This window comes from Leptodactylus fuscus, chromosome 3, assembly GCF_031893055.1.
Source record: "Leptodactylus fuscus isolate aLepFus1 chromosome 3, aLepFus1.hap2, whole genome shotgun sequence".
NCBI classification, from domain to species: domain Eukaryota; kingdom Metazoa; phylum Chordata; class Amphibia; order Anura; family Leptodactylidae; genus Leptodactylus; species Leptodactylus fuscus.
The window spans coordinates 217958828-218030916 of record NC_134267.1 but is presented as its reverse complement, the minus strand read 5'-3'; positions in this window follow the sequence as shown (position 1 = coordinate 218030916).

Sequence of the window (72089 nt, the reverse complement as noted above, 5' to 3'; positions counted from 1 at the left end):
CATGCAGTGAAATCTTCCATTTTCTGAGTGTTGTCCACTCTACGGACCCAATGCACCAACATACGTGTTGAGCTGGTCGGTATACGATGTCTTCCAGCATTTATCCATCAAACTGCCTTTATGTAATGTATGTAACCCATCAACCTGTGTTTTTTTTGGATATTTTTGCCACCCAGGTGCAAACGTGTAGAAAGTGTGAAACTGAAATCTAAAACATAATATTCAGGATGGGTCTCCTTGTTGAGATCTTCATATTGTGCTGAAGGTCTGGAACACTTGATCTTGACTTGACGCGAATAAACTCCATGTAATTTGAGGGATTGAGGGATACATTTCACTTAGTGAATCTCATCAGACTTCAAAGCCCAATGTCCACTCCAATTCCCGACACACTTTGCCAAACTTCAAAGTGCTGTTGTTCTGGTAATGATTATTGGGATAAGGACAATCATTTCATCCTTTACTGTGATTTCCAGATTAGAAAATGGCAGCAGTTCATATAAATGTGATATTACTTGAAGTCTTGTTCACGTCTTCTTGCCAGATTTACCATCTCTGAAGAACTGATTGGCTCGATGGCCTAAAATATGTTTTTATCCCAGATTTGCTTTAGTAAATACATTTGTAATTGAAGATTGGACAATAAAGTAGTGCAAGGAACTTGAAGTATCTTCGGTGTGCTCAGATTCCCTGTGTGTCCAATGGTTAACAACATGTAAGAAGTTATAGGAAGGAAAAAACAATGGGATGTTATAGTTTCAAGATGACTCCTACTGACTGTCATATCACTTAAGATCTTAGCTTCTCATTGTGTCTAGATAAATTGAAAGAAATTGTTGACAAACTTATTTTAAAGCTTGAAGAATAAAAGACATTGGAGCAAACTTACTAATACTGTCTAATAGGGTTGAGCGATCGTATTTGAAAAAGATCGTATTCCGATCAGCGATCGAGAAAATTTCACGATCGCGTTCGGAATTCCGAACACAATCTTTTTAGGTGGGATCGAGATCAGTGATTATTTCCCACAATGCTTTGCTACTGGCCAAGCATTGTGGGAAAAGCTAACAATGTTAGCCTTCACACTGAGTATACGCTCCACTCATTCTGAGCGGAGTGTATACTCAGTGTGAAGGCTCCACTGCGGTTCCATAGGAATGAATGGAAGCAGCCGGCACAGCCTTAACCCTCTGCGCATCGGCTGCATCCATTCATTCTAATGGGAGACTAGCTAACATCTCTACTTACCTGCAGAGATGGCTGGTCCGGTGCCCGGTGTTCTTGTTCTTCTTCGCCTCACTGCCCCTGCCTCCCAGGTTAGTGTTAAAGAGCTAGGAAGAAGGCAGGGCTTGTGGCTTAGGAGAGTGTGGGCGGGTACTGGGCGGGGAGACGTGACGTCTCCCCTCCCAGTACCCGTCCACACTCTCCTGACCTGGGAGGCAGGGGGCAGCAAGGTGAAGAAGAACGAGAACACCGGGCACCGGACCAGCCATCTCTGCAGGTAAGTGGACACCAGGGGGGACTAAGTAGCCAGAGGATTAAAAAAAAATCCACTGGCTACTTAGTGATTAAAAAAAAATCACTACACAGCCTGGATTCTAATAATTAAAGCGTTCAATTGTTAGATTCCATGCTGTATAGTGAATAGGATTGTTTTTAAAATCCGATCTCCGATTAGTAAAAAAATCCCATTGACTTGCATTGGGATCGGAATTGGGATCGAGATCGGGTTCAAATGAAAAATGATCCGAAATCAGATTTCAAAATCGATCCTGAAAAGTCAAGATCGGCTCAACCCTACTGTCTAAGTTTTGGACAGTGCAAACTTAGACTAGACAGTCTTAACTTGAGCCAACCTTACCAAAGTGTCTAATGCTGTTTGATAACTCTTTAGACTCTCTAGTTTAAGCTTATACCATGACCAATTTCTTATGCAAATTGTTGAATTTTCTCACATTTAAGCCACACCTATTTTCATGCTAAGCCACATCCAATTGTCCAGCAAATTGGAAAAAAATCATCTCAAAGTACAAGTGACAAAATGTATCAAAAGATATGCCAAAGAATGCAACAAAATTCTGTTGAAAATACAACAGTAAATGTGGGCCGTAATCTTTTTTGCAATTTCATTTATACCAGTCGAGAGTTCAATGTCAGTCAGCTGCCTCTAAGGCCACCAGAATTTTGGGTATTTAAGACAAACTCACCACCTTACAGGGCACTTTTGCAATCTGACCTAAAATAAACAGTGGTCAATGTTTTATAAAAAGGATACCCTGGAATTAAAAATAGAAAGTAAAAGTAATCTTCACCTTCTCTTGAATATTGAGTCTAGAAAATAAGATTCAAAGGACAAGTATTGATTATTTTCTCAAAGATGGTATTCTTGATGTAGTGTATGGAATGGATTCTTAGTTAAAGGTGTTGCCCAGGCAAAAAAAAATGTATGTATATTCGGGTTTTGTTGAAGGTTTTGTAAATAAAGAACAAAGACAAACAAAGAAATCTGTAGGTGGGGCATGCAGGCCCCAATCAACATAGGCAGACCAGGGGAACACCCCCGACTGATAAGGCACAGTGTAATACAAAATGTAATCATTGCTAAAACAAGATATAGAGAAAATACAAACTGACCGTACGGGTCATGGGAACATGGAAAGGGGGAAAGACCCCGGAAGGGTAAGACTTACAAACAGGATGTCAAAACCACAAACACGGACAAGGGGGGGAGGACAACACATGAGAGCGAGAAGGGAAACTGGGAAGGGAGAGAGAAGGGAAAAAAGAGAAAGGAAGGACAGGAATGCAACCAGGCCCCCCCCCTCAGGAAAAAGAAGAGGAAAAGTCAGAAGACTCCTGGAATAACACCCAGGGCCGTCAGAGCCGTTCAAACCTAGAGGGGTCAGGAGAGTCCTCAGCAACTAGGGCCTCCATTCTCCAGATAAGGAGGAATTCCTGTAGGAACTCGAGAAGAGTAGGCAGAGTGATGCTGAGCCAATGCCTTGGAATGACAGCCCTGGCGGCCGTGAGAAAATGCTCCAGAAGATCTTTTTTGACAGCAGACAGCTTACCAGGAATGACTGATAACAGGGCCAGTTGAGGTGAGGCTACAACAGTGCGCTCACACACTCTAGAGTACAGGGAGAAGACTGCATCCCAAAATGGCTCAGGAGCAGTGCATTCCCACCAAATATGGAGCATGGTGCCCCTCTCGGAGCCACAGCGCCAACACCTATCAGACACAGAGGGGAAGATCCTATGAAGTAGGTCAGGACACGTGTACCATCTGGTGAGGATCTTAAAACTTCTCTCCTGTGCACTACAGGGCAAAGCCAATTTATGAGACACCATGAAAGTCTTATCCCAATCAGCAGGTGGCAGACTCAAGAGAAGTTTGGCATTCCATGTGGCCACATACGAGGGAGACCCTGGTGTAGCATCAGTCAGAAGGAGGTCATACAAAAGTGACAACGCGCGTTGGGGAGAGTTCGAGGAGGCAGCAGCGGACTCCAGGGCCAACAAGAGTGCAGAGAGTCGGGGAAAAATAGCAAACTTTCTCAGAAAAGATGAAAGCTGGCCATACTCCAGGCAGGAGAGGCGGAGGTCGGGGTGGGACAGACACAGCTGGGCGAAAAGAAGGAGGGAGGAGTCTCCAACAACCTGCCGGAGGCGAACACCATCATTCCTGCCCGAACAGAGGAATCTTGACACTGAGCAACCTGAGGGGAACATGGGGTTATCAAACAAAGGAGTCAATGGGCCAGGAACCCGTGTCACCTTCCCGGTAGAACACACCAGATCCCAGACCTTAAGAAAATGCAAGGAGAGAAGAGGCAAAAATTTTATGTTTTAAATAGGCTCACCTTTCCTCGGTGCTCTAGTGCCTCCCAGTGTGGTCTGGCTGGTCTATTGTCATCTTCCGGCAGAAGTCCTTGCCGCATGTGACCGCTGAGACCAAAGAGTGGCCCCAGTAAAGGGCACAAGAAGTCATTACTGGTGACACCCAGGGTCTCTTCTAGAGGTCACTGATTGTCCTCAGCAGTCACATGACTGCTGAGGTCAGTCAGTGGTTTCAGCAGAATGGATTTGGGACATCAAGGCCAGCCAACAAGCAGACCCTGGAGTAGCAGGATTGGACCGGAACACCAGGGACAGGTGAGTATGCATTTTTTTCTGACTTTTCTATCTTTATTTTTTTTCTATATTTCTGGGGGCCTTTCTTAAGACTGGCATATGATACTCCAGTCTTAATAGATCTGCCCCAGTGGATCCACAATCCACGTATTGTTACAAACCCCTTAGACTTCCTTAAAGTTAAATTCCACTTTAATCCATAGATCATATAATGCTGTTTTGCCGTAGCCGCGCTGTCAATCTGAAAGTTCTTAGAAATGTGTTTCATTTCCATTGCGGCGCGAGACGGCGGATTATAAGCCGTTCTGATGTACGTTCCCTCGTGTTATGTTCAGGCAAATTCATTAACATTGGTTAAGACACTGTGCTTAATGTATGTCATCAGCTGTCATCTCCTAGATCTGCACAATACCAAAGGTCCTCACAAGAGCGTCCTACCCAGACTGCTCGTACCGACGGTTGGGGTGTTAATATCTACACGGACATGATTTATGTTTTTGAACACTCAAACGCCATCTTTTTCCTATTGTTGCTTCACATATAATCGGTCTATTCTATTTTTCCTTTGACTTCATTGTTGATCCAGACTCTAAGCTAAATGAAAGTCTTGGAAAAACAAGTTATGTTTTGGCTGTTTTTCAATTAGCCTACCTGTCATCTCTCAAATTTCCACATTTTGACAGATGGAATGTTAACTCAATGCACAAAAATAAATATAAAATGTTACACATCTATATCTCACTTCATAAAGTGGCGCACATATTGCCTAATGTGAGAGCTAATTTCATGCCGCCTGGTCACCTATACCTTTAAGATCTCTGAAGTGTTCCATTTCGGGATGGCCATTCAATTTTTTTTTTCGAAACAATAAAGTAGTTGTTCCTTTAATTTACGGCCGGGAACAGCTCATGTCTGTGCTCCGGTATGAAATGTAATGCTTTCTAGGCATTTTTTCCATTTCACAAACTCCACTGAAGTAGACGTCTCCCATTTGCCACCTGTGATTTTATGTGCCTGCGCACCCACGCTCACTTTTTGCAGATTTTTTTTTTTTACTATTTTAGTTACCTTCTTGTGAATTTTATTGTTTATAACAAATTTATAAATGAAGTAAGGCGCTTCTCCCGGAATTCCTTAAATGCCAACTTAAGTCAATGTGTATATTGTAAGAAAAATACCCTCAAGTTCTCTTGAATGGAATGTGTTTGTTTTTGTTTTTTTATTTTGTTTGACTCATTTTCTCCTCTTTTATGGAGAATGGGTTTTAAAGCTGACCATTGGCAAGCCGTCCCCTGTCCAGTTTCCCCAGGGTTTAGGACGGAAACCCCGGGGCGAACAGCGGCAATAGTATGAACCCAGCCCAAATGTGCACATAGACAAGGGGTTTCCAAGATTTTAACACTAATTAATAGAGATGAGCGAACAGTGAAATATTCTCTATTCGATATTTGTTTCGAGTAGCCCTTTAATATTCGACTACTCGAATCGAATATCGAACCCTATTATACTCTATGGGGGAAAAATGCTCGTTTCAGGGGTAGGCAACTTTCAATCAAATTAAACTCGCCAAGTCCACGAGTGAGGGTCGGACTGGATTCTCCAAGAAGTCTTCTCTGTGCAGCATCCCTGCGGCGTCTTCCGGCTCTGAATTCACTCTGCCAGGCATCGGGCCTGGGCAGAGCCGACTGCGCATGCCCGCACTACAAGAAAATGGCCGCCTACAGGCAAAGCGGCCATTTTCTTGAAGTGCGGGCATGCGAAGTCGGCTCTGCCCATGCCCGATGCCTGGCAGAGTGAATTCAGAGCTGGAAGACGCCGCGGGGACGCTGCATGGAGAAGACTTCTAAAGGTAGGAGAAGAACCAGAGTTGATTGGCCGACTATATAGCATTCGGCCAATCAAAGCTGGTTCTGCATCGAGTTTTTCCATTCGAATGGCGAGTGGTACTTGATCGAGTACGAGTATTTCGAATACCGTAGTATTTGATCGAATACCGACTCGATCGAATACTACTCGCTCATCTCTACTGATTACGTCTCCTTAGATTAGTGGGAGTTCAGCTCCCAACACCCCAATAATCAGCAGATCGAAGGGACTGCGACTTTCTTGGAGACAGTCATAGCTTTGTACATAATAAGGTCACTATGAATGGTACTGCAGCTCAGTACCATCAATTTACATTAAGTTCACACTAGTGTTTAGTAGAGATGAGCGAACACTAAAATGTTCGAGGTTCGAAATTCGATTCGAACAGCCGCTCACTGTTCGTGTGTTCGAACGGGTTTCGAACCCCATTATAGTCTATGGGGAACAGATACTCGTTAAGGGGGAAACCCAAATCCGTGTCTGGAGGGTCACCAAGTCCACTATGACACCCCAGGAAATGATGCCAACACCTCTGGAATGACACTGGGACAGCAGGGGAAGCATGTCTGGGGGCATCTAACACACCAAAGACCCTCTATTACCCCAACATCACAGCCTAACAACTACACACTTTACACACTCAATACCACCTCTCTGACAGTAGGAAAACACCTTGAAACATGTGTATTTGGCACTTGCAGTGAGGAGAGCTTGTCACCAGCAGTGAATTTGGCCCTTGTAGTAAGTTGAGGTTGGCACCAACATTTGTTTTGAAAATCAGGGTGGATTGAGCCTCTAACCAGCAGAGTTTGGACCAATTCATGGTGGAGGGAGCCTCTAAAAACCCCAGTTTGGACCAATTCATGGTGGAGGGAGCCTCTAAAAACCCCAGTTTGGACCAATTCATGGTGGAGGGAGCCTCTAAAAACCCCAGTTTGGACCAATTCATGATGGAGGGAGCCTCTAACCAGCCCAGTTTGGGCAAATTCATGGTGGAGGGAGCCTCTAAACAGCCCAGTTTGGGCAAATTCATGGTGGAGGGAGCCTCTAACCAGCCCAGTTTGGACCAATTCATGGTGGAGGGAGCCTCTAAAAACCCCAGTTTGGACCAATTCATGGTGGAGGGAGCCTCTAAACAGCCCAGTTTGGGCAAATTCATGGTGGAGGGAGCCTCTAAACAGCCCAGTTTGGGCAAATTCATGGTGGAGGGAGCCTCTAACCAGCCCAGTTTGGATCAATTCATGGTGGAGGGAGCCTCTAAAAACCCCAGTTTGGACCAATTCATGGTGGAGGGAGCCTCTAAACAGCCCAGTTTGGACCAATTCATGGTGGAGGGAGCCTCTAAAAACCCCAGTTTGGACCAATTCATGGTGGAGGGAGCCTCTAAACAGCCCAGTTTGGGCAAATTCATGGTGGAGGGAGCCTCTAACCAGCCCAGTTTGGACCAATTCATGGTGGAGGGAGCCTCTAAAAACCCCAGTTTGGACCAATTCATGGTGGAGGGAGCCTCTAAACAGCCCAGTTTGGACCAATTCATGGTGGAGGGAGCCTCTAAAAACCCCAGTTTGGACCAATTCATGGTGGAGGGAGCCTCTAAACAGCCCAGTTTGGGCAAATTCATGGTGGAGGGAGCCTCTAAACAGCCCAGTTTGGGCAAATTCATGGTGGAGGGAGCCTCTAACCAGCCCAGTTTGGACCAATTCATGGTGGAGGGAGCCTCTAAAAACCCCAGTTTGGACCAATTCATGGTGGAGGGAGCCTCTAAACAGCCCAGTTTGGGCAAATTCATGGTGGAGGGAGCCTCTAACCAGCCCAGTTTGGACCAATTCATGGTGTAGGGAGCCTCTAAACAGCCCAGTTTGGACCAATTCATGGTGGAGGGAGCCTCTAACCAGCAGAGTTGGTGGAAATCAGGGTGGAGGGAGCCTCTAACCAGCAGAGTTGTGGGAAAGCAGGGTGGAGGGAGCCTCTAACCAGCAGAGTTGGTGGAAATCAGGGTGGAGGGAGCCTCTAACCAGCAGAGTTGTGGGAAAGCAGGGTGGAGGGAGCCTCTAACCAGCAGAGTTGTGGGAAAGCAGGGTGGAGGGAGCCTCTAACCAGCAGAGTTGTGGGAAAGCAGGGTGGAGGGAGCCTCTAACCAGCAGAGTTGGTGGAAAACAGGGTGGAGGGAGCCTCTAACCAGCAGAGTTGGGGGAAATTAGGGTGGAGGGAGCCTAGTATTAGCAGAATTGTGCAACGCTTATGGTGGATGAGTATGAGGATGCGGAGGAATTGGAGAGGTTGAGTACAGACATGGAGTTTCATGTTGGGGTGCTTTACACAGGTGGGCACAAAAATGAAGGCTCTATCCAGTGGTGGTTCATTTTTATCAAAGTGAGCCGGTCGGCACTCTCAGCTGACAGACGGGTGCGCTTGTCAGTGATGATGCCACCGGCTGCACTGAACACCCTCTCAGATAGGACGCTGGCGTCAGGACAGGACAGCACCTCCAAGGCATATAGGGCAAGTTCAAGCCACAGGTCCAACTTCGACACCCAATACGTGTAGGGCGCAGAGGGGTCGGAGAGGACAGGGCTGTGGTCGGAAAGGTATTCCCGCAACATGCGCCTATACTTCTCACGCCTGGTGACACTAGGACCCTCCGTGGCAGCACTTTGGCGAGGGGGTGCCATCAAGGTGTCCCAGACCTTAGACAGTGTGCCCCTCGTTTGTGTGGACCGGTGAGAACTTGGTTGCCTACTGGAGGAACTGCCCTCCCTGCCGCCAACGTCACATGCTGGAAACATCTCCATCATATTCTGCACCAATTGCCTGTGGCAAGCATTGATGCGATTGGCCCTCCCCTCTACCGGAATAAGAGACGAGATGTTGTTTTTATACCGGGGGTCAAGGATAGCAAAGATCCAGTACTGGTTGTCCTCCATGATTTTGACAATACGCTTGTCGGTTGTAAAGCACCCCAACATGAACTCAGCCATGTCTGCCACAGTGTTAGTTGGCTGACTCCTCTGGCCCCACCGGAAAGTTCAATCTCCATTTCCTCCTCATCCTCCATGTCTACCCATCCGCGCTGCAACAATGGGACGATTCGAAGTTGCCCGGAAGCCTCCTGTATCACCATCACATCATCGGACAACTCTTCTTCCTCCTCCTCCTCCTCCTCCTCCTCCTCCTCCATTAAACGCAGTGAAGCGGACAGATGTGTGGACCTACTCTCCAGCTGTGACGGATCGGATGCTATCCCTAACTCCTCTGTGTGATCTGAGTTATCCCTGATGTCAATCAGGGATTCTCTCAGAACACACAAGAGCGGGATTGTAAGGCTCACCATCGCATCCTCAGAGCTCACCCTCCTTGTGGACTCCTCAAAGACCCGTAGGATGTCACAAAGGTCTCTCATCCATGGCCACTCATGGATGTGAAACTGAGGCAGCTGACTTTGTGGCACCCTAGGGTTTTGTAGCTGGTATTCCATCAAAGGTCTCTGCTGCTCAACCACTCTATTCAACATCTGAAACGTTGAGTTCCAGCGTGTGGGGACGTCGCACAAAAGCCGGTGTTGTGGCACATGCAGGCGTTGCTGGAGAGATTTTAAGCTAGCAGCGGCTACTGTCGACTTGCGAAAGTGGGCGCACATGCGCCGCACTTTCACCAGTAGCTCTGGAACATTGGGGTAGCTCTTTAGGAAACGTTGCACCACTAGGTTGAAGACGTGGGCCAGGCATGGAACATGTTGGAGTCCGGCAAGCTCCAGAGCTGCTACCAGGTTCCGGCCGTTATCACAAACGACCATGCCTGGGCCCAGGTGCAGCGGCTCAAACCATATTGCTGTCTCATCGAGGAGGGCATCCCTCACCTCGGAGGCAGTGTGCTGTCTGTCCCCCAAGCTGATCAGCTTCAGCACAGCCTGCTGACGTCTACCAACGCCAGTGCTGCAACGTTTCCAACTTGTAGCTGGGGTCAATCTAACAGCGGAGGAGGAGGCGGTGGCGGAGGAGGAGGCGGTGGCGGAGGAGGAGGCGGTAGAGGAGGAGGAGGAGGGGGGTGTTCTTCTCGTGTCCCTGCCAGGAATGTTAGGCGGGGAGACGAGGTACACCGGGCCAGTTTGGGAAGCAGTCCCAGCCTCAACTACATTCACCCAGTGTGCCGTCAGTGAAATGTAGCGTCCCTGTCCGCATGCACTTGTCCACGCGTCGGTGGTCAAGTGGACCTTTGTGCAAAGCGCGGAACTAAGGGCCCGCCTGATGTTGAGTGACACGTGCTGGTGCAAGGCGGGGACGGCACACCGGGAGAAGTAGGGACGGCATAGCGAGGTGCCGCAGTTGCCATCAGGTCCAGGAAGGCGGGAGTTTCAACAAGCCGGAACGCCAACATCTCCTGGGCCAGCAGTTTAGCGATGTTGGCGTTCAAGGCTTGCGCGTGTGGGTGGTTAGCAGTGTATTTCTGCCGCCGCTCCAATGTCTGAGAGATGGTGGGTTGTTGTAAAGAAGCGCCTGATGGTGCCTTTGATGGTGCAGGAGAAGGAGATAAGACAGGAACAGGGGAGGATGAGGGAGAAGTCAACAAAGTGGCGGAGGCAGATGAAGTGGTGTCCTGGCTCGTCCTCTGGAGTGCATCGCCAGCACAGTCAGCAGTGACAGTGGCAGAGGCAGAGGCAGTGGCAGAGGCAGTGGCAGTGGCGTGAACGGCAGGCGGCCTTTGTCCTGCCATTGCTGCCTGCCACTGATTCCAGTGCTTGGATTCCAAATGACGGCGCATTGAAGTGGTGGATAGGTTGCTCTTCTCAGAGCCCCTAATCAATTTCGAGAGGCAAATTGTGCAGACAACACTATATCTGTCCTCGGCGCATTCCTTGAAAAAACTCCACGCCTTCGAGAAACGTGCCCTCGAGGTGGGAGTTTTTCGGGGCTGGGTACGAACTGGAACATCTTGGGAGATTCCGGGTGTGGCCTGGCTTCGCCTAAGCTGCTGACCTCTGCCTCTGCCTCTAGCTACCCTTTTTGGTGCTGCACCTGCCTCAACATCCACACTACTTTCCCCGCTTGACATCCCCCCTGTCCAGGTCGGGTCAGTGTCCTCATCATCCACCACTTCCTCTTCCAACTTCTGTCTCATCTCCTCCTCCTGCACAATGCGCCGGTCAACTGGATGCCCTGACGGCAACTGCGTCACATCATCGTCGATGAGGGTGGGTTGCTGGTCATCCACCACCAAATCGAACGGAGATGGAAGAGACTCTAGTGTTTGAGCATCTGGACACAGATGCTCCTCTGTTAGGTTTGTGGAATCGTGACGTGGAGAGGCAGGTTGAGGGACAATGAAAGGAGCGGAGAACAGCTCTGGGGAGCAGGGACAGTTGGGGTTATTGTTCTGTGAAGCTTGGGAATTTTGGGAGGAAGGAGGACAAGACTGTTGGGTAATAGGAGGAGAGGAGGCAGAGTCTGACTGGCTACTGGACAATGTGCTGTAAGCGTTCTCTGACAGCCATTGCAAGACCTGTTCCTGGTTCTCGGGCCTACTAAGGTTTGTACCCTGCAGTTTAGTTAATGTGGCAAGCAACCCTGGCACTGTGGAGTAGCGCAATGCTTGCTGCCCCACAGGAGTAGGCACGGGACGCCCTGTGGCTTCACTGCTACCTTGCTCCCCAGAACCATTCCTCCGACCTCGCCCACGGCCTCGTCCACGTCCCTTTCCGGGAGCCTTGCGCATTTTGAATTCCCAGTTAGAAATTGGCACTATATACTAGTAGCAAAAATTGTGGGTGCACGTAACCCCAATATATTCTTTGAATTACCAGTCAGAAACTGGCACTATATGGCAGTAGCAAGAAATGAGGGTATTTGTAACCCCAATATATTCTTTGAATTCCCAGTCAGACAATGGCACTATATACCAGTAGCAAGAAATGAGGGTATTTATAACCCCAATATATTCTTTGAATTACCAGTCAGAAACTGGCACTATATGGCAGTAGCAAGAAATGAGGGTATTTATAACCCCAATATATTCTTTGAATTCCCAGTCAGACAATGGCACTATATACCAGTAGCAAGAAATGAGGGTATTTATAACCCCAATATATTCTTTGAATTCCCAGTCAGACAATGGCACTATATACCAGTAGCAAAAATTGTGGGTGCACGTAACCCCAATATATTCTTTGAATTAACAGTCAGAAACTGGCACTATATGGCAGTAGCAAGAAATGAGGGTATTTGTAACCCCAATATATTCTTTGAATTCCCAGTCAGACAATGGCACTATATACCAGTAGCAAAAATAGTGGGTGTATATAGCCCCAATTCTATTGCTAGGGGACTTGCAGGGTATTTCTGAGGTGAAGGTGGGGGGGCACACCGTTGGAACGGGGATTTGGGGTGTATATATGGGGTATACGGGAATACACTGTCAGTGTGTTCCATTCAGGATCCTGGGAAAGCTGGGTTGCGGCGATTGAGCCCGTCAGTGCCACGTTACACTGACAAGCTTCTCCCTGGAATTGAAGTTATATGTAAGCCCAATATATTCTTTGAATTCCCAGTGAGACAATGGCACTATATGGCAGTAGCAAAAATAGTGGGTGTATATAGCCCCAATTCTATTGCTAGGGGACTTGCAGGGTATTTCTGGGGTGAAGGTGGGGGGGCACACCGTTGGAACGGGTATCGGGGGTATATATCGGGTATACGGGAATACACTGTCAGTGTATTCCATTCAGGATCCTGGGAAAGCTGGGTTGCGGCGATTGAGCCCGTCAGTGCCACGTTACACTGACAAGCTTCTCCCTGGAATTTAGCTCTTACAAGAGCTGTTGTGGTTGTCTTCTCCTTCCTATCCTAGCCTGTCCCTGCCTACCCAGAATCTAAGCCCTAGCTAACTGGACGGAAACCTCCGTCCCCGGTGAATTGCAAGCTCAGAATGACGCGAACCTGGGCGGCGCTGTTCTTTTAAATTAGAGGTCACATGTTTTCGGCAGCCAATGGGTTTTTCCTACTTTTTTCAACGTCACCGGTGTCGTAATTCCTGTCCCACCTACCCTGCGCTGTTATTGGAGCAAAAAAGGCGCCAGGGAAGGTGGGAGGGGAATCGAGTAATGGCGCACTTTACCACGCGGTGTTCGATTCGATTCGAACATGCCGAACAGCCTAATATCCGATCGAACATGAGTTTGATAGAACACTGTTCGCTCATCTCTAGTGTTTAGGTTTCCAGTCTTCGCTTGGGGACCCAAAATATGGAACCCCTATCCACTTAAAAAGCACCCAGTTTCCACCCGAAATTCCACCCGAAATTCCTCGGATAATCATCCAACTCTGGTGTGACCACAACCTTATTAGGACTAGTCTGTTATTAGGACTAGGGTGTATCTTGCTAGAATAATTTCTTCAAGGTTCAACTGGAAATTCCATTTCGGACCAACTTATTCAGTTTGAACTGCGGTTAATAATGACCTTCTGAATGATATTTATGCACAGGACAATCTAAAAAATGCACAACATATGTGGGTCCCATCTTTAAGACCTGCACTTATCTTAAGAATGGGGGTCCCTGAACACAGTGAATGGAGACATCACCGCTCATACACAGGTGTCTCCCGTCAGTTATATGAGTGTTCCAAAATAGTTCAGCAAGCAGCTTTGGCATTTTTTGGAATTCTTCTAGGAGTGTGTAGCCAACTATCCCTTAACTTCAGCTGTGAGACATGGGTCGAATTGGGTTTCAGAGGTGGAACCCTTATTTATTAGGCATTTTTAGGCATAATCTGTAGATAGGAGATGGGTCTATAATGGGATAACCCATCGTGCCCATGCAATGAACAAAAGGAGTCTGATCATGATTGATAGGAAACAGGAGCTCCTGCTAGGCCTTTAATCCTGACATGTAACCTCTTAGAGAGGAATGACCAGGGGCAACACGGTGGCTCAGTGGTTAGAACTGCACCCTTGCAGAGCTGGAGTTCTGGGTTCAAATCCCGCTAGGAACAACATCTGCAAGGAGTTTGTATGTTCTCCCCATGTTTGCGTGGATTTCCTCCCATTCTACGAAAACATACTGATAGGGAAAAAAAAGTAAATTGTGATCCCTATATGGGGCTCACAATCTATATTTGAAAAAAAAAAGAGAGGATCAACCAACCACTCCAAATAATTGCATCCTTCAATAAATATCCCTCCACTTATTTCGAGTTGAAATTTTTTATCTAGTTCTCACCATTCCTGAGCAATCCATGTTGTTACTTTGAGCACAATCCTGCTCTCTACTGTCAGGTAAGAAGTCCTGGGCTGGAGCAGACAGGAAGGGACCATCCACCTGACGGTAGCGAGCCTAGTTGGGCTGAAACTAACAGAATTGATTACTCAAGAATGGTGGGGCTAGAGAAAAAATTTCAACTTTGCCAGAATCAGCAAAGCGGTGCCTATTGAAAGACTTGGGGTTGGTGGAGGTATTGAAAGGGCGTCTTTGAATTCTATGGTGAGTGGTAGTCAAGGAGCTTCATGGTGGGAGGGGGAGGTTGTGTGATGGACAAATGCATTGGATTTTCCAGAACAAAAACTCTTTTGTGGCTCGTAGTATGTGACAATGTCCCCAAAATTTCAAACAAAAGAGATAATACTAATATTAATACCTATAATATAGAAAAACCCACAGAGCCTAGAAAAAAAGTCTACATAGTCAACATTCACAAGACCCATCATAAAGTTTCTACCCTATTGAACATGGGGACAATGTTGCACCAAGGCTACAACGGTGGTGGGCACAAGAAGCCCCTAACTTTCCATCATCTCAAGGTATGATAGAACAGTAAAGAAATACTAAATAAGAAATATTAAAATAACTGTTAAAATCTGAGTAATCCATATTCCACACCATATGTAGGAACTGCAGCAGATAATCTGGATGAATTGGCTGTCAGTGACGTTGTGTAACCCTGTGCGTCTTGGATTGACAGGTTAATCTAAACTTCAGTACGTTCACTTGTAAAAACTTTAAGACTGGTATCCAGCCAAGACCTTCTGTTTTTGCAGATCAAGAAAAGCTCTGCCAGCTATACAGGAAACGGGTGCCCACGTGCGTCCTACCTTTCTCATGTGATGTATGGTTTTAATCTCTAACATGCTATGATGTTTGACATATAATCCATCACCTTCTCATGTGAGGTCTTTTTCGCCCTTATTTAAAAATATTTTTTAAAGTTTAAGAATTTTATATTTGAAATTATTCATTTTCCAGAGTGAGATGTACAAAAATTAGAGTAAACATCCAGTTTGACATTAAAAGGATAGGAACTTTGCAAAAACTTCATTTTTTACCTTCCATAAATATCTTCTATATTACAGTCTGGACTATAGACCATTGCTGTATTCACCATTCTGCTGACTTCAGAGCTGCAATCTCCCAGCATACCTTGTTTTTCAGGGTCTTCACAGTGAGCAGAATAGTGAGCGCAGCTCTGGAGTATAATACAGGATGTAACTCAGGATCAGTACAGGATAAGTAATGTAATGTATGTACACAGTGACTGCACCAGCAGAATAGTGAGCGCAGCTCTGGAGTATAATACAGGATGTAACTCAGGATCAGTACAGGACAAGTAATGTAATCTATGTACACAGTGACTGCACCAGCAGAATAGTGAGCGCAGCTCTGGAGTATAATACAGGATGTAACTCAGGATCAGTACAGGATAAGTAATGTAATGTATGTACACAGTGATTGCACCAGCAGAATAGTGAGTGCAGATCTGGAGTATAATACAGGATGTAACTCAGGATCAGTACAGGACAAGTAATGTAATGTATGTACACAGTGACTGTACCAGCAGAATAGTGAGCACAGCTCTGGAGTATAATACAGGATGTAACTCAGGATCAGTACAGGATAAGTAATGTAATGTATGTACACAGTGACTGCACCAGCAGAATAGTGAGCGCAGCTCTGGAGTATAATACAGGATGTAACTCAGGATCAGTATGGGATAAGTAATGTAATGTATGTACACAATGACTGCACCAGCAGAATAGTGAGCGCAGCTCTGGAGTATAATACAGGATGTAACTCAGGATCAGTACAGGATAAGTAATGTAATGTATGTACACAGTGACTGCACCAGCAGATTAGTGAGCACAGCTCTGGAGTATAATACAGGATGTAACTCAGGATCAGTACAGGATAAGTAATGTAATGTATGTACACAGTGACTGCACCAGCAGAATAGTGAGCGCAGCTCTGGAGTATAATACAGGATGTAACTCAGGATTAGTACAGGATAAGTAATGTAATGTATGTACACAGTGACTGTACCAGCAGAATAGTGAGCGCAGCTCTGGAGTATAATACAGGAGGTAACTCAGGATCAGTACAGGATAAGTAATGTAATGTATGTACACAGTGACTGTACCAGCAGAATAGTGAGCGCAGCTCTGGAGTATAATACAGGATGTAACTCAGGATCAGTACCGGATAAGTAATGTAATGTATGTACACAGTGACTGCACCAGCAGAATAGTGGGTGCAGCTCTGGAGTATAATACAGGATGTAACTCAGGATCAGTACAGGATAAGTAATGTAATGTATGTACACAGTGACTGCACCAGCAGAATAGTGGGTGCAGCTCTGGAGTATAATACAGGATGTAACTCAGGATCAGTATGGGATAAGTAATGTAATGTATGTACACAGTGACTGCACCAGCAGAATAGTGAGCGCAGCTCTGGAGTATAATACAGGATGTAACTCAGGATCAGTACAGGATAAGTAATGTAATGTATGTACACAGTGACTGCACCAGCAGAATAGTGAGCGCAGCTCTGGAGTATAATACAGGATGTAACTCAGGATCAGTACAGGATAAGTAATGTAATGTATGTACACAGTGACTGCACCAGCAGAATAGTGAGCACAGCAAAAAAAATTTACCAACTCTAGCAGCCGTAGTCTCCTTTCTCTCCTCCCGCTTTCTCAAATTCAACATGGAGAAAATGGAGTTCATCATCTTCGCCCCACCTTGTACAGCCCCATCTATCAAAGTTAATGGAACCATGCTTACCCCAGTCCCATGGTCTGCTGCCTTGGGATAACCTTGGACTCTGACCTATCCTTCAAGCCACACAACCAAACTCTCAACACCACCTGCCCTCAAGAAAATCCATGGAATCTGTCCATGCCTTCAAAATCTTAGACTACTATAACACCCTTCTCCATGGTCTCCATGGCTCTCATCCCCCTCCAGTCAACCTTAACTGTGCCACTTGCTTAATACACCCCTCCCTCCATTCTTCATCAGTTGCTCCCCTTTTCCAATCCCTTCAAAATATTAATGCTTACATATAAAGCCATCCACAAACTGTCTTCTCCATATATCTAATCTCCCGCTACCTGCCCTCATGTAACCTCTGATCCTCCCAAGACCTCTTACTCCGCTCTGCTCTCATCCGCTCTTCACACAACCATCTCCAAGATTTCTGCCATGCATCCCCCATACTCTGGAAGATACATAAGACTGACCCCCACAATCACAGGCTTCAAGAAGGCCCTGAAGACTCACCTATTCAGGAAGGCCTACAACCTCCAATAACACTACTGTCACCACATCACCATCTGGGCAGTCTCTCCCCTCACCTTCTGTCTCTATCCCTCTTCCCTCATAGATTGTAAGCACCATGAAATTAATATAATAATGTACAGAGTACAATGTAATTTATATAATAATGTAGAGCACCATGGGATTAATATAATAATATACAGCACCATGGGATTAATATAATAATGTACAGCACCATGGGATTAATATAATAATGTGCAGCGCCATGGAATTAATATAATAATGTACAGCACCATAGAATTAATATAATAATGTGCATTGCCATGGAATTAATATAATAATGTATAGAACATGGAATTAATATAATAATGTAGAGCACCATGGGATTAATATAATAATGTGCAGCGCCATGGAATTAATATAATAATGTACAGCACCATAGAATTAATATAATAATGTGCATTGCCATGGAATTAATATAATAATGTATAGAACATGGAATTAATATAATAATGTAGAGCACCATGGGATTAATATAATAATGTACAGCACCATGGGATTAATATAATAATGTGCAGCACCATGGGATTAATATAATAATGTACAGCAACATGGGATTAATATAATAATGTGCAGCACCATGGAATTAATATAATAATGTACAGCACCATAGAATTAACATAATAATGTGCATTGCCATGGAATTAATATAATAATGTACAGCACCATGGGATTAATATAATAATGTACAGCGCCATGGAATTAACATAATAATGTACAGCACCATGGAATTACTATAATAATGTGCAGTGCCGTGGAATTAATATAATAATGTACAGCACATGGAATTAATATAATAATGTACAGCGCCATGGAATTAATATAATAATGTACAGCATCATGGAATTATTATAATAATGTACATAACCAAGGAATTAAAATAATAATGTGCAGTGCCATGGGATTAATATAATAATGTACAGCACCATGGAATTAATATAATAATGTGCAGCGCCATGGAATTAATATAATAATGTACAGCACCATGGAATTAATATAATAATGTGCAGCGCCATGGAATTAATATAATAATGTGCAGCGCCATGGAATTAATAGTGCTCTATAAATAAATAATAACAATAGCTTCAAAATAAAATGAAAACTGATTTTTAATTATGTTACACAATTATTGATATTGCATCACTGCCAACTCCTCAGTTTCACAGTGTGAAACACTTTATTATTAAATTATTGTCCAAGACCCAAGTAGGATTGTCCAGAGCAGGCAATTTAATTCCAAGGGTCACATGATATAAAAGGATTAGAGATGAGCGAACACTAAAATGTTCGAGGTTCGAAATTCGATTCGAACAGCCGCTCACTGTTCGTGTGTTCGAATGGGTTTCGAACCCCATTATAGTCTATGGGGAACATAAACTCGTTAAGGGGGAAACCCAAATTCGTGTCTGGAGGGTCACCAAGTCCACTATGACACCCCAGGAAATGATACCAACACCCTGGAATGACACTGGGACAGCAGGGGAAGCATGTCTGGGGCCATAAAAGTCACTTTATTTAATGGAAATCCCTGTCAGTTTGCGATTTTCGCAAGCTAACTTTTCCCCATAGAAATGCATTGGCCAGTGCTGATTGGCCAGAGTACGGAACTCGACCAATCAGCGCTGGCTCTGCTGGAGGAGGCGGAGTCTAAGATCGCTCCACACCAGTCTCCATTCAGGTCCGACCTTAGACTCCGCCTCCTCCGGCAGAGCCAGCGCTGATTGGCCGAAGGCTGGCCAATGCATTCCTATGCGAATGCAGACTTAGCAGTGCTGAGTCAGTTTTGCTCAACTACACATCTGATGCACACTCGGCACTGCTACATCAGATGTAGCAATCTGATGTAGCAGAGCCGAGGGTGCACTAGAACCCTGTGCAAACTCAGTTCACGCTAATAGAATGCATTGGCCAGCGCTGATTGGCCAATGCATTCTATTAGCCCGATGAAGTAGAGCTGAATGTGTGTGCTAAGCACACACATTCAGCACTGCTTCATCACGCCAATACAATGCATTAGCCAGTGCTGATTGGCCAGAGTACGGAATTCGGCCAATCAGCGCTGGCTCTGCTGGAGGAGGCGGAGTCTAAGATCGCTCCACACCAGTCTCCATTCAGGTCCGACCTTAGACTCCGCCTCCTCCAGCAGAGCACACACTTAGCACACACATTCAGCTCTACTTCATCGGGCTAATAGAATGCATTGGGCAATCAGCGCTGGCCAATGCATTCTATTAGCTTGATGAAGCAGAGTGTGCACAAGGGTTCAAGCGCACCCTCGGCTCTGATGTAGCAGAGCCGAGGGTGCGCTTGAACCCTTGTGCAGCCTCGGCTCTGCTACATCAGAGCCGAGGGTGCGCTTGAACCCTTGTGCACACTCTGCTTCATCAAGCTAATAGAATGCATTGGCCAGCACTGATTGGCCAGAGTACGGAATTCGGCCAATCAGCGCTGGCCAATGCATCCCTATGGGAAAAAGTTTATCTCACAAAAATCACAATTACACACCCGATAGAGCCCCAAAAAGTTATTTTTAATAACATTCCCCCCTAAATAAAGGTTATCCCTAGCTATCCCTGCCTGTACAGCTATCCCTGTCTCATAGTCACAAAGTTCACATTCTCATATGACCCGGATTTGAAATCCACTATTCGTCTAAAATGGAGGTCACCTGATTTCGGCAGCCAATGACTTTTTCCAATTTTTTTCAATGCCCCCGGTGTCGTAGTTCCTGTCCCACCTCCCCTGCGCTGTTATTGGTGCAAAAAAGGCGCCAGGGAAGGTGGGAGGGGAATCGAATTTTGGCGCACTTTACCACGCGGTGTTCGATTCGATTCGAACATGGCGAACACCCTGATATCCGATCGAACATGTGTTCGATAGAACACTGTTCGCTCATCTCTAAAAAGGATCACATGACAAGTGTCCTATGAGTGCCCTAAAGATGCATATGTAGTGTTCTTCAGGGGAACTACTCTTGGAAACATTTTGCTAGTTTTGTTGACTTATGTTTTGATGTGTTTTTGCACTTTGTCCTTTGCCTTTAGGGATTGGCATGGATTTCCTTACTTAGTAACATATGAGATGAGGTTGGATGTGGACACAAGTCCATGAAATCAAACCTACAACCCTACAATGTTCATCCAGAAAAAGGCAAAAAAAAAAAAAAACATGAGTCTGAAGACCATTGTCCTTTGTCAGGGAAAAAAATGCCTTCCTGACTCCAAAATTTGGCAATCGGTGTAAAACCGTACATCGCTTTTTCTTCACCAAAAGTCTAAAACCCATAACCTTTTAGAAATTGGAGGAGTTATGTGGTATATGTGGTAAATTAGCAATCTCCTTCCTTATCCAGCCTGGGCCAGTTGGCAATAGTCAGTTTAGCGTTGGCAGCTGAAGCAACAAGTTGTGCTCCTCAGTTCTAGAGGCAGTGAAAACTGGGAACTCTAAGACACGATACCCCAAACCATTGGGCCCCAGAAGCTTGCAAAAAGTCATCTCAATTTTTTAGAAGATTTCCACTGTTAGTCATTGAGAAAACTGGTATCCACGGCTAAAGCAAGCCCTGCATTTCCATTATATTGTCTGAATCAAATAACCAAGTCAGTGTCCTATCTAGGAAAGGGACTTGGAGACAGGTTTGCCCCAAATTCATCATGGTGGACAAGAACAGAGGACTAGAGGAGGCAGTGAAGAGTAGATGTCATTGCCTTCCTTGTAGATAGCCCTATGAATGAATACTCTATGTGTATGTCACATGTGAATGGAACTTTTCCTAAGTAAACTGAGCTTGAAGTATCATCTACTCAACTGCACCCAAGTCTTCTGTGTCTTCAAGGATATCCCAAACCACCATTAGCCAGAAGACACTAGGTGGTGCTCCAGAGGAATGTCTATTATTTATCACCCTGGTGCATTCCCATCAACACTGTGTCTTCCTATGGCCATTGAACGGTTTTATTGCCAGTGCCACCATGACCATCAGGAAGATGCCGGCTGCCATCTTAGGCTAAATTCTACCGCACAATTCTTCCTGTGGAACATGCTTAGATTACATATACTATTTGATCGTACATATATAGGTTTCTTCATAGGTATAAACAAGACATTTTACAATAATTCTGGGGTTTAACATATATATATATTGGAGCAGATTCCCTAATGGAAATGCAAAATGCACCAGAATTCTGGCCCAATTTCTGGCCAAAATCTGGTCTCTAGGCTTATCGGTAAAGGATGGGGTTAAAATTAGAGATGAGAGAACAGTAAAATGTTCAATGTCCGATATTCGTTTCGAGTAGCCGCTCAATATTCGACTACTCGAATCGAATATCGAACCCCATTATAGTCTATGGGGGGAAAATGCTCGTTTCAGGGGTAGGCAACATTCGATCAAATTACACTTATCAAGTCCACGAGTGAGGGTCGGGCTGGATCCTCCGAGACGTCTTCTCCGTGCAGCGTCCCCGCGGCATCTTCCGGCTCTTCATTCACTCTGCCAGGCATCGGGCCTGGGCAGAGCCGACTGCGCATGTCCGCACTACAAGAAAATGGCCGCTTACAGTCAAAGCGGCCATTTTCTTGTAGCGCGGGCATGCGCAGTCTGCTCTGCCCAGGCCCGATGCCTGGCAGAGTGAATGAAGAGCCGGAAGATGCCACGCGGACGCTGCATGGAGAAGGCTTCTAAAGGTAGGAGAAGAACCAGCGATGATTGGCCGACTGTATAGCATTCGGCCAATCAATGCTGGTTCTGCATCGAACTTTTCCATTAGAATAGCGAGTGGTACTCGATCGAGTACAAGTACTTCGAATACCGTAGTATTCGATCGAATACCTACTCGATCGAATACTACTCGCTCATCTCTAGTTAAAATGTAAGACTGTGTGCCAAAACGTTATGCCAAAATTTTTGTATACAATTTTTTGGCAAAAACTGAGCCAACTAATAGGTGTAAACTTCGTCTACTCATCCACTGTGATAAATCTGGCGCATTCTAAAGCCATCTAGTCCACCCTGACTCTTAGACAGTCATAGTAAATCTGCCCTATTGTCTAAACTATATGAAATCTCTCTAGAAAACCATATCACCTAATAGTTCTTGGACACAACATGTTAAAATATTTACGGCATTCCTAAGTAATAAAATAAATTGAAATAACATTAATTACTTATCGTATAACTATATAAAATCTTATAGTATAAGTATGTATATCTCATTATTGTAATAAATTAAGATAGGAATTTAGGAACATCTGTTATCTATATAAATATTCCAGGCGGAACATTTCACTTACATCCAACACTTCAGCTTCCACTATTCTAATTATCTCTATTAACTCTTTCAGCATCTGATAAAGTAATAACTTTAAGGGATAGGATATGCCCAAAGCAACAGTTTCGGAAAGTGCGCCCCCTTTCTTTTGGCCTTGTCCAATTGGCCGCCATTTACTTAATTACCATACATGGCTCTTTATTCCTACCAAGTAATTTTGCCTTTATATACATATGTAGCTTGTCTTTAAGGGAGTGGTGCGGCACCTTTAAATGTAACATGAGTGTTAAAGGGGTTTTCCGGGCAGAAAATCTTTTATTCTATAAAGGTGTGTTAGTGCTACTGATTGGTTAAAAAGTGCACCCATATACCTTTAGCAGTGTTTGGAGTGATTTCTGGGTGTCTCTGGCTGCTGCTGCTGCATTCTCTCCCTTTGTTTACAGGGTGTTAGCTTCCTGCTGTGCAGCTTCCAGTGTAGCTGCTGCACTAACTCCCTCTCACTCAGCTACCCCTTCTCTTTCACTCCGTTAATAAACCCTCTATCTCACTAAGCCTAGTCCCTCCTACCGTCTCACTAAGCCTAGCCCTTCCCACTCACTGACTAGCAATCCCTTCCATTACTAGCCCCTCCCACCCTCAGTATCTCACTAAGTCTATCGATCCTGCCCATTACTAGCTCCCACCGTCACTAATACTAGCCCTTCCCACTCACTTACTAGCGATCCTGCCCATTACTAGCCCCTCCCACCGTCACTAATCCTAGCCCTTCCCACTCACTTACTAGCGATCCTGCCCATTACTAGCCCCTCCCACCGTCACTAATCCTAGCCCTTCCCACTCACTTACTAGCGATCCTGCCCATTACTAGCCCCTCCCACCGTCACTAATCCTAGCCCTTCCCACTCACTTAATAGCGATCCTGCCCATTACTAGCCCCTCCCACCCACCCCCATCTCCCTGGCTATCCTATTCCACCCACTGCTAGAAGACAGGAAGACAGGGAGGAGCTGTTCCCCATCACAGGAAGGCTTGGTAATTATTGCAGGGAATAGGGGAGGGAGAAGAGTGATGGTGTCCGCTTTGGAAGCATTCAGATTATCAGAAAGTGTTCCTGGAGTGGTCATGTGACCGCTGCAGGAACACTTTCTGGTAATCTGGTGGAGTATGGGTAATTTTTTTTTTTTTTAATTTAAGTAAATTAGAAGTTAGATGGGGGAGGGAGTTTAGTTTAGGGGTTAATTATTAGTTTAACCTGGACAACCCCTTGAACTTCCACCTTCTGCAGTGTAAAGGAAAACCCATGATTCATATTCTATAGTCTATGGGGTCCGTGCACTTTCACTGCACACTATTTGCCAGTGCGTTCGTGGTCCCCCACGTGGACTCCCCAAATGGATTACCAAACGCAGATGTGAACGAGGCATAAGGCGTACTGAACTGCACCAAAAAGCTCTACGGTAAAGACGTCATCACATTTCTTTCCGCAGTGTTTTTCACAGAAATTACGCCGAGTTTTCCTCTGCAGACTTTCTACCACTATTATACCAATTCGGAAAACACCAGCATTTCCCTACATATAATTGACATGTGATTTACAAAAATGTGAACACTTTTGAAATCCCAGGCTTTCCCATTGTGGAATTTTCTGCAATATGTGGATGGGATTAGCCAGAGCCACGATCCAGGTCCTGCACCATTTGCCCTATGGTGGTACTTGCCTCTATGGGACTTTGATGGCATATTTGGTCAGTGGGCATAAATGTCCCAAATGAGAACACTCCCAACCAGGTTACAGGATGAAGATTGTTAGAAAATATATATAGAAAATATACTGAAGAGAAAAGTGTAGCGAACAGTAGAGAACGTCAGTGGTGGCTGCAGACCTGAGCTGAGACATCCAGCAGCAGGGAAGGCCAGGGGCCAAAATCCATATTTTTTTGACTGGATTTATATCTAAGTCATAAAATATATTGAATTCACAGTTTTATATCTTAATTACATAACCTTCCATTATAAGTATGTATATCTCATTACTGTAATAAATTAAGATGGGAGGAACATCTGTTATCTACATACATATAGCAATATACAGTAGGTGGAACGTCTCACCTACATCCAACACTTTACTTCCATTATTTTAATTATCTATATTAACTCGTTCAGCATCTGATAAAGTCCTCTCAATGATCATGAACAAGGCAAGCTCTATCCATGGTAGGGGACTGTTTTTTAGAAAGTTCCCATTCTTTAGGGATTCTATAGTAGACCCATGTTTGCCAACTATCCTGGCAATGTCCTCGCTCCTGGAAAGAGAGCAGACCTCTCGGACTCCTGGAAGAGTTGGTGATTGTCTTGAGTAGGACAAAAGTCTCTCCAAATTATTTCTAACGTTCTTTCATCGAACTTAGCCCTAGTAGAGATGAGCGAACAGTAAAATGTTCAAGGTTCGATATTCGTTTCGAGTAGCCCCTCAATATTCGACTACTCGAATCGAATATCGAACCCTATTACAGTCTATGGGGGGAAAATGCTCGTTTCAGGGGTAGCCAACATTTGATCAAATTATACTTACCAAGTCCACGAGTGAGGGTCGGGCTGGATCCTCTGAGAAGTCTTCTCCGTGCAGCGTCCCCGCGGCGTCTTCCGGCTCTGAATTCACTTTGCCAGGCATCGGGCCTGGGCAGAGCCAACTGCACATGCCTGCACTACAAGCAGACATACGCAGTGAATGAAGAGCTGGAAGACGCCGCGGGGAAGCTGCACAGAGAAGACTTCTAAAGGTAGGAGAAGAGCCAGCGTTGATTGGCTGACTGTATAGCATTCGGCCAATCAATGCTGGTTCTGCATCAAACTTTTACATTCGAACAGCGAGTGGTACTCGATCGAGTACGACTATTTCGAATACCGTAGTATTCTAACGAATACCTACTCGATCGAGTACTACTCGCTCATCTCTAATCCCTAGTAACCGTATGCCCATTCAGAGGGTACCATTGTATTGTGTTAAGGAGGATGAGGGCAAAAAAAATTTCATTAGCAGGCTTCAGACCTCCTGGTCTGAAGACCAGCTTTCAAAAAGTTGGCAAGTTGGCAGGGCATTAGCCCTGTCGACTTCCTTCTAGAATCTAGAATTCATTCTAAAGCTGTCCACATATAGTAGTTTTTTACAGCTGTGATGCAGATGTTTGATTGATGGTGGGATTGCCTCATCAGAGGATAATTTCATTTTGTATTTTTTAATTTTTTTAAAATCACAGACTGTGAGTAAAATTATTGTAAATGCTAGAAATTTTTGACTGACCTAAAATAAGTATCAGGCAGAATCAGTCACATTTGGCTGATCACTTTTGGCCAACTGTCAGCTGAAAATTTTTAATGTGGACACTTACAGAATTTTTAGAGCCCATTATTGACTTTGTATGGCTAACTGAAGATCGGGGAGTCGTGAATCGTGAATCAAACGCGCTATCCCACTGTGAAGTACACACATACACCGTAAAAAAACAGCTGAAAGAATGGAGATTTATGAAAAATGACAATATCAACTACTGGTGTAGATTTTTTGCATAATTTTTTTTTTTTTTTTTTGAGATTGTGAGCCCCATATAGGATTCATTTTTCCTATCAGTATGTCTTTGGAATATGAGAGGAAATCCATACAAACAAAGGAAGAACATACAAACTCCTTGTAATGATTTGAACCCAGCGCTGTATGGGAGGGTTCACACGATGTCATCTGGCATGTAGACGCTGCGGGAGCTTTTGCGGGCCGTATACACTCCCATTGATTTCAATGGGAGCGTGGATCGTATACGCGGCGCTATTTTGCAGCCGCCGCAAAATCACAGCCGCAAAATAGCGGCTGGGTCCCAGCGTATACGGTCCCAGCTCCCATTGAAATCAATGGGAGTGTATACGGCCCGCAAAAGCTCCCGCAGCGTCTACGTGCCAAATTACGAGCCAAAAGACATCGCATGAACCCAGCCTAAGGCTGCAGTGCTAACCACTGATCCACCATGTTGCCCCCGCTTTTCAGCATAAGTTATGCCCAATTTCTGTGGTACATGATAATAAATCTGCCACACCCGATGGATCCTCTGACTGCACATTCTTGCCATGCCACTTTTTGGGAAAGTGCTAAGAGCATTGCCAAAAACCTGATTTGCATAAACAATTTGCCATTTTTTCAAGCCCATCAGAAAAATGCCCCAAAATATTTTGGCTGCAGATTTTGCAGCTGTTTCACACCTTTGTAATGCAAGGGCTGAAAACTGCTCTAGACATGGTGCTCAAATCAGAAGTCCAACTACAGGTGTAGAAACAGTAGTAGTTGCTACTGGGCTCCAAACACTGAGGGGGCCCAAAGATGTTCCTGCTACATAGAATATACCATTTTTGCCTTGGAGTCCATGAGCTTGAAGCTACACCAATGGGTCAAACCCATGGCAAGAACGGGACAGTTTTTGCTGTGGGAGAGTTCTTCAGAGGATACCCCACAGTATACCACCACATGTGGCCACAGATTCTGCTCAAAGACTTTTCTCTCCACCGGTTTCAGTATAAAAAACAGCTAAAATTCGGTGGCCCCCATTATGGTCATGTGCAGGCGACCGTTTCTTAAGCAGACAGGGTCTCCATCTTTTGTGGACCTGAACACCAGACACCCAAGCACTAGTGTGAACCTAGACTTACCCTTACAGTATTGTTCTCCAACAGTTGAAAAACTACAACTCCTACCCCGTCCTCATCTGCTTTGAGAGTCGTAGTTTACCAAAAACCAAGAAGCCACAGGTTGGAGAACACAGTTCTTGAGGTTTAGACCTAAGAGAACGATATACAATAGAAAGTCCTGTTTTTATGAATTGCACCTGGTCGGAGTAATGTGCAGCGAGTATACCGCACGGATTATGAATGTGCTGAACTGCAGGAATGGAAATGAAATGAAAATATCGATAGCACCTGCAGTTTGTTCTGAAGAATGCCTTTGGCTTAGAATAGGTGAATTCCATATCCCTCTGAGATATAGACTCCAACTGCAGCTGCCTAAGGTAGCGAATTGCCTTTGTTACGAACAGTTTGCAGATTCCATTTCATGAATCATCAGAGATCAGTCGTACTGAATATGTCATTTTTCTTCCCTTCACGTTTCATTTGGGATCTGAATTACTAGACAATTAAATAAGAAAATATCATAAAAACGCGTATATGGACATCTACGTATGTACGTGAGGATATCGCAATCTGCGCACATCAGGTATTCTCATCAGCCAAGGAGAACAGAAAATGCAAAAAATGTGTAAACCCAGTAATGATGTGTCCCTGGAGGAGGCAGCAGCAGAATGTGTGTGCGCCGTCCATCCATTGGTACATACATTATTGAAAAACAAAAATATTCAACGGAATAGCCAAAAATTTACTCACGGGGGAGTCTGAAAAATTCATTATTGGTGCTTATTCTGAGCAATAGGAAATAGAGTGGAGAAAATCCATCACCCAAGTCTATTTTTAATGAAACTAATATTTGCACATTTAGCAGAGCTGAATTTGTTACTTAGTCCTTAAGAGGTTTTTTTTCGGGGCTAAAGATATTGATAGTCTTTTCTAAGGCCTTGTTCACATCTGTATTGGTAATCCGTTCGGGGGAGTCCGCATGGGAACCCCCTCCTCCGTATGGACTACTGAACGCATTGGCAAGCGGTGTGCAGTGAAAGAACACAGACCCCATAGACTATAACAGAGACGGAACATGCGGACAGAGAAGTAGTTCACCATCTACTTTCCTGTCCGCATGACTCGTGCGAACACCGCGCGGAAAGCACACAGTCCCCATTATAATCTATGGGGTCCATGTGCTTTCACTGCACACCGCTTGCCAATGCATTCGGTAGTCCGTTCAGGGGGGTCACCATGTGGACTTCCCTGAACGGACTACCGATGCAGATGTGAACAAGACCTGAGGATATCAGATCGGTGAGGTCAAATACCCAACGCCTGCACCGATCAGCCGATACACAGAGAATGGAGCAAGAAGGAGGCAGTTCTGTTCTCTGTGTAGTGGCCACACCTGGTACTGCTGATCCGTGCACATTGATTTGATCCTAAGCTGCAATGACTTGGCTCCGCCACTACACAGAGAACAGCGCTGTCTGCTTCCTGCTTCAGACAACTTTAATATTTTGGACATCATTGTTCCACAAGGACACCATGACAGTTTCCCATTAAGACTAGTCTGAATTTACACCATCCTTTAGTTGGCTTAGTTTTTGACAAAAAAATGGCCCAAAAATTTCTTTTACATCGCCATATGTAAAGCTTTGCACCCTCCAATTTGTCAGACAAGACACAGACAGTGTCTAGAAAAGTTGATAAATGTACTCAGGTTTTGGCAAATTTTTGTTAGTTAATCATTTCCATTACTTATTATGCTTACTTGTATAGCGTCATAATATTCTGCAGTGCTTTTACAGATTATATATATATATACAGTATATATATATATATTTGGGTTTTTTTGGTTAATGTACATTGTGAGCCCCATATAGAGATTACAATGTACTTTTTTTCCCTATCACTATGTCTTTGTAGAATGGGAGGAAATCCACATAAACATGGGGAGATCATACAAACTCTTTACAGATGTTGTTCCTGGCAGGATTTGAACCCAGGACTCCAACGCTGCAAGGCCACCATGTAGCCCCTGCTTTTACAGATATTGTCAGCCACTGTCCCATATAGAGTTCACAATCTACATTTCCTATCATATGTCTTTGGAGTGTGGGAGGTAACCCATGCAAAGATGGAGAGAACATACAGTACATACAAACTACTTACAGATGTTTTCCTTGGCTGGATTTGAACCAAGGGCTCCGGCGCTGCAAGGCCACCATGCTGCCCATTGGAGTAATTTCATCAAGACTGGCATTACATATGCCAGTATGCAATTGATGTACATTCATTAAGAGGTACACCATGAAAAGTTTTTTATCCTGTATGTATAAGACAGAAGTTAAATACCAGATCTGTGGGGGTCTGACCACTTAGACCCCCACGGTCCTGAGAGCATACCTCCCAACCGTCCCGATTTCCGCGGGACATTCACGATTCCGATAACGTGTCCCTTGGTCCCGGTTGGAGGGAGGTATGTCCCGATTTCAATTCAGATCTGCATCCGGAGGACGCAGATCTGAGTTGAATACATACGTGGCTAAAGCAAGGAGCTGTCACAGTTCAGCTCCTTGCTTTGCCGCGTCCTCCAGCTACTGGCTGTGTAGACGCGATGTGATGATGTCACATCGCGCCTACAACAGTATTAGCGAGACTGTGGAGAGAGCGGCGGGGGAGCGAGGAGAAGGTAAGTGTAATGTGTGTACATTTAGGTGGAACATGAAACTGGGGGTAGATGAAGGAGAGGACAGCATGACACTGGGGGCAAAGATGGAGGGACATGAATCTGGGGGCAGAGATGGAGGGGAAATGAATCTGGGGGCAGAGATGGAGGGGACATGAATCTGGGGGCAAAGATGTGGGGACATGAATCTGGGGGCAGAGATGGAGGGACATGAATCTGGGGGCAGAGATGGAGGGGACATGAATCTGGGGGCAGAGATGGGGGGGACATGAATCTGGGGACAGAGATGGAGGGGACATGAATCTGGGGGCAGAGATGGGGGGACATGAATCTGGGGGCAGAGATGGGGGGACATGAATCTGGGGGCAGAGATGGAGGGATATGAATCTGGGGGCAGAGATGGAGGGGACATGAATCTGGGGGCAGAGATGGGGGACATGAATCTGGGGACAGAGATGGGGGGACATGAATCTGGGGGCAGAGATGGGGGGACATGAATCTGGGGGCAGAGATGGGGGGACATGAATCTGGGGGCAGAGATGGGGGACATGAATCTGGGGGCAGAGATGGGGGACATGAATCTGGGGGCTGAGATGGGGGACATGAATCTGGGGACAGAGATGGAGGGGGGACATGAAACTGGGGGCAGATGAAGGGTGTATATGAAACTGGGTGAGAGGGGGAACATATAATTTACGGGTGACTGTAGGAGGATTATACTGTGTGGGAGCATGTGAAAAATGAATGAGAATGGGCGGAGTCAACATAAGAGTGGGCGCGCCGCACATTTTGTCCCTCTTTCTACTTTTCAAAAGTTGGGAGGTATGCCTGAGAGTGTGAGGTGTTTTTCCCCCATTGTGAACGCAACCATAGTGAATGTAGACTTATCTCTTGTTGGACAGATGAATACGTGTTCCCGTTCACTTCAATGGCCATTTCGGTGATAGACGAAGTGAATTGGAGCGCCATCCACCAGCCAAAACACAACGCATTCTCAGGATCGGTAGGGATCTCAGAAGGTACACCCCGACGGATCAGAATAGAGAAAAACCCTTTTTAGGGTGCATTCACACTACGTTTCCTGAAGCTTATTCTGAACGTAAAACACGTTCAGAATAAGCGGCGTCTAAAGCAGCTCCATTCATTTCTATGGGAGCGGGGATACGAGCGCTCCCCATAGAAATGAATGGGCTGCTTCTTTCACTCCGTGCAGTCCCATTGAAGTGAATGGGGAGTGCCGGCGTGTACGGCTCGGTATGAGCAGAGCTTGCCGTATACGCCGGCACTTCCCATTCACTTCAATGGGACTGCACGGAGTGAAAGAAGCAGCCCATTCATTTCTATGGGGAGCGCTCGTATCCCCGCTCCCATAGAAATGAATGGAGCTGCTTTAGACGCCGCTTATTCTGAACGTGTTTTACGTTCAGAATAAGCTTCAGGAAACGTAGTGTGAATGCACCCTTAATATGAGACCTGTGGATACACTTGGGTAGGCCTTCAAATACACTTATCTGTCTGGAAGAGACCATCTTTGTTTCCCATAGCAACCTATCCCAGCACAGCTTTCATTTTGCCTTCTACTCTTAAAAATTGAAAGCTGCCCCATGATTGGTTGCTATGGGTGACAAAGAATTTTTTTTTTTTTTTTTTCAAAAAATTTTCACAAATCTCCCCCGGCGTACTCCTTTCCAGCTCCCTTCTTCTCTGCAGTTGAATAATTTGTGCTAAAAATACAGAGTAGGCCGTAAACTCAGTCAGTCATTTATCTTTCAACTCCCGAACGTTGATTTTGATGCGACTGCCAAATTGCTACTTGCTAGTTAACCATAAACAGGCTTCCTGTTATGCACGTTTCTTAATATATCTATTGTAGGCCGCGTTACGAATCGTCTATTAACTAAGAATAGCACTTTATGTTAAGTGCCGGAATATGAAGTCAATATGAGAGCGATCTGGCATGTGTAACTTATGACCTTCTGTATATAAATGGCCACTGACCAACTTTCTGTCTGTTTGCTATTTGTAATGGAAGAGGAAGTATTATCCCAATGGGACACTTCTTTTCCATTATTATTACTTTGCAAATATGCTATTTAAAACTAAACATACCAAGCGAGGGACAAATTTGACACAGTTGGACTATAGCCTTTCAACTCCAACTGGGGAAGAGCCAACTGGCTGCCGCTTAACTATTGCTAGGCGGCAGGAAGTTAGTGTCAAACATATATGTATGGGCCCGTTTTTTCCATTCGTCTCCAGAATATATTCGGCCTACACTCTCAACGCGACACCCAGATGATGAGCCTGATACAGGTGTCTCATGAACTTTCAACCTACAATGGCTGACCACCAATTGGCAACTAGGAGGCTATTCATCCAGCAGGAGAAAAACAAACCTCATCCATTTACAACTTCCTCTTCTTCTCACACCAAAAAAATTTTTTTTGAGGATATCAATATTTCAGTAGTAAGCACTAAAACGTTAAGTTAGTGTTGCACAATGCCGAGAATCGGCCAAATGTCCATCAGCCTGGAATGGACCCTGTCCAGTGAACTGTTAGTAGCTGGCTACTTTTCTTGGACTATAGATCCAGGTTTCCTTGCTCACATTTTTCTGTGATAACATGATGCATTAAACAATGAGTATTGGGTTTCAAGGTTCTTCGACACTACTACATCTCTCAACATTGGGGACGCAGGTAGGAAGTAGATGAAGGCCAATGCTGGAGCAATGAGATATCATGTTCGAAAAGAATGTCCTCAAATGTGTGCTCACTTATTTTTTCTTGCATGACTGTAAACAAGATATGTCCCAACATCTCTTGGATCCTCAAATATTAGGTGTCCACCACTTCCCATCCAGTTCTTCATATACCGCACTTCAGCGGCCACATATGCAGAGACCTTTCCACTGAGGTACATAGAATCTGCGGGTGGGGTCAGGTCCTTTTTGAGTAAAGCTGAACAGTATGCAGTAGGCACTCCAGACCAACACTGTTTTCTTTGACGTTCCTGGCCTGGGCTGAGGCCCAAGTTGCGGAACTAGCTTAAATGTCTAAAAAAAAAGTCAAACATCCAGCGCCTACCATGTCACTGGCATCTTCTTATGTGTCAGAAAGGACTTTAGTTCTACAGCCAACAGGTCCAAGGTGTATCTGCCACCTTGGCATCAACTATATCTACAGATCTACCTTCTGATATATGTCCAAGGAGGAGATATCTCAACCAATTACCAATTCTCAATAGACCTAGAAGAAAAAAATCAGAGGACACTATCTCCCACCAACCTTCTTTTAGAACTGCACCTTATGGTGTTATGTGAGCCAGAACAATTGTATACATGTGCCAGGGTTCCAGGGTACTATGGTCCTACTTCTAATAGATCTTTCCAAAAGTCAAGCCAAGCTATAGCCAAACAGTTGTCGCCAATAGTGGCAATGGCTCAAAAACATAGTTTTCCACATTCCCTCTGTGGTCTCTAACAAGTATAGACCATACCACTCTTGAAATAATCTTCAGAGTCTTTACTAGTCAGAAACTGACGACAATCACAGGATTCAAGAAGGCCCTGAAGACTCACCTATTTAGGAAGGCCTACAACCCCCAATAACACTATCACCGCACTGCCATCTGTACAGTCTCCCCCTCTCCTTCTGTCTCTACCCCCTTCCCTCATAGATTGTAAGCCCTCGCGGGCAGGGCCCTCTACCCCACTGTGCCAGCCGATCACTGTTAGTATGATATGTACCTGTATATTTTGTGAATTGTATGTAACCCCCAAATGTAAAACACCATGGAATTAATGGTGCTATATAAATAAACAATAATAATAATAATAATAATAATAATAATGTTTCACTGTAAAGACGTCTTCATTAGACCTTAACGACATGGACCAAGAGTTCACAAATGCTCCATCGCTAGTAGATTAATCTCCTCAGATGCCATGATCAATAGTGATTGCAGGATCTAAGTGGTTGTGGGGGGAATGCCCCCTTTAACACACTCTTGGCTCCCGTGCAGTGAGATTTTGGTGTCCTAAGGGGATGCTATAACAGCCAAGTGGGCAGTCAATGACATCCTAGATGCCAAGAATAGATGTGCAATAGGCCTCTAAGACCTCCACATATCATTAGAATTGGTGTCCCCTAACCCCACACTGCAGACTTTGGGTGCTCCATCCAGGAGCTGGAAATCACAATGCCCTTGTAATCACTGACCCTACAACATGTAGTCACATAATATATGTTATGGAAAAAATGGTAAGACTTTCAGAAATAGAAAGAGGGGCTGGATGGCTTTCTCGAAGAGAACAATATTACGGGTTACGGATTCTAGATTTTAAGGACACATTGATCCAGGGTTTTTATACAGACTGCGAGATTGTATTCAGGAAGGAATTTTTTCTCCTGAAATGGGGCAATTGGCAGGTGCCTCATGGGGTTTTTTTTGCCTTCCCCTAGATCAACACTGTAGAGGGTTTTAGGGTTATAAGTTGGACATGATGGACTGATGTCTTTATCCAACCTCATCTACTATTTACTATGTAATAGGAGGGCTAATAGTTTATTTTTGTCAATTAACAAAATAAAGTGAATGAAGAAAAGAGAAATCTAAATCCCATTAATATTTGGTGTGATCTTTGCTCTTCTATCACTTCTTCTTGGTACTTGCAGACAGTTTTTGATGGATCTCAGTAGGGAGGTTTTTCCCGCCATCTTGAAGAACCAAGCACAGATCTTCTATGCATGTAGGCTTGCTCCAATCCTTCTATCTCTTCATGTAATACTAAACAGACTGGATGATATTGAGATCAGGGCTCTGCGGGGGCCGGATCTTCACTTCCAGGACTCCTCCTCCAAAGAGCAAAGGTCATACAACATATTGATGGGATTTAGCTTTTTCTTTTCTTCATTCACTTCATTTTGGGAATTGACAAAAATAAACTATAAACACTTTATTCTTCTTTTACAGCGCCCTGATCGCTACGACTTTTGCACTGTATTGTACATAGTTGTTATATACAGTGAATTTTCTCCACCTTGTTGCTTATTTTGATCAAATTGGATTACTTATTAGGGCTATGTTCAATGCCACGCCGAGCTTGCCCTGAATTTCTCAGGAGACAAGAACCCATTTCTCTGGCACAGAATCTAAGTTTGCACGTTCACCACTTTCCTGTTTTATTCTACTGAAGCAGTGAGGCTATACTGTAATGGTTACAATCTAATCCTGTAATACCTTCTCACCTTTCTGGACGGGGTGACACATTGCAGTTCTTTCAACACCCATTTTTTGGTATTTAGATGAAAAAAAAATAAAGTTTCCACTTGCTTTGTGAATATTTTCTTTCTCTTCGGGATATTGCTTGTATAACCACCTGCGGTGCGGCTTCTATGGAACTAGAATAGATCTGAAAGTTATAGCAGAAAATAGAGTATCGAAATTTACATGTACAATGTGCTTCTATTTAAAGGGGATCACCACTTCTAGGAAAGAAATCAAATAGGCCGTAGTACAAAACACTCGGAAATGTCCTAGGGCGGATATGTCGTAAGACTGGGATTCTGTCCCATTATGTTTTAGCTCTGTACTTAATATTTACTTAGGGCCAGATCAAGGCCAGGGGAGACCCTTGGGCAAAACATTTGGTGAGGGCCTCATCCTGTGTATCAATGTTATATAACGCATGGCTGACTTTAAGAGGTTTTTGTAGGATTATCTGGAACAAAACGGAAAGATCAAAAAACTTCCATTACTCTATGTTGCTCCACCATCAATGTTGTCTGTCCACGGCTCTTGTGTATTCCTTAAAGAGATTGTCCATGATATTTTAGTAGTTTCAGTTGGGAAAGATGAAAATTAAAACACCCCCTGTGCTCTGATGTCCTCCGTAGGGACTTCCACCAAAAAATCCCTGGGGTGCCACGGGGACCGCACAGTGTCCTGGGACACCAGAGCACCGGAGACAATGAGTATGTTTTGGGGGGTTTTCACTAGAGATGAGTGAGTAGTACACGGTCGAGTAGGTATTCGATCGAATACTACGGTATTCGAAATACTCGTACTCGATCGAGTACCACTCGCTGTTCGAATGTAAAAGTTTGATGCAGAACCAGCATTGATTGGCCGAATGCTATACAGTCGGCCAATCAACGCCGGTTCTTCTCCTACCTTTAGAAGTCTTCTCTGTGCAGCTTCCCCGCGGCGTCTTCCGGCTCTTCATTCACTCTGCCAGGCATCAGGCCCGATGCCTGGCAGAGTGAATGAAGAGCCGGAAGACGCCGCGGGGACGCTGCACGGAGAAGACTTCTCGTAGGATCCAGCCCGACCCTCACTCGTGGACTTGGTAAGTGTAATTTGATCGAACGTTGCCTACCCCTGAAACGAGCATTTTCCCCCCATAGACTATAATAGGGTTCGATATTCGATTAGAGTAGTCGAATATTGAGGGGCTACTCGAAATGAATATCGAACCTCGAACATTTCACTGTTCACTCATCTCTAGTTTTCACCTTTACCGGCCTCCTACCACAATGCTAAAATATTGTGGACAACCCCTTTAAAGAGAACCTTTCACCACCTTCTCCAACTCCATGCATCTTTCATTCTGTACCGTCTCACTGGTACAGTTGGACTGTGTTCTCTAGCCCCTACCTTTCTTGAGCAACCAGTGCTATTAGTTTTAGCGCTCAATATGCTGACTAGGCTCTTTACTGTCAGGTGGGCAATCCTTGGCTGTAAAACAAAGCCTAGAACTGCTCACTTGACAGTAGAGAGCCCAATTAGCATATTTTACACTGAGAAGGAACTTCCCTCATGCTGAAGATTGCTTGTATATATTTATGAGTTGTCAAAGGGAACGGAAAAGGAAGTGACAACTGCTTTGAGCACATTTCTGGTTCACTCAGTTGTCAGATTCATCTTCCCCCCACATCATACAAACCTGGCAAATGTATATTACAAGTAGTAGGGGACAAATTGAAAGGAGGTTCAGACTACACCTAGGGTTTGTTGTCTGTCACCATGGAGACCTATAGATATGCATAGAAGCTGTAGATAGAAAACATTAGATTTATAAAAAAATTATGTAGAAAAAGCAATTCTGCTGCAGTTTTATATATTTTTAGGGTACCGTATATACTCAAGTATAAGCCGAATTTTTCAGCACAGTTTTTGTGCTGAAAAAGCCCCCCTCGGCTTATACTCGAGTCAAGGGAAAAAAAAAATTATTATTTTTTTTTTTTTGGGGGGGGGTCTATGACCCGCCGCAATAGTAATGTATAGAATCTCCCATAAAATAGTGAAAAAAAAGAAGCTTTAAAAACAATATAATAAAAAAATAAAGTAAATAAAAGTTCAAAATCCCTCTTTTCCCTAGAATACATACAAAAGTAGAAAATGACTGTGAAACACAAACACATTAGGTATCCCTGTGACTGACAGTGCCCGGTCTACTGAATATAGGGGATCTACAGTGCTCCTGTTCCGTCGGGAAGGGGTTAATAGGAGCACTGCAGATCCCCTATAGTCAGCCAGACTGAATTCCAAGTGGGGGAAAAAAAAAACAGTCCTCAAGCTCAGGGAAGGGGCAGACAGACAACCAAAACACCCCCTCCCCTTCCCCAGCACCCAGCAGCTACTGCACCCAAAAACTCTGACCATTTTAATTTTAGAAATTTTCCAGTATCTGCTGCATTTCCCCCCCTCGGCTTATACTCGAGTCAATAAGTTTTCCCAGTTTTTTGTGGTAAAATTAGCCTCGGCTTATACTTGAGTATATACGGTATATACTGGCCATTTTACATTTTGTCATGCTTTTATTATACAGCTTTTTATGGTTGCGATGATACCAATTAAGAGTACATTATTTTATGTCTTAGGATATTTTTTGGGAAAAAATTGTGCATATTGTTAATATAATATTACTTTTCCTATTTACTTAACTTTTTTAAAATTCCATGGGGATTTGAAATTTTTGTAATAACGGGCAAATATATGTCAGTCTATGAGCCCGTGCATTAAAGGGGTTGTGCAAAATTAAGGTTTTTTGGCCTATCCTTAGGATAGGTCATAGGCTATGAATATCTTGTTAGTGGAGGGGTTGACTGCTGGCCCCCATACTGGAGCCAGCTTTGTTTACACAATATAGGGCAGAAAGCCCCTGTATAGCTGTAATGTAATTCAGTGGAAGCTGAGATGCAGTCAGTGGGCCGAGAGCAGCTCCAGAAAGCTGATCAGTTTGGTGGGCCAATTGATTCATCAATCATCCATCAATCCATCCGGGGGATGACTGATCCATCAGTCATCCATCAATCAATCAATCAATCAGATATTTATGTTCTATCCTAAGGATAGACTCAAAATTATCCTTTGACGACCCCTTTAAAATAGATTTAGTAATCATTATTGTTGAACCCATTGGAGCTTTGGCAGCATGGTGGCTCAGTAGTTATTACTGTTGGCCAAGAGCAACATCGGCATGGAGCTTGTATGTTCTCCCCGTGTTTGTATGCTTATATTGGTTTCCTTACACATTCCAAAAACATTCTGATAGAATTTTTTTTATTTAGATTGTGAATACTTGGAACAGTGAGTGATGACAATATCTGTAATCCACTGGTTAATATTTTGGTGCTATATGAGCAAGAGAAATATAAAAGCTCACCATCCTCCACTAATAAGTCTTTGTAGTATGTTTAGCGTTGGACTGAGGTTCCTTGGGCCCACCAGATAAAATTATTCTGGAGACCAACCTTCCAACAACCCATATGAAATAGACCATGGTACCCTTCACATTTGGGTGTCTTCTACCAGACCACTATTGTATTCGAGCCTGGGCTCACCAGGAGATCTTCTAGTACTCTGGTGAACCTGTCCGACATTGTGTATGTCTAGTTTACATAGCACAAGGTAAGAGTGCCAACATATGACACATACTCAATTCCTGCCAAACAGAAATGGGTGGTCATGTAAAGCACATGACACATTTGATATTGCGAATTGGGCACAAGGAACTGTTAAACTGACCGTGCATTAGTGATTTCAGACATTTTGCCTTGATCTGTGGCCTTCCATAGTCAGGTGCAAGTCTTGGCAAGAACTTTCCAAGGAAAGGACCGGACAACAACCAAAAAATCCAACTCAACAGATGAACTTTTCCACACATATCTGCCTTCAGTCAGCGTCTGGCACACTCCTGGTGTGAGGAAAAGCCGCTGACAGTCGGCAGAAAATGGTCTTAATCTGTATTTTCCAAGATCTCCAGCATAAGACCAGCTGAAGATTGATGTGGACAGGGAGAGCAAAGCCTTCCAAGCAAAACTGGATTTCCATTCATTTCTGTTTGGGTAACATCTACATACTTCAGTATAGGCTTAAGTGTCTGAAGTGATTAATAACATTTTTAATATTTCGAAAGTTAAAGGGGTTTCAGAAGGAAAAAAAAACTGGTGGCAGCAGGTTCAGAATGTGCTACAAAAAATAGAAGAAGTTATAGTCACCACACCGATCCCCCACCGCTCCTCTTACTACACTACCTAGATACCTGCTCATCTCTCCTTCCTGGTTCCATCTCAGCACACAGGAAATGCCTGTCAGGTGGCCACTTCCTGTGAGTCATGCTGGGACCAGGAAGTCCACATCAGCAGGGAACCCAGGCAGTGCTGAATAGGGTTCGCTGAGGTCATTACCCTTTCCATTATTATTTTTTATTTAACACTCCAAGACTTTTGCCCCTTCACTCTCTGGCGGCGCAGGTCTGGAAACATGCCCGGAAAGTGTCTTCTTTTTCTGACGTCCGCGCGGAAACCCCACTATGGGACAATCCCGGTTTGCCCAACCTCCATAGATTGCCTGATCCCATGGTCCTGGTCCCATTACGATGTGTCCTCCATATCTGATTTATATGAGCAAGGTGTTTTTGTTTCATTTGATTCCCTAGTCTCCTCTGGGGAAATCCCTCGCCATCAATTCTTTTGCTTTCTCCAAATACAGCATGCCCTCTCCTTCATATTCCCTGCTCAGCCATGTGCTATTTCTGCATACCTGCTTATTGGTGTGCTCCGTTCCCAGGGTCCGAGGGGCCTGATTTCCGCTTTTTATGAGCATTTATTTTACGCCAAGGTCTCCTTGACTGAGGCCCCTGCCCTGGCACGTTGGCGTACTAATATCCCGGAGCTGATGGATGAGACGTTTCAGGATGCTCTGGAATCTTCTTTGTATGTTTCACCCTCGGCCAATAATAAACTGATTCAAATCCTTATTTTACATCAGTGTTACCTGACCCCCAGCCCGTCTTTTTAGGATGGGTCATCTATCTGTCCCGAATTGTCTCAGGTGTCCGTGTCCTCACGCGGACTACTGGCACATGGTGTGGAGTTGCCCAGTTGTGAAGGCCTTCTGGAGAGGGGTGGTGGACCTTCTGGCCGATGTTTTGGGCCGTCCTGTTCTGCTCTCTCCCGAGGTCTGTCTGTTTGGCGTGCTTGAGGAGGAGTTGTGGCAACATCACGTTCAGGTCTTCCTTCGGGAAGGTCTGTTTTATGCTAGGAAGGCCATTGCCCTCCGGTGGATGGCCCCACAGTCTCCATTGGTATCTCAGTGGCGGAGACTGGTCAATTCAATCCTTCCATTTAATCAAATTATATACAAGAGTAGGGGCTGCCCCCAGAAGTTCCTTAAGGTCTGGGGTGTGTGGTGTGCTTCTCCTGCTGCTCAGTACTCTCCCCCTTCCATGCGCTTGGCGCTGGGCGCCTTTGCACCTTGAGTAGGAATTGTCGTGTTGCTTTGCTCACTGCTGCATTTCCCTGTGTGTGTTCTGGTGGTAGACCGAGGTGGGTTGGCGCCGTGGCAGATCTTTGTTTGTTTGAAATTTTCTTTGTATTTTATTTTAATTTTGTACTTACTTGCCTTTTTTTTCCTGACTGCATCGTTTGTTATGTTACTTCTCCTTCAATAAAACGAGTTTAAAAAAAATAACACTCCAAGTCTACTGCCACTAATTTTCCCTCCACTGGAAAACCCCTTTAAATATGAGAAGTAGACATGACATACTGTGCAAAGGTGTTAGGCAGGTGAGGAAAAAAATGTTGCAAGGTAAGAGCATTTAGAAATAGAAGGGTTAATAGTTTTTGTCAATTAATAGATTTTAGTGAATTCAGAAAACAGAAATCTAAACCCAACACCAATAACAGTTGGTGTGAGCGCCCATTGAAGGAGTCCTGGAAAGGATGAACTTTTGAGTTGGCTTGTTGAGATTTCATAGAGGTAAGAATTGTTCCTCTTTGCCATGAAAATTACTGGGATTTGGGAAATTCCATCCTTTGTCTTACTGAGAGGCTCCAATTTGTTGTTAAAGGTGTTGTCCGAAAAAAAAAAATGTGTTCAGAATGGGGTACATAAAAGAAGCAGTACTCGCCTCACCAATCCTCCACCACTCTAGTTCCGATACCACCTGGGCCTCCTGTTAGTATCTACTTTCTAGTTCATCTCGAAACAAAGGATATGACCACTCAGTCAGTCACTAGCTGCCTCAACCAATGCTTGGCTCAATGGGCATTCCCCAAAATTTCCTAAGACCAGGAATCAGAGTCCAACAGTGGACACAAGTGACATTGCAACAGGCGTAAAGATGGGTGAACCAGGACCAGGAATCAAGAGTCCACCAGGTAACCCAAGTGTCATTGCAACAGGAGTAAAGATAGGTGAACCAGGCAAGATTAATTTTGTGAATATTCATTAGGTTTGCCCGTCGGTTTCATTTCGGACTGAACTTTTTTGGTCTGAACTGGAAATGTTCTCACTCTGGGTACTCTCCAGATCTCAAAGTATAGTGGAAGCCTAGAGGAGAGACAGTAAAATAATTAAAAGCAATACTCATCTTCTATCAACTTTCTTGGGCAGGTTTTCCCTGCGTCAGAAAACGCCCGCTCTACAAATCTATAAAACTATTTTTCCCATACAGTAAACTTCATAGCGGGGAAAAAAGTCAAAAGTGCAAAACTGCAGTTTTTTCACTGTTTTGATTCTGATAAAAATTAGAATAAAAAGTGATCAAAGAAATAACAATTCCCCAAAATGGTATAACTAAAAGTACACCCGGCCCCTCAAAAAAAGACACCCTATACATCCCCGTACACAGAATTATAAAAAACTTACGGGAGTCAAAATATGGCGACTTTTAGAAAAAAAATTTTAGCACAGTTTTGGATTTTTGTTAAGCGGTTAAAATGTAAATAAAACCATATACATTTTGTATCCCCGGAATCGTACTGAAACACAGAATACAGGTGACAGGTCATTTTGGCTGCAAAGTGAATGCTGTAAAAACGAAGCCCATAAGAAAATCACACAAATGCACTTTTTCTTAAAATCCACCCCATTCTGAATTTTTTTTCCAGCTTCCCAGTACATTATACAGAATAATTAATGGTGGCATCATGAAGAACAATTTGTCCCGCAAAGATTAAGACCTCATATGGTTCTGAGAGTGGAAAAATTAAAAAGTTGTGGGCTTTGGAAGGGAGACAAAAATGGAAAATGAAAATCGAAAAATGCCCACGGCAGGAAGGGGTTGTGGGGTTAAACTGTAGGGTCCACAGAGTATTGGTGAAGGGGCTCAGCTTTGAGCAGATCACTAATCTCTAGAGAAGAATGGTGGAGAGTAGGGTTGAGCCGATCTTGATTTTTCAGGATCGATTTTAAAATCCGATGTCCGATCACTTTTCATTCGAACCCGATCTCGATCCCAATTCCGATCCCAATGCAAGTCAATGGGATTTTTTTTATTAATAGGAGATCAGATTTTAAAAGCAATCCTATTCACTATACAGCATGGAATCTAACAATTGAATGCTTTAATTGTTAGAATCCACGCTGTGTAGTGAATCACTAAGTAGCCAGAGGATTTTTTTAAAATCCTCTGGCTACTTAGTCCCCCCTGGTGTCCACTTACCTGCAGAGATGGCTGCTCCGGTGCCTGGTGTTCTTCTTTGCCTCACTGCCGCTCCACGCTTCTCTTCTCGCCTCGCTGCCCCCTGCCTCCCAGGTTAGGAAAGTGTGGGCGGGTTAGGAGAGTGTGGGCGGGTACTAGGAGGGGAGACGTCACATCTCCCCGCCCTGTAGCCGCCCACACTCTCCTAAGCCACAAGCCCCGCCTTCCTAGCTCTTTAAACACTAACCTTGGAGGCGGTGGCAGTGAGGCGAGAAGAGCAGCATGGAGTGGCAGCGAGGCGAAGAAGAACACCGGGCACTGGACCAGCCATCTCTGGAGGTAAGTAGTTACTAGAGATGTTAGTTTAGTCTCCCATTAGAATGAATGGAGGCAGCCGGCGCGCAGGGGGTTAAGGCTGTGTGCCGGCTGCTTCCATTCATTCCTATGGAACCACAGCGGAGCCTTCACACTGAGTATACATTCTGCTCAGAATGAGCGGAGCGTATACTCAGTGTGAAGGCTAAGCAAAGCATTGTGGGAAATAGTACCGATCTTGATCCCACCTAAAAAGATCGTGTTCGGAATTCCGATCGCGATCGTGAAATTTTCTCAATTGCCGATCAGAATCCGATCTTTTCCGAACACGATCGCTCAACCCTAGTGGAGAGCAATGAAGTGAGTACTGGCGGCTGTTTTATGTTTTTAATCCATTCTGAACCTGTTTTCAAAAATTTCACGTCGAACAACCACTTTAAAGGAAGTCTTCTAACTCCACGGAATATGAAATTTCCCTTTAGTTCTGTAACCTTTTATTTGAACTCTTTTTTCGGTGGTCTTATACTGGATAGGATGTAATAGGAGAAAAATGCTAAATAATAAGACTTACCACATGCACAGCCCTGAAAAATGTTTACAGTTGTGTTCCTAAATTTGATAATACAAGCCACCCCCAAACTACGGTCTATCTACAATTTCCCAATTTTACCTTAATTTCTTTAAATAGAGTAAATAGAGGAAAACAGGAAAACCGCTCGAATTTGTGGCCATTTTCTTCTTGACCCATCCATGTGTAAACCAGGACGTCTTTATTTCAATGACTATTTAACCAGAAACACGTTGCGTATAAACCGATCATTGTTTGTGGCCAGTGGTCTTCCCAACGAGTCATTATCCAGTATTGAAAACTTATGTTGATTCATCCAGAGTCAAAATTCGTCCTGCCAACCATCTTCTGGAAGATATTCAGAATGTTATTATTCCATCATTGCATGGATGTGGCGTAAACAGATTTCTTTTTTATTAGCTCTCAGGCTGAGATTGGTAACGGTTATCTGGAAAGGATCTAGTCGTTTCGTGACTCGTAAAATATTAAGAGCTGAGGACTACATTCAGTCATGTAAAATGTATCTATGCAGATAACAGGTTACAGAGTTGTAGGAGAGGTTCATACCAGAGGAACGTGGATTAAAGAGCAAGGCTTTGTTCCTATGATTCTTCAAGTATCATATTACTCCTTCTTATCGAGGAAACATCTTCTCTTCTGAATTTTATTTCTTCTGTTCTACACTTCCCCAGAATCGGCTTTGAATTCTTGACCTTTGATGAACCCCATACTACTAGACTAGGAACAACATAAATGGCCACTCCCTAAAACTACAGAGCTTCTCTCTTTACAAGCAGTAGTACTACAACATGGATGTCTGGTGAGAGGTATATATGGAAATGGTTGAGTAATCAATGTAAGCTCCAATCAAGGTTTGTGAAGGCCCCTGGACAAAACACTTAAGACTAGGGTTGAGCGATCGTGTTCAGAAAAGATCAGATTCTGATCGTCGATCGAGAAAATTTCACGATCACGATCGGAATTCCGAACACAATCTTTTTAGGTGGGATCGAGATTGGTGATTATTTCCCACAATGCTTTGCTACTGGCCAAACATTGTGGGAAAAGCTAATAATGTTAGCCTTCACACTGAGTATACGCTCCGCTCATTCTGAGCGGAGTGTATACTCAATGTGAAGGCTCTGCTGCGGTTCCATAGGAATGAATGGAAGCACCCGGCACACAGCCTTAATCCCCTGCACGCCGGCTGTGTCCATTCATTCTAATGGGAGAATAGCTAACATCTCTATTAGCTACTTACCTGCAGAGATGGCTGGTCCAGTGCCCGGTGTTCTCGTTCTTCTTCGCCTCGCTGCCCCCACCTCCTAGGTTAGTGTTAAAGAGCTAGGAAGAAGGCGGGGCTTGTGGCTTAGGAAAGTGTGGGCGGTTACTGGGAGGGGAAACGTCACGTCTCCCCGCCCTGTACCCGCCCACACTCTCCTAATTTGGGAGGCGGGGGCAGCGAGGCGAAGAAAAACGAGAACACCGGGCACCGGACCAGCCATCTCTGCAGATATGTGGACACCAGGGGGGACTAAGTAGCCAGAGGATTAAAAAAAAAATCCTCTGGCTACTTAGTGATAAAAAAAATCATTACACAGCATGGATTCTAACAATTAAAGCGTTCAATTGTTAGATTCCATGCTGTATAGTGAATAGGATTGTTTTTAAAATCCGATCTCCGATTGGTAAAAAAAATCCCATTGATTTGCATTGGGATCGGAAGTGGGATTGAGATTGGGTTCAAATGAAAAATGATCGCAAATCGGATTTCAAAATCGATCCTGAAAAGTCAAGATCGGCTCAACCCTACTTAAGACTTTATTAATAATATGGTAAGATCCAGAGAGATCCAGAAAAGCAAAGTAGCAATGGTGGTAGCAATGTTGGACTGGCCCACCAGATTAACAGAGGATCCTTCGGTAGACCCAGGCTCTAACAAAATTATGGTCTGGCAGAAGGCAACCAAATTTGAAGGTTACTATGGACCACTTTAAAAGGGTTTGTTGGAGGGTGGGCTCCAGAATAATTTTGTCTGGTGGGCCTAAGGAACCACAATCCGAGCTTGGGTGGTAACTTTCTTGCTGGGACACTTCATAGCGCAGTGGGCAGTTTGATTAAAAAATTAGACAGACTACGGCAGATTTATCAATGCATCTGATGCTGTTTGGTAAATATGGTATCATCTTAGACTGTCTAATCTAACTTTACACCAAATTAGTTGGCTTAGTATATGCTAGAAAAATGTTCCAAAATTTTGGTGCGTTATTGCATCAAGGCATCACAAGTTAGGCCATACCCCCTTCAATTTAAGACCTTTACAGATGACCATGGCCGTAGACAGTGTGCTATCCATGTATTTCACGGATAGAAGGCTGAACCATTCTTTTCTATGGGCCTGTACACACAACCATGAATTTCACAGTCTCGTGTGCAGGCCGACAGCCTGGACCACAAAATATAGAACAGGTCCTATTCCCGGTCTATTTTGCGGCCCGTTCTTTCATGGCTCCTATTCATTTAATGAAAGGAGCTGCCGAAGCATAGCCTGTGCATGAGCGGCACACGGGAACATCCTTTTGTCCCCCATTTGCCGCCCGGGCTTTTAATTCATGGCAAGCCGATTTAAGCATGGCCGTATGTAAACGGCTTAAGACACAGACCCTTTGGGCCCCTTCATATGGCGTAAGCGCTCGGCTCATTCTGAGCCGTACACGCGAGCGCTTCTAAACTCTTCCCATTCACTTCAATGGGAGCCCATTGAAGTGAATAAGAAGTGTTTAGAAGCGCTCGCGTGTACGGCTCAGAATGAGCCGAGCTCTTACGGCGTGTGAAGGGGCCCTCAGTCTTGCAAGTAATTAAAGTGTCTAAAAAGTGTCTAAAACACTTGATAAATGTGGTAACCGACATTTTAGACTTTTTTGGTACAAGTTACACCAGAATTCTGTCGCAATTTGCTACATAAATGTCCCCCAGTTTCTTTTCGCATGCCGGATAAATCTGTGACAGTATTGGTGGTTACATAAGCCCAATTGTGGAGGCAATACTCACCCACACTCCCCTAATGGCATATCTCTCTCTTTCTATTTCACTGCCTACAACCTGGGAGACTCCGCACTCGGCCAACATCAGGCGTTGTGCTACCCCTTGTTGTATGAACTTTATCATGGCATTCAGACTGATTTTCAATGCCTCTGTGCGGGTTTCTTTGATGGTGTCTAGCCATGCACAATCACCTGTAGTCTATTATGTAAGCTCCCATCACATTGCCAGAAGCTCTACCATGACTTCTTCTTAATTTCAACCAATTGTCCCTCCATTCTAGCTTTAGTCTGGTCTGAGTGGGTATCTCTTCAAGACTTCACAGGCACACGCTCTACTACTTGGTACTCTTTCACTTAGTTAAATGTAAGCTCTGATGCCATTAACTTTGGCCAATAGTTCACCACGCTAAAAAAATTCTCTTAAATAAAAAAAACTAGAGATGGGAAAACTGATCCATACCGAGCTGTTTTCAATCTGAATATTCTCAATTTCTCTATGAAACTGAACAAATGGAGATTCGTCTCGGGTGAACCCATTTATACTCTGGGGTCTGAAAAGGTGAGGGAAGGTGAAAATGAATGTTTTGGTGTTTTTTTTATCACCTCCCGTGAGCCTTCACCTATTATATTCTAGGATCTGAATAATGTCAGTTTCATTTTCACATAAATTCAGCTGTGCTTGCCTTAGAGAACTAGAAACTGGATAGATAGGTTCCTAGGAGCTCTAAGAATATTCCACACTATGTTTTATAGATAGGTTCCAAGGAGTTCTAAGAGTATTCTACATTATGTATTAAAGATAGGTTCCTAGGAGCCCTAAGAGTCTTCTACACTATGTCTTCTAGATGGGCTCCTAGGAGCTCTAAGATAATTGTACACTATGTTTTATAGATAGGTTCCTAGGAGCCCTAAGAGTGTTCTACACTAGATTTTATAGATATGTTTCTAGGAGCCCTAAGAGTATTCTAAACTATGTTTTATAGATAGGTTCCAAGGAGCCCTAAGGGCTAGTTCACACAGGGCAAGTTGGCAATCTGCCTCAAAATTCGCAGCTCCTATTGACTTCAATGGGAGCCGCTAGCTTCTTTTTTCCACTAGCTAGTAGTGGAAAAAAGAAACAAGCTGCCCAATCTTGCCCCGGATACCACGGCTGAATCAGCCGCGGCATCCTCAGCGCGAGGCTCCAGCCCATTCATTTGGGCCTAATCCATAGCAGAATGCCTCGACGGGATGCCAGTGCACTGCACCAGCATCCCATCATGGGAGCCGCGATGGAATGTGTACATGCGGAACTTCATGTGAACTAGCCCTAAGAGTATTCTACACTATGTTTTAAGCCAATTTAAGGTGGGGTTTGTACTGAACTTGTTTGACTCCAAACAAATCTTGGACAGGAACCCGACAGAAAACAAATTCTGATAGATTCGTCCATCTCTAAAAAATAATACTTACATTACAGATTCCCTGACATTCCCATGGCGCCCATCCCCATGTCCCCTGCTAGTTTATGTATTCTGACCCCCAGCAATGATGGAAGTGTGCACTGCGGTGGATTCCATACATCCCATAGACTATGAAGGAAAGTAACCAGGCATACACCTCACTTCTCTTAGGGAGGGTTTAAACGGTGTAACGTGCCGCGTGATGTGGCACGTCTACGCCGCGGGAGCCTTTGCGGGCCGTACACGCTCCCATTGATTTCAATGGGAGCGGGGATCGTATGCGCCGCGCTAGTTTGCGGACGCAAAATTACGGCCGCAAACTAGCGCGGCGCATACGATCCCCGCTCCCATTGAAATCAATGGGAGCGTGTACGGCCCGCAAAGGCTCCCGCAGCGTAGACGTGCCACATCACGCGGCACGTTACACCGTGTGAACCCTCCCTCATAGAAACACAGCCAGAATACTTCCCGGCTTGGAACCAGTTGGAGTAAAATTCTGACTACTCATACGTTACCGGTCTATCCTGTCCATATGTCATGAATACATTCATTTAAACTAGCAACTCATTAATTTTATCAAATTCTGCCTTTCATCCCAGAAACATTTTTTGAATATCTATAAGAATCTTAGAGGTGTCCTAACATTGAAATAAAGCAGCAGAAATCCTAGAAGAGTGGAGATGCTGCATTTATTGTAGATTTGTATGATTCCATCTCTATGATGCTTCTTCATTGGTGGGTCACATAAATGAAAAAAAAAGGGGTTGTCCCATCACAAGGATCCTATCTATACTGCTAGTTTATGTGGAATTAAGACTTTTCCTAAATGCATTACTTTATCAAAACTGCTTTGTTTGGCCGCTATTTTAATTTATTCACTTCATTGTTTACACTCTGTTTCTATGGCCCTTGGGATTATCTGCTCATTTGTCAAGTGATGTAGCTGCCTGCTCTCAGGGGGGAGGGAGGGACTGGGAGCAGCTCTGAGCTGTTTGTGTCTGATAAGTAGCGGAGCTTCTCAGATAGGGGAGGTGAGAGCTCTGGGATTTCTGAGCTCTTATCAGTCGGTTTAATTGAATTTGGCTGATAAGGGCTGAGATAGGGAGTCCCTTACCTCTGTAATGCAAACTGACTCAAATCCAGCTCTGCTACATCAGCTTCACACTGTGATAATTCATTTACAACCAATCCTGTGCAAGTGAAACCTCGCCCACCAAGGTGCCGAGAAAAGCAGGAAGTGAAGAGAGCACAACAGCCTGCAGGTTAGTGAACACGCGTCATGGGAATACCCCTTTAAGAGAAATAATCAGCCCATACATATTAGTTTTTTGTAGGTCAAACCACCAATTTTGGTAGGTTTGGTTGAGTATCTCTTTGTGTTTCCCGATGGCTAGATATGGTGTTGAGCAGACACATGGTTTACACTGCTTCTTGGTCCTTCTCATTCTCTGCTAGAACAAGCAACCCATAATGTCATTGTAATCTCTTTTTGTAGCCACCATAGTTTACACCGAACATCTGTCTACTATCCTGTTAAAACAAACCCAAAAGATACCTGTCAGACACTTACCTTCTCCTCCACTCTAAGCCTGGTCTTCTGCACTTTTTATCCTACAATCAGGCGGATGTTTGGATGGCTCCTCATCTTCTCGGTACTGTATATAACCGAGACTCTTGTTTCCTGTGTGGTCCATCAACAAACTCCACCAAACTACAACAGTTTATGAAGAACACGGATCAAATGACAAACATATGTCGAATCTAGAAACGCAACGAGGGGTTTACTGCCCGAATACACGTCACAATGTGAAGTCTATAATGTGAACTATTAATGAAACCATTGTAGTCTTTGCTGAGACTTGACCTGGATTGAACACGTTGAAATCGTACGAGGGCCACAAAGGACAATGTTTCCTCGATTAACATGCGTCATCTGTCATGGGATTTTTCAACTGGGGAAAATCCAATGTAAAACAGCCTATACATATTAGATGTGTGCAGTGGTGTAACTAGAGGCTTAAGGGCCCTGGTGCAAAACTGCAGCTTGGGTTCAACCCCACAGAAATTTTCTCCTCTCTTGTGATACAAGCCCCCCCCCCCAAAAAAAAAAAAAAAAAAAAGAATAAACTCTGACCAGTTGCTACATTTGGCAAGAAAATGTAACTTTTCTCTTCTTTGACAGTGGAAGGCTAAGTGTTATAAAAGCTCTCACTCTAGTTCACCAGAGTACGGAGGAGATAAATTTACAATGCGCAAACTATCAGTTATCAAATGGATTCAGAAAGGTGATCAAAGAGGTTTAATCAACATTTGTGTGGTAAGGGTGACCTATGGACCCCCCAGGCTTATGGACCCATTGGCAGGGAATCAATTAAGTTGGACCAGTGCTTACGGGCCCCCCTAAAGCTCCTGGGCCAGGTGGAATTGTACCCTCTGCACCCTCTCAATTTACGCCCCCAGATGCGTGTGTTCACCAAACCCACCAAATTCCTTGGTTTCGGCCAACCATCTAATATGTATAGGGTCCTCCCCACTCCACTGTGATGGCAGATGCTGGTGGAGATAAGAATCAAATTTCAACTTTTTCTCATGGGGAGATATATCTTTGCCAGAGGTAATTGCTTTTACGTGTTTGTTGAAAGAGCAATATGAGGGCTCTTTTTGGGAGACAAGCTGTAGTTATTGGTACCGTATAAAAGGTTTTGAACACTTTTTATTGCAATATTTGGTGAGGTGACCAAAACACATTATTTTGTACATTGCAGTATTGTGTTTTTATATCTTTCATTGCATGAGACAAAAATTTTTGGACAGTGTGGACTTATGTACACAAGCAGATACTTAATATGTTTGTTTATATAATTATTTGTTCACATTATTTATTTTTTAAATTCTAAAGGGATTTTTTTAAATTGTAATACTTATTTTTTCAATTTTTTGCTTTTTTTCTAATATATATTTTTGCTGTCCCACAAGTGAACTTGAGCCTGGAATCTCTTGATCTACAGTAAAATGTACTGCAACACTCCTGGGTAAAAAATATGCAAATCTATTCTCCAGGATGTAATTAGGAGAACAGTACACTCTGTGTGCTAATTAATTAATTCGTTAATTAGTTAATAAGCCTATTATCATGATGCGGATTTAATTGCCAAATTAATATTTCTATTCCAAAAGGAATAGATTCCCAGCTATGGACAGCGCTGTTTCGGTCTTTTGGACCTCCTCAGCATAGCGTAGGGATACTGATTTGGCAGAGTGAGAGACTATAGACCAGGGTCAGGGGATAATCGTACACATCAGGGAGAGTTTGTGCCTACATAGGCAGTATGGAGACTTTCAAGTCATTCCTGCTCCGCTAGGGATTCTGGGTAAAATGACTTGTAAGTCTCTTGTGACTTGTGACAGGAATGACTTGTAAGTCTCCTTATTGCCTATGTGGGCACACACTCTCCCTGATGTGTACGATTATTTCCTGCAACACTCCTGTAATGCAGTACATTGCCTATAGAGTCCCTATGAGTATATTGAAATACCAAAACTACAGCATCCTTTTTAGAACCCGGTGCTGCTTGTTTCTCTATTATTCTTCCTGAAATTAATTGACAACTGGGCGTCACCATTTGTTCATTGGCTTGTCCCAAGACAGACTGCGAAAAATACTAAGACAATCCACAAATAAGTTGGGGTCTGAGTGCTGAGACCCCCACCGATACTGAGGGGGACCTCAAATTAAATGGAGCTTTGGACATGCCTGCGCATACAAACCTGCCAAAGATAGCCAGAAAAAATGCATCTCAGAAGACAGCAAAGCAATTTAAAAAAAATGTAAAAAAAATACACATTTGGAGTTGTCACATTTGTAGTAACCCCTGTAGAACAGGGTTAACTTATTTTTCTGCACATTAAACACTGATAAAACAACACAAAAAACAATCCACTTTTTTTCCACACCCCCAATCCGCCCCCAAAAATTAATAAAAGCTAATCGATAATTAATATACACCCCTATAGAGTGCCATTGAAAAAATACAACTGGTCCTCCAAAAACAAATGCTCATAAGTCGAAAATCATAATTGGCCATTTTGATGGTCCTTGAAATGACAAGGAAAAAAAAAAAGAAAAAAAACATCCTTGGTCCCTGAAGCCCCAAGGAGATGGGACCTTAAGGTAATATGGAGGCACCATGTGGCGGAAGAACATGAACCCTTAATATGGAATGGAAGTTGCATTTAGTTTCCAAGGGCATGAAGGTCCTCAATTCGGGAACCAATCAGATGTTGCATGTCAAGTTTCAATGTTTTCTGAAAAAAAAATCCATATTTTTTTGTGATAGGTCACCGCCTGTCAGCCACATAACCTCTCTTTCTACTTTTTAGGAATGATGGTCGCTCTTTGTGAGGACATCAGGCTGATCTTGTATGAGAGCTGCATCTAAGGTAACATCCAGCTGCTCGCTCTGTAGAGGACGTTCATCACACTCAGCAGATGGAAGTAGTTAGGACATTAACATCTGGCTCGAAGGTCGAAGAAAAGATGATTCTCATCCATTTACGAAAAAAAAATTACAATAATAAACTTCACTTTTTATCCTCACTTTGGATCTTCAGCGTTGCGGGTCTTTCTGTTTCCATTTGATGTCAGCGCGGCATTCCCCGGGTTAGACAATTGCTAATTAAAGTATTACAGATAAAATAACTACCAAATGAGCGTATACTCTGCCTGTATACATGTGTTATATGATGGATATAACAGTCACCGAGAGAGTGCAGGTCGGAAGCAACACGGTGGCCGAGATCTACTATTCTGGGTATGACTGGACTCTGGCGTAAACATCTTTGGCGCATGTTTGGTGCAATGTGGTTCATCTTTGGTGCATCTAGTTTGGGCTAAAAATTTTCAACATGTTAGACTAGTGGGTCTAAAGAAAAAAGGGGTTTGGTTTGGCTTCAATTAGGGTTGAACCGATCTTGAGATTTCAGGATCGTTTTTAAAATCCGAATTTCGATCATTTTACAGCGGATCCCGATCGCTCAACCCTAGTGAATGCTTCTCTATGGAAACAGTCACTTTTAGGGTTGAGCTGATCTTGAGATTTCAGGATCGTTTTCAAAATCTGATTTTCGATCATTTTCCAGCCGATCCCGATCCCAATCGTGAAATTTGCTCGATCGCCGATCGGGATGCAATGTTTCCCAATCCCGATCGCTCAACCCTAGTTAATGCTTCTCTATAGGAAAAGTCACTTTTAGGCTAAGGCGCCACGGGAAGAACCGTAGCTTGAAAGCATTGTGGTTCTTTCTGCAGCGCTTTGAAGAGAAAGTTCAGAGTTTTCCTCCGCGGGAAACCCTCTTTCCATTATATCTACGGAAAAGCCGCCGGCTTGACATGTTGCTTGACATAATTGACATGTTGCTATTTAAAAAACCGCAAAAGTTTTGGAAATCGCAGCGTGTCTGCGCTGAAATTTTTCCTGCAAAGTAGGGATGGGATTCGCATGAATCCCATCCATTTTGCCAGTACTGTATAATGCCGCAGCATTTCGGGCCCATGGGGTCCAAGCCTTAAGGTTGAGCCGATCTTGAGAATTCAGGATCGTTTTCAAAATCCGATTTTCGATCATTTTCTAGCCAATCCAGATCGTGAAATTTGCTCGATCGCTGTTCGGGATCCGATCTTTCCCGATCGCTCAACCCTAGCTTCAATACATCAAAATAGTGAAACATTCGGCTCATCGTAAGCCAATTAATAGTTGATATAAACTTAGACAAGACCATCTAGATTATAGATATTCCAGATTTATCATCCAACACGAGGCACTGTGATAAATCTGGTGCATTTTCTATTAGCTAGTGTAGATTTCAATGATGATTTGTTCCATACATTATATTGCATATAGAGCAACTCTAACGTCATCCTCGCTTCCATGAAAGTGGCTCATTAGGCACACAATCTGTGTCACAATTGGCACTCAAAAAGTCACAATTTACGATTTTTTTTATGCCAAATATATGGCAATATTAAATCTGCCCCAATAACTTGGTTTCTCATCGAGGTTCCTTATGCCCTTGAGTCCATGTTCATAATTTAAAGCAGCAGTTCAGGCAACAAAAGGGTCTATAAAAAGTAAAAAAAAAAAAATTATAAAAAAAAGCATTTGTCACTAAATATTGCAAAATACCATTAAAGGCGATGAGTTCTGATCTGCAGATTTGGTTCAGACCCTGGAAGGACAGGAGTCGATAGCACTTATACCGCAGCCACGCAAGGTGATCAAAGTCATTGTAGAATCCCGAGGACTCATGTTTCAGATCAGTTCCTCACGTTGATCTCGTGGCCATAAAGTCTTTCTTTCTTCTATCTAATATCAATCTCTTAAGAAGACTGTTTTCGATTAGGAAGTGAATGTGTAATCCTATGTATTGATATAGCGCTAATGTTCTGCAGGTGGAGGGGCTACCTGCGGTGCAGTAATGATCCGGAATGAGGGCAACCTTGACAAAAACATCTAGATAGATGGATAACAGTGGCATAGTTAGGTGGACTAGGGAGGCACGTGCCCTGTGTGCTAAGCTTGGGGGTGTCACTGGCACCAGGCTGTCCTAGTGCTGGAGAAGACTTTCATAACTTGGTATCTGATGATGTCACAGTGTTTTAACTGTAAGCCTAAATTCACACCACAATAATACATTTGTGTTACTGCTGCAAATCCCTCCCTAAACAATGGTCTAATGGCACGGTTCCTAAACTTTCTGAAAGCGGGTCTTAAGTTTGTTCGGGACTACCCCTAACTAGTTTTCTATTTAATACAAAAAGTCAGCTATTTTCATCCTCTACTATGTTTTTTTTTCTACTTCTTCTTCATTCACGCACACACTTGTTACAGACACAGCTCTGCTACTTCACGCACACACAGCTTTGTTACCTCCACCTCTGCACACTCAGCTCTGCTGCATCTAAATTTGTCCCACACTTATTTCTGCTATATCCATACAGTATTTCCACACACACACTCAACTTTGTTGCATCCAAATTTCCCCACACACACAGCTCTGCTACTTCCAACCTTTCCCCTACACTCGGCACTGTTACCTTTGTGCAACACGTCACCTGTGACTGACATCATCATAGGTCCTTTTGCAGTGATACCAAATACTGGTCATTCCTAATGCCAGCAGTTTGTAATCCTGCAGAAGAAATTTCTCAACCTGGCTGGTGACTTCTTGGAGATCTTTACATGATCCTCCAGAAGACCCCAGACCCATAGTTTGCAAAGCAGTTGTCTAATGACTCAAACTTACAGCATTGTGGAGCTCTTTAGATCCTCAACAGGGATGGTATTGTTGCTATAATATGACCTGCATGGTAGAGATGTAATATAGCTATATAGCTGATGGAGATAAAGTAGGATCCGGTAAGATATATAGGCTACATGGAAATTGCACAAACCTGTAATGTGGCCATTTGTCTGAGACTGATAGGGAATCTAGATTGCAACCCCTTAATTAGTTCGCAATAATTGCTACATGTAATGATCTCGAATGAACATTCTTAGGAATATCCGCTCCCAATCACTGGCCTATAAAGGTCCCTTACTTTGCTGTCAATAGGGTAGGGAACAAGGCAGAACATTTGATCATGTTGGGATCAAATGTCACTCTTTAATGCTAACATCTTGGAGGACATTGAGCATTGGACATATAAGTACTCCGAACTTTGTAGCTTTACTTCTGTCATTTTTGCAATATGAAGACCAAAGTGTTCGTAAAGACTTGTTTATTCAATTTTTGAAAAATGTATTATCAAAGCCTATGATGCAAGAAGTCCTGATCTTCTGCCTGGGAAATGCGGACAATTCATGGTCTGGATTTTCTGAACCATATTTGACCAGGTACATGGGGCCTCAATGACAGTAGTTAGGCCTGGAAGACCACCTGAAAGAGAAGTCCAGACCCAGAATGTGCTGATCTTTGAACATAACACCAACTGATTGGATTTGGGATAGGAAACCCAACGTATGGACCATATTCACCTGTGTTCAGGAGGCTTTGTTAAGAGAGACTCAGTACAACCACTTACATATAAGATTTTAGTCCCACAACAATAAGAAAGTTCAGCCAATGTTAGGATGGGAAATAGTAAAAACTTCTTCCTATGGTTCTGACTATAACCGATACAAAGTTAAACCGCCCTTTGAGTAATGTTCAACAATATTACAACATACAATGATGGAGAACATCATGGTATAAAGGTTCTTAAGTCAGATCAGAAGTTTGCCAATTCCCATAGACTGCCAATTGCGTAAGAAGTTGCTTCTTCTAATCTTCTCTTTAGGGTTGGGCATTGTAGATCCCATATATATCTAAGGTTTTTTCCAAGCCCATACTGAAATGAAGAAGAGTAGAATTATAAAACAGGATGGGTTAGAGGATTGAGGTGAAATCTCATCACATTGATATAATTTTTCCATTGGTAATGGTTACTGTCCACTCCAAAGGTCAGAGTAAAGGTTTCAGGTCGTAAGTAACTGAAGAACTATCCTACAAAGCTAGCAGCGACATTTTATACTCACCTCAACGTGAACTTTACATGAGCGTTTGGGGAAAGTGAAATGTTAATTTGCCGTATCAGAGATGTCTAATATCTAGAATACATAAACAAGCGCAAACTCTTCAAATTGGAGAAAATCTGTGAGATTGCTTTGGCAGACAGAATGGGGGAAAATCTACAAGGGAAACGGAACAGTGTATAGAACAACATCTCAAAATGTTCCTACAACCTTGGACATACAAAGCAACCATAGAAAGTGCCTGGAGGGACTGTTCTGCTTCTACCTGATTGGGAATCTGAAAATGTTCCAAGGGATGTAGACAACTAAGGCATTTTATGTATAGGAAAGGTTGGAGACTGTGGAAACCACCTGAGAACATAACACATCAGACGTTACTGCAAGTACAATATTGCGACCCACCTACAACATGTTGATTATATCAACTTTTTGACTGTTTGTTTTTATATTCAAGATAAAAGGATCCATTGGCATGATCGTACTCTACGAAAACAGGATCCCCAGAGAAAGAGTAGAGCCTGAACTTACAGGACATTTTTTGGAAGCTTTATTCTTGGTATTCCGTTTCCTTGGCTTTTTTGGGCACTCCCAGGAAAGTGGAACTTAGAAAGTCAAACACACAAGATAAGACATTTAAGGCATGTCCTATTGATATGGTATTGAACTCAAGTGGTGGAGTGAGCTACAATACCAAAAACAACTGCTAAAAATTGTAGGGTGAAGGAGCTTAGCCAATGAAGATACTACAACCCTCTAACTCAAATGATCATGAAGGTAAAACCCCCAGTGACCCCTATCCTAGAGAAAGGTCATCAATATTAAAGCTTAGAGTTGGACATTTGACCATCTCAATAATGTGCCCCTCCAGTTATGACAAACCTATATGCGATGATCGGCTTGACTATGCCGTTTCCATAACTCTTACAGTTTTCGTAAATCACATTCACTTCTATGGGAGCTTTGGAAACAGTGTTGCACAACCTTCTCAGCTTTATCCATAACTCCTGGCCTGGTAGTTGCGACTAGAGATGAGCGAACAGTAAAATGTTTGAGGTTCGATATTCGTTTCGAGCAGCCCATCAATATTCGACTACTCGAATCGAATATCGAACTCTATTATAGTCTATGGAGGGAAAATGCTCGTTTCAGGGGTAGGCAACGTTCGATCAAATTGTACTTACCAAGTCCATGAGTGAGGGTCGGGCTGGATCCTCCGAGAAGTCTTCTCCGTGCAGCGTCCCCGCGGCATCTTCCGGCTCTGAATTCACTCTGCCAGACATCGGGCCTGGGCAGAGCCGACTGCGCATGCCCGCACTACAAGCAGGCATGCACAGTCGGCTCTGCCCAGGCTCGATGCCTGGCAGAGGGAATGAAGAGCTGGAAGACGCAGCAGGGAAGCTGCACGGAGAAGACTTCTAAAGGTAGGAGAAGAACCAGCGTTGATTGGCCGACTGTATAGCATTCGGCCAATCAATGCTGGTTCTGCATCAAACTTTTCCATTCGAATAGCGAGTGGTACTCGATCGAGTACGAGTATTTCGAATACCGTAGTATTCGATAGAATACCTACTCGATCGAATACTACTCGCTCATCTCTAGTTGCGACATCTTGACCAGAACTCTTCTTTTATTATCTGCCTGTGCTAAACAAATAAAAGTTGAATTATGGTTGAAATGAAGTTCAAAGTCCCCATAATAATATCCAACTTACGTCTCACAAAGTTAGGGGAATGGGGCCTAGGTAGAGGAATATCCTCGCAGGTCACCTCCAACATTGACAGCTCATAGCAAGAGACAGGAACAATATAGAGATGTCGCTGTTTTTATCTTAATTCTGATAACTCGCTGCAGTGTGATAACCCAAAACGGCAAAAAACAAACAAACAACACAACAACAAAAATGGTCAAGTTAAACTTTGTTACCGCTGTATATATACAAACATATTAAATTCTTAAAACTTTGCCAAGTTGGTCACTTCCCTGCATGTAACCAGCCATCTTGAAAATACATTGTTGGTTACATGTGGGCGGGTAGCGGGAGATTAGGTCGGAGATATATGGAGGGGACAGGTTGTGGATGGCTTTGTATGTCTGTTTTAGTAACTTGAACTCTATTCACTGGGCAACAGGTAGCCAATGAAGAGATTGGCAGAGGGGAGCAGCTGATGAAGATTGGGAGGTGAGATGTATGAAGCGAGCAGGGCAGTTTAAGGTGGACTGGAGGGGGTGAGAGTATTCTCTGGGAGGCCATGGAGAAGGGTGTTACAGTAATCTAGGTGGGAGATAATGAGGGCCTGGACTGGCAACAGCCTTCTATGAGCCCACTCACTGACACAATACTAGTCTCCTAATACATCAGAGCCCCAAATCTTCTACAAGAGGCCCACTCCAATTGCTGACAATCACTTACCTTTAGAGTCTATTTCTTATGAGTTGAGCCACAAATAACCTGTTAGATTTCATTGATAAGATGTTCTGGGTATACAATAATAACACTTAATACTACAGAAGTCCATGTCCTCATCATCTCCCAACTAGACTGCTGCAACCCCCTACCTAATTTATTTCTCTTACTTGCATAGCATCAACATATTCCACAGGACTTTATAGACATTTGATACCCTGACTCATCAAACTGTTCTCCATAAGTAAAACCTTCCAATGCAACCTGAACGATCATCTCTCTCGGAAAACCTATAACCCACAGTAACCTTGTTGAACTATGCCCTAACAAAATGATCTTCTCTGGTGGACCCAAGGAACCCCATCCAAAATTGGCACTACACTGACCTGGTGCATTAAAACTTTCTCTAGTTTTGTGCCTTAGGACATGTGCCCCCCTCCCCCCATATCGCCGCTAATTGTGTGTCCTGGACATCACTACTCTTCCAGGGGAACATGGTGGCTCAGTGGTTAGCACTGCAGCCTTGTAATGCTGGAGTCCTGGGTTTGAATCCTTCCAAGGATGACATCTGCAAGGGGTTTGTATGTTCTCACTGTACTCTTGTGGATTTCCTCCCACACTCCCAAGACCTACTGATAGGGATTGTAGATTGTGAGTCCTATATGGCACTGTGACTGACAATGTCTATGAAGTGCTGTGGAATAGGATGGCGCTATACAAGTAAGATTAAATTTAAAAAAATAGTTCTAATTTTTGAGACTTTCTTTATACAAAAAATATTTTTTTAAAAATAAAAACACATATTATAGTAAAAAATACAATTGTATTAATGATTATGTTAAAATATATGATTAAAAAACACCAAATAATAATGTATAAAAGAGTTTTAAAAAAAACCCATCCATACATCTATATTGTATAACTCTCAGATATAAAGATGCAGAATCACAAGTAGCAAAAGCAAGAGGACAACAGTGACGTATGACTTGTGCCTGTGTGGGTGTATGTGTGTGTGTGTATGTATATGGGAGTCTATGTGTATATATGTATATGGGAGTCTATGTGTGTGTATGTATATGGGAGTCTGTGTATAAGTATATGTGTGTGTGTCTCTGTGTGTATGTGTATGTGTGTGTCTCTGTGTGTATGTATATGTGTGTGTCTCTGTGTGTATGTATATGTGTGTGTCTCTGTGTGTGTATGTATATGTGTGTGTCTCTGTGTGTATGTATATGTGAGTCTGTGTATATGTGTATGTGTGTGTCTCTGTGTGTATGTATATGTGAGTCTGTGTATATGTGTATGTGTGTGTCTCTGTGTGTGTATGTATATGTGTGTGTCTCTGTGTGTATGTATATGTGAGTCTGTGTATATGTGTATGTGTGTGTCTCTGTGTGTGTATGTATATGTGTGTGTCTCTGTGTGTATGTATATGTGAGTGTTTCTGTGTACATGTGTATGTGTGTGTTTCTGTGTGTATGTATATGTGTGTGTCTCTGTGTGTATGTATATGTGAGTCTGTGTATATGTGTATGTGTGTGTTTCTGTGTGTATGTATATGTGTGTGTCTCTGTGTGTATGTATATGTGAATGTCTGTGTGTATTGAGTCAGTCACTTCCTGACATAATACAAAGGCTCCCAGTCCTAACACCCTAATGAGAGTGTCCCACATGCAGGACATAACATGGCTGGAGTGTGAAGTAGGAAGTCATGCGGCTGAGGAGCAAAGGAACTGCTAAGTAGCATCTGCGGTAACTGTCAGGAGAGTCAGAGAATTTTTTTGAAAACGCACAATGTCAAATTACAATACAAATTATCACAGTATACTATAAACAGAAATAGATGTTCTAACCAATAATTTCATAGGACAAATATTTCATGAAACCTGATATAGAGGATTGATAGATATTAGAATGATAGATAGATAGATAGATAGATAGATAGATAGATAGATAGATAGATATGAGATAGATAGACAGACAGACAGACAGACAGACAGACAGACAGACAGATAGATAGATAGATAGATAGATAGATAGATAGATAGATAGATAGAAGATAGATATGAGATAGATAGCTAGACAGATAGATAGATATGAGATAGATAGATAGATAGATAGATAGATAGATAGATAGATAGATAGATAGACAGATAGGCAGACAGACAGAAAAAAATATATTAGAATGATAGATGATATTCCTATTAGAGATGAGCGAACAGTGTTCTATCGAACACATGTTCGATCGGATATCAGGGTGTTCGCCATGTTCGAATCGAATCGAACACCACGTGGTAAAGTGCGCCAAAATTCGATTCCCCTCCCACCTTCCCTGGCGCCTTTTTTGCACCAATAACAGCGCAGGGGAGGTGGGACAGGAACTACGACACTGGGGGCATTGAAAAAAATTGGAAAAAGTCATTGGCTGCCGAAATCAGGTGACCTCCATTTTAGACGAATAGTGGATTTCAAATCCGGGTCATATGAGAATGTGAACTTTGTGACTATGAGACAGGGATAGCTGTACAGGCAGGGATAGCTAGGGATAACCTTTATTTAGGGGGGAATGTTATTAAAAATAACTTTTTGGGGCTCTATCGGGTGTGTAATTGTGATTTTTGTGAGATAAACTTTTTCCCATAGGGATGCATTGGCCAGCGCTGATTGGCCGAATTCCGTACTCTGGCCAATCAGCGCTGGCCAATGCATTCTATTAGCTTGATGAAGCAGAGTGTGCACAAGGGTTCAAGCGCACCCTCGGCTCTGATGTAGCAGAGCCGAGGCTGCACAAGGGTTCAAGCGCACCCTCGGCTCTGATGTAGGAGAGCCGAGGGTGCACTTGAACCCTTGTGCACCCTCAGCTCTGCTACATCAGAGCCGAGGGTGCGCTTGAACCCTTGTGCACACTCTGCTTCATCAAGCTAATAGAATGCATTGGCCAGCGCTGATTGGCCAATGTATTCTATTAGCCTGATGAAGTAGAGCTGAATGTGTGTGCTAAGCACACACATTCAGCTCTACTTCATCGGGCTAATAGAATGCATTGGCCAGCGCTGATTGGCCAGAGTACGGAACTCGACCAATCAGCGCTGGCTCTGCTGGAGGAGGCGGAGTCTAAGATCGCTCCACACCAGTCTCCATTCAGGTCCGACCTTAGACTCCGCCTCCTCCGGCAGAGCCAGCGCTGATTGGCCGAAGGCTGGCCAATGCATTCCTATGCGAATGCAGAGACTTAGCAGTGCTGAGTCAGTTTTGCTCAACTACACATCTGATGCACACTCGGCACTGCTACATCAGATGTAGCAATCTGATGTAGCAGAGCCGAGGGTGCACTAGAACCCCTGTGCAAACTCAGTTCACACTAATAGAATGCATTGGCCAGCGCTGATTGGCCAATGCATTCTATTAGCCCGATGAAGTAGAGCTGAATGTGTGTGCTAAGCACACACATTCAGCACTGCTTCATCAAGCCAATACAATGCATTAGCCAGTGCTGATTGGCCAGAGTACGGAATTCGGCCAATCAGCGCTGGCTCTGCTGGAGGAGGCGGAGTCTAAGGTCGGACCTGAATGGAGACTGGTGTGGAGCGATCTTAGACTCCGCCTCCTCCAGCAGAGCCAGCGCTGATTGGTCGAGTTCCGTACTCTGGCCAATCAGCGCTGGCCAATGCATTCTATTAGCCCGATGAAGTAGAGCTGAATGTGTGTGCTTAGCACACACATTCAGCTCTACTTCATCAGGCTAATAGAATACATTGGCCAATCAGCGCTGGCCAATGCATTCTATTAGCTTGATGAAGCAGAGTGTGCACAAGGGTTCAAGCGCACCCTCGGCTCTGATGTAGCAGAGCCGAGGCTGCACAAGGGTTCAAGTGCACCCTCGGCTCTCCTACATCAGAGCCGAGGGTGCGCTTGAACCCTTGTGCAGCCTCGGCTCTGCTACATCAGAGCCGAGGGTGCGCTTGAACCCTTGTGCACACTCTGCTTCATCAAGCTAATAGAATGCATTGGCCAGCACTGATTGGCCAGAGTACGGAATTCGGCCAATCAGCGCTGGCCAATGCATTCTATTAGCCCGATGAAGTAGAGCTGAATGTGTGTGCTAAGCACACACATTCAGCACTGCTTCATCACGCCAATACAATGCATTAGCCAGTGCTGATTGGCCAGAGTACGGAATTCGGCCAATCAGCGCTGGCTCTGCTGGAGGAGGCGGAGTCTAAGATCGCTCCACACCAGTCTCCATTCAGGTCCGACCTTAGACTCCGCCTCCTCCAGCAGAGCCAGCGCTGATTGGCCGAATTCCGTACTCTGGCCAATCAGCACTGGCTAATGCATTGTATTGGCTTGATGAAGCAGTGCTGAATGTGTGTGCTTAGCACACACATTCAGCTCTACTTCATCGGGCTAATAGAATGCATTGGCCAATCAGCGCTGGCCAATGCATTCTATTAGTGTGAACTGAGTTTGCACAGGGGTTCTAGTGCATCCTCGGCTCTGCTACATCAGATTGCTACATCTGATGTAGCAGTGCCGAGTGTGCATCAGATGTGTAGTTGAGCAAAACTGACTCAGCACTGCTAAGTCTGCATTCGCATAGGAATGCATTGGCCAGCCTTCGGCCAATCAGCGCTGGCTCTGCCGGAGGAGGCGGAGTCTAAGGTCGGACCTGAATGGAGACTGGTGTGGAGCGATCTTAGACTCCGCCTCCTCCAGCAGAGCCAGCGCTGATTGGCCGAATTCCGTACTCTGGCCAATCAGCACTGGCTAATGCATTGTATTGGCTTGATGAAGCAGTGCTGAATGTGTGTGCTTAGCACACACATTCAGCTCTACTTCATCGGGCTAATAGAATGCATTGGCCAGCGCTGATTGGCCGAATTCCGTACTCTGGCCAATCAGCACTGGCTAATGCATTGTATTGGCTTGATGAAGCAGTGCTGAATGTGTGTGCTTAGCACACACATTCAGCTCTACTTCATCGGGCTAATAGAATGCATTGGCCAATCAGCGCTGGCCAATGCATTCTATTAGCGTGAACTGAGTTTGCACAGGGGTTCTAGTGCACCCTCGGCTCTGCTACATCAGATTGCTACATCTGATGTAGCAGTGCCGAGTGTGCATCAGATGTGTAGTTGAGCAAAACTGACTCAGCACTGCTAAGTCTGCATTCGCATAGGAATGCATTGGCCAGCCTTCGGCCAATCAGCGCTGGCTCTGCCGGAGGAGGCGGAGTCTAAGGTCGGACCTGAATGGAGACTGGTGTGGAGCTATCTTAGACTCCGCCTCCTCCAGCAGAGCCAGCGCTGATTGGTCGAGTTCCGTACTCTGGCCAATCAGCACTGGCCAATGCATTTCTATGGGGAAAAGTTAGCTTGCGAAAATCGCAAACTGACAGGGATTTCCATGAAATAAAGTGACTTTTATGCCCCCAGACATGCTTCCCCTGCTGTCCCAGTGTCATTCCAGGGTGTTGGTATCATTTCCTGGGGTGTCATAGTGGACTTGGTGACCCTCCAGACACGAATTTGGGTTTCCCCCTTAACGAGTTTATGTTCCCCATAGACTATAATGGGGTTCGAAACCCATTCGAACACTCGAACAGTGAGCGGCTGTTCGAATCGAATTTCGAACCTCGAACATTTTAGTGTTCGCTCATCTCTAATTCCTATATCTTAAAAGAAAATGGTTTAACTACATAGATAAAATATACATTAATATAAATATTGCATTTCTTGTATAATATCTATCTTTTCTGTCTAGTATATATCTATTTTCTATCTCTGGCTATTTTTTATATACCCATTTAGCTATGCTTCTCATATCTACCCGTTCATGTGTCTGTTTGATATCTATCTATCTATCTATCTATCTATCTATCTATCTATCTATCTATCTATCTCCTATCTATATCTATCTATCTATCTATCTATCTATCTATCTATCTATCTATCATCTATCTATCATATCTATCTATCTATCTATCTATCTATCTATCTATCATCTATCTATCATATCTATCTATCTATCTATCTATCTATCTATCTATCTATCTATCTATCTATATATATTTTCTATCTATCTATCATCGATCATATCTATCTATCTATCTATCTATCTATCTATCTATTATCTATCTATCTATCTATCTATCTATCTATCTATCTATCTGTCTGTCTTCTATCAATATAACTGGTTTTCCAGGGGATAAACAAAGTTCTGTAAATCTGTGATCTGTATTGTTTCTCCAGTAAAGACATATTGCTACTAATATACAGAGCAGAGCTATAAATAGAGCTGTGTAAATAATATTCTCCATCTGCACCTGGTTTGGATCCATGACCTATTTTACAATTAGAAATGATGAACTTTTTATTCTTTCTGTGGAGGAACATGAAGCCTCAGGAAGGTCGTAATACCAGATGGATGAAGTCACTTACCATACAGGACTCCATGCACAACGTGGAAGTGATAGCCGGGATGTATGGAGAGAGGGCATTAGTGTATAGGAGATAGATAGATAGATAGATAGATAGATAGATAGATAGATAGATAGATAGATAGATAGATAGATGAGAGATAGATAGATAGATAGATAGATAGATAGATAGATAGATAGATAGGAGATAGATAGATAGATAGATAGATAGATAGGAGATAGATAGATAGATAGATAGATAGATAGATAGATAGATAGATAGATGATAGATAGGAGATAGATAATAGATAGATAGATAGATAGATAGATAGATAGATAGATAGATAGTTTCGTAGATAGTTATCTATCTATTTATGTACTTAATCTATCTGATCTATCTCTATCTATCTATCTATCTATCTATCTATCTAATCTATCTATCTGATCTGTCTCTTATCTATCTGAGTGCACCTTTCAGTGGTATGGGAGCTTTTCTAGGAGGAAAAAAGTGAAATTTTCTGGATATTGCAAATTAACTCGTTAAGTGCTGGTTCCCAGCTCATTACTTTTTGTATCGATTAACAATAGATTCGTAAAAACATTGTAACAATAAATCCTAAACCAGGTCATTAAATCTAGATCTCACCAATATAGAAAGAGGGAGAGGATTTCTAGAAGTATTCACTGCCTGACACTGCATATAAGAAAACACTCATATAGTTTTTCTATAAAGGTTGTTAAATATATTAGAATATTCTGAGTATTTTTAGTTAGATATTAATCTTATTAACCCTTTAATCATTAGTAATAGCATATTATTAATCTATGAGTTTTAGACAGAATGATGTATGATAAAAATGTCTAAAAATAAATTCGAACTTTCTAGAATATCTATCCTAATACTTTATATAATATCGATAATATAAATGTAATTTATTACAATATAAAGATACCAAACCAGCTCCTCAGTGAAGATTTCTCGTTAAATCTCTATGGACTCTGTCCACAAACAACAACTTTTCTGATTCTCCTACAAAAATAATTTTAGGTTTTCCTTTTTATGCAATTAATAAAGATCAACCCCCTTAGTAAGTGCGAAGAATAGTGAGAATACTGACCTGTGACCTGCAGGAGGGAAATGGAAGCAAGAGAGGAGCAAAGGAAGGTGAGAAAACTAAAGGAAGTCACTGAATGCAAAGACAGGAGACAAGTGGTTTATTATGTAAAATCAGCCGGCAGTGGCCAGTAGGGGGCGCAGCATAGTCAGGATTGTAGCAGTGATTTCACTCACTGCCTGGGAGACAAAGCTTAGGGGAAAGAGCTGTGAAAAGTAAGTGGTATAATATAATATAATATAATATAATATAATATAATATAATATAATATAATATAATATAATATAATATAATATAATATAATATTTATAGTAGAATATGATATCTTATGTTATAATGGATTCTATTATTATATACTATTATATTAGATGATGTTCTATATTATAGTATAATAAATAGTGAAATGTTATTGAGTTATATGATATATTTATATCATTTTATTCTGTATTCTAAAAATAATACAAGAATATTATATTATCTAGTCAGATAATGAATAAAGATAATAATAAATAATAATAATAACAATAATAAAAATAATAATAATAATGTTTTATATAGATAATAAATACAAATTTAAGTGTTCAAAAAATAAAATAATGTATTTAAATAAAGATATAATAATAAATAAAAGAACTTATAAATATAATAATGATTAAATAATGATATAATAATAATAATAACAACAACAACAATAATAATAATATAGAAATAAAATAATGATAAACTAATGTTATAATAATAAATAAAATAATAATTAAATAATGCTATAATAATAAATTTAAAAATGTATTTAAATACACTAATAAAGAATAAAAGCTATGTATTTAAATATTGATAAAATTATATAATAATAATAATAATAATAATATAGTATTAATATAATCCAACAATATATTTAAATAAAATTTAAATACATTGCTAATTAATACAAAATTTAAATAAATGAAACGTAAAAACTCATTTAAATACATTTATTAAGGCAAATTAGGAGATTAAATAATAATGTATTACAAGTCAAGGATGTTGTATTTGTTCTTGGATAGACAACAGAGTGTATTGGGATGTGTTTCATCCTCTTTGTGCCCTATGATCTCTCACATCCCCCTATTGTTCAGAAAGGAGAGTTAATTAAGAAGGGGTTAAACGGATATAGTTAGTGCTAATGCACACAGTAATATTAAGGAGAGTGACTTACACATCCCCAATCATGTAAATGCGTCCGCATACAGATAGCAGTGACATGGCTGCCTGTATTGTGTGTGCTCAGGACAGGTCACCTGGGATTGTGTGAATAAACAACAGTCTGATAGACACGGGTTCAGACTGTGCAATGTGCGAATATTTAAATGTGCGACTTCTGAGGCTGCAGGCGACAACTTTGTGTAGTGTTAAAGTAAGAAGAGCTGGAAATAAAAACAGGATGGCAAGGAATAGGCTGGAGAATATGGTAGAAGAGGCTATAGAAGTGCAGGAGAGGGTCACCTATGGTAAATTAGGAAGAAATCAGTAGGGTAAGGGCAGAAATCCAGGGCAGCAAGGTATGGAAAATATAAGAGGACTAGGACAGCTAGGGTAATCTTGAGAAGATTGTATAGGAGTAACATAGCTGAGGGTAAATTACAGTAGGATGGGGTAGGGATCAGGATATGGGTGGGCTAGAATGGATGGGATAAACTAATGGAGCTGGAAAAGATAGGAAATAGTGAGCAGAGTATTATGGATAATAGGTAGAGTCGGTAAGGTGAGATTTTCAGAGTAGGGTTAGGAGAGAATCTGTAGGGCAGGGGTAGGAGAACGTCCATTGGGTAGGGTTAGAAGAGAATTTGTAGACCAGGGGTGGAAGTTTTATTAGGATCAGATATAATAGGTAAGGTAGGGTAATTTAGAGTAATTACCATAGGGACAGGATCTGAATTTATCAGCAGGTAGGATGGGAGAGAATCGATAGAAGAAGGGTAGAGAAGAATCGGGAGGTTAGGGTAGGGTTTTGAGTAGAGTAGTGGTAGGAGAAAATCGGTAGTGTAGGGGAAGAAATAAATTGGTGGAGTAGAGAAGGTGAGGCAGAATAAGTTATAGTGAGATGAGATAACATAGGAGAATGTAGAGAGAATCAGGCTGAATGTTTTACTATGGTTATCACAGGGATGAGATCTGAGGCAGGGGTAAGTTAGAAGATGGGTAAGATAGGTAGGGTCATTTAGAGAATATAATAAAGGAACAGGCTACTTTCTGTAGGAATTGTAGAATAGCCAAGGGAAAGTATAACAGGGTTAGGAGAGAATCTGTAAGATTGGTGGAATAATCTATAGTAGGAAGGCTTGAGGTGGAATAACAAGGGTAAATTAGGTATGGTAGGAGAGGAGAAGGAGGGAAGGTTATAGGAAGATGATGTAGAATGTGAAGAAATGGATAAAACAAAATACTGCCATCCTCTATAATATATAATAATTGTAATACTGCCATCCTCTATACTATATAATATATGTTATACTGCCATCCTCTATACTATATAACTGTTATACTGCCATCCTCTATACTATATAATAACTGTTATACTGCCATGCTCTATACTATATAATATATGTTATACTGCCATCCTCTATACTATATAACTGTTATACTGCCATGCTCTATACAATATAATAACTGTTATACTGCCCTCCTGAATACTACATAATAGCTGTTATACTGCCATCCTCACTACTATATAATAACTGTTATACTGCCATCCTCACTACTATATAATAGCTGTTATACTGCCATCCTCTCTACTATAGAATAACTATTATACTCCCACCCACTATACTGATGCAATGACATAACACCAGTGAGCACTACAGCGGCTGCTCCCTGTTCAGACCTGGATACAGTTACAGATCAGATTTCTGCTGGAAGAAGGAATCAAATTGGTTCAAGTGGCTGAGACCATCCCAGAGCTCTGAGGACTCCTATCATCTCCTCCCCAAATATATACAGAGAGTAAATGAGCCGCAGATGTGAGCTGTGTAATATCTATCTATCTATCTATCTATCTATCTATCTATCTATCTATCTATCTATTATCTATCTATCTATCTATCTATCTATCTATCTATCTATTATCTATCATCTATCTATCATTTTATCTATCTATCTATCTATCTATCTATCTATCTATCTATCTATCTATTATCTATCTCCTATCTATCTATCTATCTATCTATCTATCTATCTATCTATCTATCTCATTACTATCTATCTATCTATCTATCTATCTATCTATCTATCTATCTATCTATCTATCTATCTATTTTACTAGTAAATGGAGACTGCACTGAGTTAAATTCCTTGCTAGTTATGTGCTCTTTCTCTCTCTATGTATAATAAAAATATTTAATTCAATCGATACAGTTACTTTTGAGTACTAAGATAGATAGATAGATAGATAGATAGATAGATAGATAGATAGATGATAGATAGATAGATAGATAGATAGATAGATAGATAGATAGGAGATAGATTATAGATAGATGATAGATAGATAGATAGATAGATAGATAGATAGATAGATAGGAGATAGATAGATAGATAGATAGATAGATAGATAGATAAATAGATAGGAGATAGATAGATAGATAGATAGATAGATAGATAGATAGATAGATAGATAGGAGATAGATAGATAGATAGATAGATAGATAGGAGATAGATAGATAGATAGATAGATAGATAGATAGATAGATAGGAGATAGATAGATAGATAGATAGATAGATAGATAGATAGGAGATAGATACTGCGGGTAAATCTGCAGGACTTTCTGAAGTGTTAGCAGCCTTGTCACATAACAGGTGGAAAACATCATTACCGTATAGAAAGGCTATATGGGAAATATCTGATTTATTATTTTATATATATATTGTTATATATAAGAATATATGTTTATATTCAAATGGTATACATATAATTATCATCATCATCATCATTAATGTATTAATCAGGTGATTAATGCCTACATTAATTTAGAAACGTCTACACAAACCAAATACAGATAGATAGATAGATAGATAGATAGATAGATAGATAGATAGGAGATAAATAGATAGATAGATAGATAGATAGATAGGAGATAGATAGATAGATAGATAGATAGATAGGAGATAGATAGATAGATAGATAGATAGATAGATAGATAGGAGATAAATAGATAGATAGATAGATAGATAGATAGATAGGAGATAGATAGATAGATAGATAGATAGATAGGAGATAGATAGATAGATAGATAGATAGATAGATAGATAGGATAGATAGATAGATAGATAGATAGGATCAAATAAATAGTTATGAAATATCAATAATTTAGATAGGCTGTTATATAAATAGATAATAGACAAATGATATTAGATAAATAGCTATGTGATATATAGAAAGAAATTAGATAAAAAGAGAGACAGATCGATAGACGGATAGATATTTCTATTGAGTTTCTATAGTGCCTATCTATAGCCATAGTGTCTATTGTGTATTAGTGTCGGAAATGACATTACACTATACACCTCTCTGTGTACTACAATGGCTACACGGCTCTGTAGACACAATACTATCAGAAACGCCTTTGTTATACTCCTTCTATGCGGCAGATAGGATAATATATCTGTGTATTCACGATAAAAGGATTTAGTATTATCTCTCACACTTCTACTGACACAATCATAGAATAGTGTAATGTAACTAAACATGTGGAGTTACTCAGAGATCCTGGAACTACAAGTCACAGAATGTCCTGCACCTACACACAATGTACTGAGAGAATAATGTCATACTACAATCAACAAAGCTGGGACTGAACCCTGCGGTAGATAGATAGATAGATAGATAGATAGATAGATAGATAGATAGATAGATAGATAGATAGATAGATAGATAGAGATAAATAATAGATAGATGGATAGATAGATAGATAGATAGATAGATAGATAGATAGATAGATAGATAGATAGATAGATAGATAGATAGATAATAGATAGATAGATTATAGAACTATAGAGATAGATAGATAGATAGATATAAATAATAGATAG